The 60,948-nt window shown below is 39.3% G+C and overlaps 4 protein-coding genes and 1 pseudogene across 4 annotated transcripts; all 5 read right to left on the reverse strand.

Moving 5' to 3' along the window:
- Positions 1-5,913: 5,913 nt before the first annotated feature.
- LOC138838146 (olfactory receptor 8S1-like) lies at positions 5,914-6,843 on the reverse strand. Its single transcript, XM_070037296.1, has one exon. The coding sequence runs from the start codon at positions 6,841-6,843 to the stop codon at positions 5,914-5,916; it is 930 nt and encodes a 309-aa protein (XP_069893397.1).
- A 10,552-nt stretch (positions 6,844-17,395) lies between these two features.
- LOC138836397 (olfactory receptor 8S1-like) lies at positions 17,396-18,325 on the reverse strand. Its single transcript, XM_070035007.1, has one exon. It carries the CDS (start codon positions 18,323-18,325, stop codon positions 17,396-17,398), a length of 930 nt encoding a protein of 309 aa, XP_069891108.1.
- Positions 18,326-31,002: 12,677 nt separating this feature from the next.
- LOC138838152 (olfactory receptor 8S1-like) lies at positions 31,003-31,938 on the reverse strand. Its single transcript, XM_070037310.1, has one exon. It carries the CDS (start codon positions 31,936-31,938, stop codon positions 31,003-31,005), a length of 936 nt encoding a protein of 311 aa, XP_069893411.1.
- A 6,459-nt stretch (positions 31,939-38,397) lies between these two features.
- On the reverse strand, positions 38,398-39,156 carry LOC138836402 (ubiquitin-conjugating enzyme E2 B pseudogene; annotated as a pseudogene).
- Positions 39,157-54,580: 15,424 nt separating this feature from the next.
- Positions 54,581-55,498, reverse strand: LOC138838158 (olfactory receptor 8S1-like). The gene has a single exon (XM_070037320.1). It carries the CDS (start codon positions 55,496-55,498, stop codon positions 54,581-54,583), a length of 918 nt encoding a protein of 305 aa, XP_069893421.1.
- Between the last annotated feature and the right edge of the window lie 5,450 nt (positions 55,499-60,948).

Here is a 60,948-nt window from a genome sequence, read left to right on the forward strand (position 1 = left end):
ATGATGACGGGTTATAGAAAGTGGAATAGTAAGCCAGGTAATGGAGTTGCTAATGAAAGGAGAATGACGGGCAATGTCTGAAAGGGTTTGATGGCATGTGGTTCAAAGCAACTGGACATAATTTAGGGAAGAAGAAAAACTGAACTTAGGACAACAATAAGAGAAAAAAGAACACATTCTACTTCTAAACTTAGGTGGAGTAAACCAGTGGCTTTCAAATGTGTGCATGTAGGTGTGTGTGTGTGTATGTGTGTGTGTGTGTGTGTGTGTGTGTGTGTTGTGTGTGTTTGAGATCCATATTATGATGTAGAAAGAAATGTATTTCACATTGTAATCTAGGTAACTCATCACATTTCTATTTTTGGAATAACTTAAAGGAGAATTGGTATTAATTAGCCTGTCCTGTATGAAGTTCCTGTCATTGTCTTTTTTAGTAAGTTGATTAATTTTTCTTTTGATTAGGTAGGACACTAAGATTTTACTATTCATGTGGGTTTAAATAACCTTTCTCACTTTGTGGTTTATCTTTTCATTTTTAAAAAGTCTTTGGATAAATAAATTTCTTAATTGTAATATATTAGTACTTGTCAGTTTATTATAGTTAGCATTTTTCATGTATTGGTTTTAGAAATTTTCCCTCAGTGGTGATGTCAGCAACATGGCAAAATAGGAAGCTCTGACTATTCTTCTTCCCCAGGGCACACACAGTCAATTAACAGTGGGAGGAGGGTTGTATATTTAAGTCAATCGTAGAGCCCTTGCCTAGCATGAGTGAGGTCTTGGGTTCAATCTCAAGCATAATAAAATTGTTTATTTATTTTGCTCTTTAAAAACAGGAGTAGGGCTGGGAAGGTGGCTCAGTGGTAGAGTGCTTGCCTTGCATGCCTGAGGCCCTGGGTTCGATTCCTCAGCACCACATAAGCAAAAAAGAAAAAAGCCGGAAGTGGTGCTGTGGCTCAAAGTGGTAGAGCGCTAGCCTTGAGCTGAAGAGCTGATGGACAGCGCCCAGGCCCAGAGTTCAGGCCCCACGACCGGACAAAAAAAAAAAAAAAAAAAAAATTAAAAACAGGAGTAACCCATTTTTTGTTTTGTTTTGTTTTTGTCAGTTGAGGGGCTTGAACTCTGGGCCTGGGCATTGTCCCTCAGCTCTTCAGTTCAAGGCTAGCACTCTACCACTTGAGCCACAGCACCACTTCCAGTTTCCTGGTGGTTTATTGGAGATAAGAGTCTCATGGACTTTCCTGCCTGGGCTGGCTTTGACAGTGGTCCTCAGATCTCAGCTTCCTGAGTAGTTAGGATTATAGGCGTGAGCCTTTGGTGCCCAGCTTTACCCAGTTTTTAAAAATCTTTTTATTTCTCTTCATTTACCAGTTTCAGGTTTGGGTTATTCTGGTTTATCTGGAAGTTTTTAGTTGTATCATAATATTTATTTGAAATTATGCATTGGAAAACTCATAAATATGTGGAAAATAAACAACATACTCCTGGTATCACCAATGAATTAAAGTATAAAGTAAAAGGAAAATTTAAAGGTATTTTGGGAAAAACAAATGGAAGCACAACATACCACTGGCTAATGAGATGGAGGAAAAGTGATTCTGAAAGGGAAGGTTATAACGAGAAGTACCTACAACAGAAAAGAAAAAGAGCTCAAACACACAAGCTAATACTTTCTCTTAAATTAGAAAAGGAAGCCCAAAGCTAGAAGAAGGAAATAAATTTGTGTGTGTGTGTGTGTGTGTGTGTGTGTGTGCGTGTGTATAACTGACAAATCTTTAGCTAGAGCAAAAAGGAAAAACAAAAGACACAAATAAAATCAGAATTGAGGGTCACCTTACACCTGCTACCACAGAAATAAAAAGATCACAAGAGATAATGGTACACAAATATATACTAACAAATTGGAGAACCTATAAGAAATGGATGAAGTCCTGGGAACACAAATGTTTCCTTGACCGAATCAAAAAGAAACAACAACAAAATGGACTGAGGGCTTACTGCTGAATTTTATTGAGCATTTAAAAAGAATTAATGCCAATGCTTCTTGCCTCTTTCAAAAAAATAGAGAGGAAAGAGTATTTCCAAACTCATTTTTTAAGACTAGCATTATTGTGATACCAAACTCAGACAAGGACAACATTTGAAAAAAGAAAACTATAGGCTACAATCTCAGATGAACATAGATGAAAAAGTACTCAACCAAATACCAATAAATCAAATTCAACAGTACATTAAAATGATTACTCGTCTGATGGTATTTATCCCAGGCAGGCCTGGGATAAACATACAATGTACATAAATCAACAACTGTGAAATACTAACAGAATGAAATTCACAACACACATGGAAAATTGAATATATGCAGAAAAAGCATTTGGCAAAGGTAACCATCCAGTTATGACTTTTTAAAAAAAGGATCTTCAAAGACATAGATATAGAAGTAGTGTGCCTTAACAGAATAAAAACTAGATATGCAATCCCTTTTGATTAGTGTCACCCTCAACAGTGACATGCTTTTCCTCTAGGAATAGAAACAAAACAGTAAAAGCACACATTCACCATTCCTATTTACTAGAAGTCCTAGCTAAGCAATCAGCAAAGAAAAAGAAACAGCAGGCATTCATAAGGAATGGAAGAAATGACACTGTCTTTTATTTTATGTATCAGAAGCCCTACGAACTCCACAAAAAAATTAGAACTGATGTAAAATTTATTAAACTCAACATACAAAAATCATTAGTGTTTTTATATAATCACAACTAACTTTCCATAAATGAAATTAAGGAAACAATCTCATCACAGGAGAGCACACTTGTGTGTGAGCTCGCACGCGCGCACACACACACACACACACACACACATACTGTCCAAGAGTACAGTTAGCCTGGTGCTGGTAGCTCTTGCTTATAATCCTGCCTACTCAGTGCTGAGATCTGAGGATTGTGGTTCAAAGCCAGCCCAGGCAGGAAAGTCTGTGAGACTCTTATCTTCAAGTAACCACCAGAAAACCAGACATGGTGGTGTGGCTCAAAGTGCTAGAATGCTAGCCTTGAGTGAAAAAGCTCAGGGACAGTGTCCAGACCCTGAGTTCAAGTCTTACAACTGACCAACACACACACACACACACACACACACACACACACACACACACACACACACACACACACACACACACACACACACACAGTACGTTTAGCCCAAGAGGTAAAATATCTATCACTAAACTGGAAAATATCAATAAAAGAAATTGAAAAAAGACATGTTTTCATAAACTAGAAGAATTATTAAAACATACATGCTAGCCTAAGTGGTCTACTATAAAGATCTTACAATGAAAATACCATAGTGATCACAAAATAAAGGCATATTGACCAGTGGAACAGGATAGAAAGTCCAAGAATAAACCCCCAAATTTAAAGTTAATTGGTAGTTTTGCAAAGGTAATAAAACACATAATGGGCAGATTTTTTTCTTCAATAAATGGAATTGAAAGGTAGATAGCCATACAGAGAAATCAGACCCTCCTCTCACCTCAATATGAATAGCTGACAAACATTAAGACTTGAAAATGTATAGCATTTGGCGACTAGTTTGGGCAATGATTTCTTGAACAGGGCTCCACAAAAGCATAGGCCACAAAAGTGAACAGGAACAGCCTGTGGATTGGGAGGGAATATTTGTAGGCCATAACTAGATAGAGCTAATGTCCAAAGCATATAAGGAGCTCAAGCAACTTGATATCAAGAAAACTATTAGCTTGATTTTTAAAATTTTTTTATTGTTATTGTGAAGGTGATGTACAGAGGGGTGACAGTTATATATGTCAGGTAATGAGTACATTTCTTTTTGGACAGCATCACCCCTTCCCTTTTTCCCTCCTGTCCCCACCCACAAGTTATATAGTTTACTTTCATCATAGTGTCTAGTGAGTACCACTGCTACATTTATTTGTTACCCTTTGTTCCTCCATTTCTATACACTCCCTGACCCTCCCAAAGACAGATAAATGAACAAACAAGATAAAAAGAAAATACAGTAAAAATAACAACAGAGAAAAAAAACCTCTTGTTTCCACTTCCTGGAGTTCATTATTTTATGTGATCAGAGGCACACAGGTATTGAGCCTTTGTATTCCTCCCCTAAAATATCAGTAGCTTGATTTTTAAATAAGCAAAGGATCTGAATATATTTCTCAAAAGAAGACATAGAAATGGCCCAAAGATACATGAAAAATATTAAAAGTTTCTAATCATCAGAGACATGCAAATTAAAACTACCAAAAAAAAAAAAAACTCTTCAAGCCTGTTAGAATGACTATGACAAAAAGACAACATGTATTGGTCAAGATATGCAGATATGTTGTTGGTATTGTAAATTACTGCAGCCAACTGTAGAAAACAGTAGGGAGCTTCCTCAAAAAGTGAAAAATAAAACCACCACTTGATCCAAAGGAAATAAAGTTGCTATGTCAAATATGTCTATTCTCACTATAATGAAAAAAACCAGTTCCATTAGACTGTCATTCTGGAAGTCTAAGAGGCAAAAATTTTAATGATTTATAAAATAATAAACCACATTCATAGTAAGGAAAAATGTTTTTCATCATTTTTATTGTGTTATATACTTGATTTAACTTTCTTCTCATGCTACAATGGATTAGTTGACAAACTATATAAAATATATTCTTCTAGGATATAATATGGTGTTTGACCTTCAATAAATCTAATTAATATATCTATCATTTAGCAACTTACCAATTTTTTGTAGTGAGAGAGAACATTAAAGATCTGTTTTCTAGCAATCTTAAAATGTACACAAAAGCTGGACACCAGTGGCTAACACCTGTAATCCTAGTTACTCAGGAGGCTGAGGTCTGAGGATCATGGTTGGAAGCCGGCCTTGGCAGGAAAATCCATGAGACTCTTATCGCCAATTAACCACCAAAAAGCCAGAAGTAGAGCCATGGCTCAAGTGTTAGAGTACTAGTTTTGAGCACAAAGTATCAGGGACAGTGCCCAGGCCCTGAGTTCAAGCCCCAGTACCTGCACACATATATGCACATCTGTGCGTGCACACGTGAATGTGTGTGTGCGTGCATATACATGCACACAGAAATGTACATGTAATAACCAAGCAGTATAGCTCAAAAACTTATGCCTATAAACTAAGCCTTTGTACCCTTTTACTAACTCCTCCCCATTTTCCCTCCCCATCCTCTCCCCTAGTCTCTGGTAATTGTAACTACCTGTATACTCTCTGTCAGTAAGACTGAGAGACTTACTATTTAGGTTCCACAAATAGCTGAGATCAGACAGTATTCATGTCTCTGTGCCTGGCTTGCTTCTTTTAGAGCAATGTTCACTAAATCACAGGCAAATACTGTATTTTTTAAGTGTAAGTTCCACATAGGAGAACTCCGAGAAAACAAAGCAGTCACATTATACTGACCTTCAGTGTGATGGACAATCCATTCATTTTTCTTTTGTATTTTTCTGTATCTATACATAACACATTAGCTGTCTCATGCCATTGAGTAAAACTAGGTCAAGTGAATAGAAGTCTCTGACTAGCTCCATTTTACAGCACAGTACTGTATGTCTATATTTGGTTTCCTTTGTTATAGAGCCCATTGTTTATTGTACACCTTTGTGAAAATCCCAAGGGTAAAAAAAACCTCAGTAAGTTGGCCAGAGATTCTGCTTTTGCTCCAACAGAGTTCATCTTTATCAACCCTGAGACATCCTCAGATGGAACCAACACCCCTTCTCAACTTATTTTGCAAAGGGGCACTGGATAGACACTGTTGCATCAAACTCCTTGAATTTAGTCAAAACCCAATATTTCCAAGATGAAAAATCTTTCTCCCTTAGAGATGATTTCTTTATCTCCTGAGCAGAATCACATAGCTTCTCCTTAGCCTAAGACATGTTGTGGCTGCCTCAGCATCCTCTGCAGAGCGGCCTTTACTTCCTGGTTTTTCAAACTATAGATGAGTGGGTTCAGCAAGGACGTGATCACACTGTATTGAATGGAGACCACGCGTTCCAACACTGAGCCTGATGTGGGGCTTAGGTATCTGAAAAAAGTTGTCCCATAGAACAAGAGAACCACAGTGAGGTGAGAAGAGCAAGTGGAGAAGGCTTTGCCTTGACCCTTCGAGGAACGGATGTTCAATATTGCAGAAATGATTCTGGAGTATGAGAAGAGGATCAGAGAAAGTGTCAGTAGACCCAAAAATGCACACGACCCAGCTAGAAGAATCTTATTGACAGTGGGATCGGTGCAGGACAGAGGGAAAAGTGGAGGCAGCTCACAGCTGAAGTGCCGGATGATGTTGGAACGACAGAAGTGTAACTTCCGGATAAAGAGACAGTTCAGCAAGGAAATCAGGAATCCCACTGCCCATGCAGTGCTCACAATAGCCATGCAGAAAGGTCTCTTCATGACCACCATGTAGACCAGAGGGTGGCAGATGGCAGCATAGCGATCATAGGCCATGGCAGAGAGCAGACAAGCTTCTGTTCCCCCAGTGAGAGTGAAAAAGAAACTTTGGGTAATGCAACCCCACACTGAGATGCTTTTCTTCTGAGAGAGGAAAGTCTGCAGCATCTTGGGCACAGTGATAGAGGAGAAGCTGAGATCTAAGAAGGATAAATGTCCAAGGAAGAAGTACATGGGCGTGTGAAGGTGAGGATCAACCCTGATGATCAGAATCATGACCAGATTTCCCACCAGAGTCAGAAGATAGATCACCAGGAACAGCACAAAAAGCATAATCTGGATCTCGGGATCACTAGAAAGTCCCAGAAGGACAAACTCAGAAAGAAGACTGACATTTTTCATGGTTGCTCACAGGGCCTTCAGTTGAAATATATGGTTCTCCATTTGGTGGAAAATTGATTTAAGTCATTCTCAGAAAACAAGTTTCTGCTCATCCAGAGTATCCTTCCTCACCTAGTAGGAAACTCAGAATGAGGATTGTCTCCTGCAATACAATTTCTTCACTTTCCCTTCTTCTGTACTTACTAGCACTGTCTCAGGGTAATGGCTAACTCTTCATGCAATTTCATCAGCCTCCATAACTTTATCAATCAAAACAAGGAGAATTGCCCAGTGGTATAACCTGGAAAACTGTCTATGGGTAAGGAAACCCTTGGGAAAATGACTGAGGAATCTAACCCAGGGCTTTATGCATGTGAGGCAAGCACTCTACCACTAAGTTACATTCCCAGCCCCAGCTACTTTCTTTTCTTTTCTTTTTATTGCAAATGAAGAGACTGCATTGCATGATGTCTTATAGCAAAGCCTTTCAAGGTTGGGCCATGAGCCAGGTGTCTGGATTAGTCTTCTATGGTTCCTTACATACCTCCCTTGGTGGATTTATTAGGACTGAGTCTTATATGGGTTGGGTGTGTGCAGAGGTCAGATACAACTTCTTTAGTGAGAAGTTCACTTAAATTATACACCAATAATGCTTGGTTTTCACACTCAGCCAGTGGGCTCTATAGTGCTGGGTCAGCTGATGCTGAAAAAGAAAAAAACACTAAGGTTAAAGTAAAAACCTTAATTTGAATCCTGGTTCACATATTTTAAAAGTATCATCTGGGAAAAGTTAGTTTTTCAAGACTTATTTACTTGTAAAAAGGGAGCAACTGAGATGAGTGCCAGAGGCTCATGCCTATAACCCTCGTGACACAAGAGGCTGAAATCTAAGAATTTCAGTTTTAAGCCAGCTAAGGCAGAAACATGTATAAAACTCTATCTCTAATAAACCAGCAAACAAAAGGCTGGGCTGGAATTATAGCTCAGGTGGTACAGCTCCAGCTGGGAGTGAAAAAAGCTGAATTAGGCTCTGAATTCAAGCCCTAGTACTGGCAAAAAAAAAAAAAAAAGAATGAGTAATTTAAAGCAATACTGTTTTGGATCATATAGCCTATGGTATACTATATAAAACCCAGATATAGAGATATACATATATATGCATATGTGTATATATAGAGAGAGACAGAGACAGAGAGAGAAACAGGGAAAAATACTGACAGAACTTAGATAAATACACATTTCTCCACTGGCTCATAGAATGATGGTCATTTTTCTCTTGAACAGTTCACCTAATGTATATTTTCCCACATATATGCAATATATGTGTAGACCTGGAATTTTTACAAGACTTAAAGAGCATTAGGAAGTGATTGGCTTAATTTTGTTCTCTCTAGAGAGAAAAGTTTGTGTGAGAGAAAGGCCATGTGGCAAAGAAAGCGAACCTCCTAAAGCAGAAATGAACTTATGGTGTCTTCTCTATCCACATTGGGTACTCCAGTAATTTGATTCCACCTGAGTCTACAGGACTGGACGATTGCCCTCTTGAATTCTCAGTTCAGCATTCCAGAACAGTACCAGGGCAATCTTATCCAAGTGTGTTAAATGGTATTCTGCTCATTCTGTCAAAGCGCTGCTGAGGCCATCATTAACTGTTGAGGGCTAAGGAGTTTGAGGGTGTCTGGTCCCTCACAGTCACCTCAGTTACCGTATCATTCCTTTTATCTAGTTTGAATTCACACTTGGTTTGATAGTAGAATTTTACTGAAGCAAAGGGTTCCATTACTAAGGGTTCTTACTACTCCCTTTTCTTTCTCCCTCTTCTCTCCTTTTTTCCATTTCCAATCATTCAGTAATATCCCCCTTACCATCCATCTAGTTATACAGCCAGTAGCATATTTTAAAATAAAAGGCTAACATTTTTTTGTAGGTCTTGAGGAACATCATGAAAAGATTCCATACTGATGAAGGGCAGATGTGTCTCAGTCTTCCAACTCAGCCATTACCTGGCTGAGGTAGAGAGTCTGGCTTTCAGGAAGACATTTCTCTAATCTGGGTCTAGTTTCATCCCATGCATAATGAAGGATGCCTACAGATCTCTATGAAGATTCCTCCTAGTTCAGAGAGAGAGAGAGAGAGAGAGACAGAGACAGAGACAGAGACACAGAGAATATACTTGCGTGCACAGGTGCCTCTGGGCATCTCCCACCAACCTTCCTGAGAAGGACTCCACTGAATCTGACTGGTCTTCAAGAGGCTTTCAAGTCAGGCTGCCTGCCACAGCATATTTTACTGGAAAGAGACTGGAAGTAGCTAAAGATGAGAAGCCTCCTGATAGGTTCCAGAAAAAAAAAATACACTTTGTTTCTCAATCAGTAATATGATCACAAACAGATAGAGGCCGATGGTGATTCAAAGCCAAATAATATCCAATAAGCTCTGATGAGCATCTTTTCAGTGATATCTTAGGTCTTTTTCTTCTTCCCTCTGCCCTCTCCTCTTTAGTCCCTCAGTCCCAAGGAGAGATCCTGGCCAGTTTGCATGACTTATACTTCTTTCTGCAAAGCACTGGGATCTTATGTCAGGCGAACCCTGGGGAAAGGATGTGTTAAGAAGGAGCTCAAGGGAGAGAGAACATTCTCCAGAGCCAGAGTAGCCACCAGTCCCAGGACACAGTGGCTAATCACATGGCTATTACCATGCCAGGACACAGGAGTACTAAAGGCTTCTGGCCACAAATTCCTTAACTCGTTAAGAATCAGAGACCAGGAAGTGGTGTAAAGGATTTTTCTAGTTAAAGACAGCACTCTGATTCTTGTGTTTGTGCATGCACAACCACAATACATACTTAGGCATTCATAACCAAAATTTTCCAATGCTCCTATGAAGATATTTACTCCTTAATACCCTTGCTTCTCCAGCACTCATTTCACTCTTCCCTCCTATCTCACAGGGATAATGTTCCGTTCTGTAATCCTGCTGTCTCTCTTCTTCTCTGTTAACCTTTATGCTCATTATTGCTGAGGGGTTTTCTACTTAAAACTAAAGTGGAGACAATTAAGCCCTTCCTCCTACAGAGAGAGTCAGCTTCCCTAAGACCAGACCTGGGAGTACCAGGGAACAACCTTCTTCCTGTACACACACACACACACACACACACACACACACACACACACACACACACACACACACACACACACACACACACACACACACACACACACACACACACACACACACACAAAGTGTCTCTGTAATCCTAGATATTCAGAACACTGAGATCTGAGGATCATATAGAGGCTTGGCTCAAATGCTAGTTTTGAGCATAAAATCTTGCGACAGCGCCCAGGCCCTGAGTTTAAGCCCCAGGACCAGTACACATACATACAAAAAAATGAAACCATAACTTTGGCTTTCCTCTATAAGTTAGAAACTACTCTTCTGTAATTAAATTTGAGGGGAGCTAAGTATCTAGAGTATCTAAGAAAGCATAAGAGATCCACTTCCTTGTCTTTACTTCTCTTTATAGCAAGTTTTTGGAGAATGGCCAATACTGTGGTATCCTTCTCACTCACTTTTTAGTCCATTGTCACCTCTTTTTCTGCTTCCTTTATTCCCCCTGGGACAATGCACTTATTGCATTCAGAAATCTGGGAAACATAAAGAATATGGTTGAGCTAGAGGCATGGCTCAAGGAGTAGGGGTTCAACGGAGCAAGAATATATTGATTGGTGAACTCTGCTCAACTCAGTTTAACAAAGGCTCTCTTCACCCCGACAATGAATGGAAGTGATCTCACAAAGATTGTCTGTTGATGACAAGATCTGTACTGTAAAAAGGAGAAATGGAGGCAGGCCAGAGTTGAAAAGAGATTGTTGAAACTACAGAAGAATAAGTGGAAGGTACAGGTTTAGGCTAAGTTGTGTTGTGATGGCAAATGACCCAAAATTACAATGACTAAAAGATAAAAGGAAATACTTATCTGCCAACTGAAACAGCTGTGGCTTTGTTACTACCTCATCTGTGCTTCAGGACTCCACATTATGGTATGGTTACTACCTTATTTGTGCTTCAGGACTCCACTGGGACATTGCTGATGTTTGAACTTAGGAGAAAGAATGGAATAGTGACACATGTAACACATTCCACTATCAATGACTTTTTGTCCGTCATGGGGCTTGAACTTTGGCCTTGGGCACTGTCCCTGCACTCTTCAGCTCAAGGCGAGCACTCTACCACTTGAGCCACAGTGCCACTTCCAGTTTTCTGGTGGTTTTATTGGAGATAAGAGTCTCAAGGACTTTCCTGCCCAGGCTGGCTTTGAACTGTGATCCTCAGATCTCAGCCTCCTGAGTAGCTAGGATTACAGGCATGAGACCGGCTATCAATGACTTTTGACATCAAGAATATCCAGTAGGGAAAGGATAGTGCCTTCAACAAATAGTGTTAGAACAATTGAATATCCACATGCAGAAGAATGAAATTAAGACTATCTCACACTAAACACAAATATCAACCAGAAACTGACTTACTAAGTGGAAACAGAGGATAAACTACTTGTTCTAGGCAATGATTATGTTACCTTCTTCCAGAATGTATAGGCAACAAAAGGGGAAACAGGTAAGTCAGGTCACATCAAACTCAAAGCTTCTGTATAACAAAGGACAATAATCAACAAAGTGAAAATATACAGGATGACACAAAGTATTTGCAAAGCACTATCTAATAAAGGATTGTGATCTGAAATAAAGTACTAAAAAATAAAGTACCAAAACAAAAAAATATAAAGAAAATAAACCAAGATAGACAAATGATCAACGGGTATATTTGGAAGTGCTTACCTTATCTAATCAGCAGGGGAATGAAATGTAAAGCTCAATGAGATATCACCTTGCATTCATTAGGATAATTATCAAAATGACAAATGTGTCCTTAGGCGGGTAATACTAGTTTCAGAATGTATGCAACTTATCAGTGTTTGAACTTCTGTGTTTCTGGTAAGAACTAGAGAACTATGCTACAGATGATTCTTTTGTGCATGATCTAAACATGCTTTTGGGCATAGGAAAGTCTCTCCCATTCTGTTTTGTCTTCTCAATACATTTATATTTCCCTCTTTCTACAGTATTTCCTCTTTGGGATTTATGATCTAACACTCAGTGACACCCAAATCCTATGCATATATTATCAGAATAGTGTAAAATTTCTCCTCTACTTAGAATAAAAATGTGCAAACCAAAACAAGACAATAATACTGTTCTATTTCTCTTTATGTGGAAATAAACTAGTTTTGATGATAAAGATAGAAAGGTTTGAAGAGATTTATATTATCTTGTATGTTGTTGGTATATCATTATGCCTTGGTAGCAACAGGAAATTTTTTAAAAATATATATCTTTTGGAAATTTATTGTAAACAAATGGTTCAAAAGAAGAGAAAAGGTCTGCATGTGCAAAATATATATTCCAATATTATTTCAAGACAGTAACTCTAGGACCCACTGTAAGCTCTAATAACAAGAATAGTTACATTTTTGGCAGAAGTGGGGTTTGAACTTAGCTTTGCACTTGCTAAGGAGGTGATATATCACTTGAGTCACATGCCCAACTGTTCTGCTTTATTTTGGGACAGGTTTCTTGTGTTTATACCTAGATTAGCCTAAACTTTGACCCTCCTATTTATGCTTCCCACATTAGTTGTCTGTATGATGTCTTATGAACTTTTTCTCTGGGTTGCCTTGGACTACAGTCCTCCTGCTCTCCATTTCCTGAGTAACTAGGATTACAAGAGTGAACAACCAAGCCTGGCCAGCTGCATTTTAGTAGAAACATATGACAGAATATTTTTATTTGATTAAACTGGTAATTATAGAGGATATTTGGAACCAGAAAACATTTGATATGTTATGTCATAAAATATTAAAAAATACAATTAGCTGAAATTCATTGTTATATAAAAAGATTTACACAATAGGGGCCTATAAACTAAGTAGAAAAAAAGAAACAACTGAGTTGTTAGGATGATAACACAGTGCACAGGATTTTAATTTTACATCTTTAAGTAAACTTTTAGTACTTTCTTTCAAAAATACCTTTGGAGAGAAGTAATACACCGTTAATATTCAAACTCATCACTTAACTAAACCTAATTCAATTGCATGTAGCTCTTGCTTTAACCATTCTATTTTTGCCCTTGCATATTGTCTAAGAAAACTGAACTTGACCTAAGAAGCCATTCATTCAAGAAGGCTCAGATTTGAGATGCTTACATGGAGGCTGGGTTTTCTCTGCATTGAAAGATCCCTGCTAGGAAGCAAAGGAAAAGTTTTGAAGAGAACAGTCTCAAGGGGAAGCATGCTATATTCCTGCAGAGTGAGTAAGGAGTACCAAAGATGTTCTTCCTTATTAGTTAGGGTGTTTCTTTGTTTCTCATTGGAGAATATAATTAGATGTCTATTTCCTTTCAGTTCATTCTGTCACAATTAATAACAAATTTTAATTGTCCTCATACTTCCTTTTTTTCCTCTCATACTTCCATACAGTTATTGCCTCTGTGAATTTCATTATCAAATTCAAGAATATACTATTTTCTTTGGCTCTAAGCTGTAGAAATAGACTCTGGCTTGGATATGCAAAATTAAGAAAATAATTTAAGAAAAAGAGGTAATATAATGGGACAGAAATGCAACATCCTAAAGCAGTCACAGCAATCTAATATCTGTTTGGATTTTTACATCTTTTATTTCTTTTTGCTTATGTGGTACTGAGGAATCAAACCCAGGGCCTCAAGTATGCAAGGCAAGCGCTCTACCACTGAGCCACCTTCCCAGCCCCACTGTTTGGATTTTTATACCATCAAAAGAATCTAATCTTGGTTCCCATAGATGGTAATGGATATGTATGGAATGGTAGTGCGCAAGTAACAGACATAGAAAAATGGGCAATGTAGAACAAAGTGGTGATTAAAAACCTGGATTCTCAATTAAAACTTCCTGGCTTGAAAGCAATTCTGGGTCTACCATCTATTCTCTCGGAGGTCTTAAACGGGTTTTATATCTCTTGACATCTCCATTTCTACATCTGAGGGACCTAATACCTTTTAGGTCAGCTGAACTTACACACAGGACAATGTATGAAGCATTTAGAAGAATTCTTGGTTGGGCTAGGAAGGTGGCTCAGTGGTAGAGCGCTTGCCTTGAATGCATGAGGGCCTGGGTTCGATTACTCAGCACCACATAAGCAAAAAGAAAAAAGCGGGAAAGTGGTGCTGTGGCTCAAGTGGTAGAGTGCTAGCCTTGAGCTGAAGAGCTGAGGGACAGCGCCCAGGCCCAGAGTTCAGACCCCACGACCAGACCCCCCCCCCAAAAAAAAAGAATTCGTGGCATAAGCATTTCTTGAGCAGCTTGTTGTAATTAAGTGACAGTTTAACAAAATGAAACCCAGGAAATTGAAACATGTTGTTGAAGTATCCCTATTTCCCAAGGCCAGTGGGATTCGAACGCACAATCAGCTAATAGAGTCACCAACACTCAATCAATAGGACTAGGAATCTATGTTAGCTGTGGCGACTGCCCTTCACAATACTAAGACAGTGAGGACAGTAATAAAGTCAAATAGCTCAGAGTACTTAAAGGAAAGATCCATTGGGGGAGAAAGGGGGAGACTCGCAGGTGGTCAGTAGTAGCTTCACAATCAGCAAAGAAGCAAGTTCCAGAAGCAGAGCTAGCAGTTAGTGATTACAAAATGGCTATTATAATTCCAGTCATTTAAATAACCAAGGCCATAAGTCACAAGGCAAAGTTATAGCCAAGGCAATAAGTCACAAGGCAAAGTCCTTATCTCAAATCTTCCCATCAAAGAAGCAAGTTAGTGATATAGCAATTATGGTCTATATAAGCAAAGTAATAAGTCCTTGAAGCAAAAACCACATTCCAGGTTTCTTTTTTTAATATATATTTTTTAATTGTGAAAATACTGTACAGAGGGGTTACAATTACATGGGCAAGATAATGAGTACATTTCTTATTAAGCATTGTAGCCTCCGCCTGCCTTTGTTTCCCCTTTCCATCCCTTCACATCCTCCCCCCACCCCCCACCCAATCCTCCTCCCCCGCATCACCAAAGTTGTAAAGTTCGTTTTTCCACATAACAACTTGTACATCTCATTGTTGCGATGGATCCACCTGTAACCCTATTTAAACAATTTGTTTTTTCCCTTCCCCTCCACAAATTATACCAACCTGAAATACAGTAAAAGCAGGGGTTATACCATGGGGGAGGGACATACAAAGCAACATAGAAATACTCTTATAAATGTGTTAGAAACAATCACATGAAAGAAAAAACATTTGAATACATATCTTAGGGTTCATTTCCCTAATATCAAATTATCTGACCTTTTCTGCTTGCCTCAGACATATACTAGTTATTGCAAATAAGGGAAACCATGGGACCTATGTTTCTTTGGGCCTGGCTTACTTCACTTAATATAATTTTTTCCAAGTCTTTCCATTTCCTAACAAATGAGGCAATGTCATTCTTTCTGATGGAGGCATAGAATTCCATTGTGTATATATACCACATTTTCTTGATCCATTCATTCCAAGTTTCTTATCACACCCCCAAATCAAGCCACCTTCCAGGTTTTCTGGCTGTGTTTCACTGTTATTTACCGAATTCCAGTAACCTGGTGTTTACTTCATGCCTTTATCTTTGGAATTTTTCCTTTTAATGACTAGCCTGGAGGTTTTTTTCTCTACAGGAAGCTCCTGCCTTTCAAGTTTGGCCCTATTCTTAATAATCAATCATTTTATTCTTGTTTCTAATTTTACATCTTATATTCTTTTTGTGGGGGATCATCACGTTGTGTCTGAAGAAAGGAGTAGAAGGCAAATGCAGTCATAATATTCAATGCACATATGTGAAAATGGAACTTGGTAACTTGGGGTAACGGGAGGATGGATGGGGTTGGAAGAGATGTGGAGATGATGGAAGGGATGACACTGATCAAGAATTATTATTCTTATAAATTAACATGTTGAATTGAAATCCCTTTGAATAGCTGCTTAATTTTAAAAATGCTTATAATCATTTTCCTATTGAAAAATTTTACTCTGAGCAAGAAAATAATCTAACTAGTTGTGATCTCAGTATAGAACCTAATGGACTGTCTCAGGACCCTGCTTCCAGATTGTCTCACTTTCAATTACCTTCTCCTTTTGTTTGTTACTGGCTAATATACACCTTCCCTAAAGGAAAAGTAATATTGGCCTACTTTGGTTTATGAGTTCATTTTTTTAATCAGTACACACACACACACACTCATACACATATACACACACAATAATTTTGAGCAAAGAACAAATGCATATACCAGTAGCTTGAGTGAATAAGCATTTGTTACTAGTCATGAATCTGCAACCTGTCTGGGCAGTTCTCATTTTGGCTGAGTGACTCTGTGCTATGGCAATCATCCCTGGGGAAGGCAGGAAACACACTGGGCTCTTACATGTGGGCATCAGCTGTCAGTAGGTTGGGGTGTTCTTTTTCTCACGGGATATTTTCTTCTTCTTCTTCTTCTTCTTCTTCTTCTTCTTCTTCTTCTTCTTATTATTATTATTATTATTATTATTATTATTATTATTATTATTATTATACGTAAGTAGTGGTACAAAGGAGTTGTCACTTAACAAAGCAGTTTATTAATATATCTGGATCAATGTCAGCCCTTTCAACATTCTCACCCATCCCTCCCCTACCCATTCCCTCATTCTTCTCAATTTTATAGGATAGACATTGGATATTTGTCTGCATTCTCCTCCTCTTCTCCTCTTCATTTGTCTACGCCCTTCCCCTTGACCCTACCCAACCCCTTCAGCACCAGCTTTCAGATTTTTTGTTTTGCTGAACTTTAATTTTGCCTAAGGAATTATCTAGGTTAGTTTCTTATCTACCTTAGACTAGCTTGTTCTGATGACAGAGGTGTGACTCTAAAAGAAGTAAAATGTGGACGGCCACCTGAGACTTGGAGCTGGCATTACAGGTCAAAGCAAGCCACAAGGCTAGCCCAGATTCAGCAGGTGGGAAAACAGACCTCTTAATAGGAAGAACTGCAAAAACAACTCACAAAGGGGGTAGTTGCAAGGGAAAGGAGAGAATGTGACAGTTTTGCAATTAATGAACCACCCCCTGGACCAGTCTCTGTTGAAAGGAAATGTAAAACAATGGTCAGTCCACCAAGTCCCATGATCACTCCTTCTAGAGTAGAGGATAGGACACTATAATTGTCAGAGCCACCACTACAAATAAAATGAGACAGTGGTCCTTTGCCAAATGAAACGGGTCTTATTATTAGAAGCAAGCACTGGGGGCAGCAAACCAAGAAATGTCCACTAAGTATATAATAAATCAACATGTTTTAATTTCTTGAAAAAGTCAATGCTTTGACTTTGAGAGCAAAACAACCAAGCAAAACAATATTTTCAAAGAGCATCAGACTTAGTGTTATTTGGGTTTTAACACACTGCATCATAACCAGTTTTTTTCAAGTTGTTTCTTTATCTTGTGTCTATGATTAACTACTGCCCATGCTGGAAATGTTTTCTAAACATGTTTCTTACAGCTGTCTTCACCTCTTTGTTCTTCAGACTGTATATAAGGGGATTCAGCATGGGAGTGATCACTGTGTACTGCAAAGAGAAGATTAACTCCCAGGGGGACCCTGAGGCTGGCATGAGATAGCGTAAGCACGATGCACCAAAATATAGAATCACTACAGTGAGGTGAGAGGAGCAGGTGGAGAAGGCCTTCTTTCTGCCTGTGGTGGAGCTGATGCTCAAGATGGTGGAAACAATGCAACCGTAGGAAGATAAAATCAGGAGAAAAGTTCCGAAGGCATGGATGACAAAAGACCAGAGCATGATAGTGATATTGACAGAGATATCAGAGCAGGAGAGGAGGAAGAGAGAAGGAAGCTCACAGGTGTAGTGGTGAATAGTTCTGTACTCACAGAACTCCAAATTTACAGCTGGAAGGGTATTGATGAAGGCATCCAGGAATGCCAGGCCCCAGGAGCCCCCCACAAGCCCCCTGCAGAGCCGACTGCTCATTATCTGGCCATAGAGCAGAGGGTGGCAAATGGCGGCATAGCGGTCATAGGCCATGACTGCAAGTAAGCAGGCCTCGGTGCCCCCACTGACAAACACAAAGAAGGCCTGGGCAAAACATCCTCCCATGGAGATTGACTTTGTCTTTGACATGAGGTTGTCCAGCATTGTGGGCACAGTGACTGATGAATACAAAAGATCTAGCAAAGAGAGGTGACCAAGGAAGAAGTACATGGGTGAATGAAGATGAGTATCGGTCAGCATCACCAGTAGCATGGTGAAGTTCCCTGTCAAGGTCAGGACATAAATCACAAGGAACAGCATAAAGAGGAGAGTCTGAACCTGGGCATCAGTAGTCAGGCCAAGGAGGATAAACTCAGAGTTGGCACTGAAGTTTCTCATAGCTGCACAGGGGACTTTCCCTTAGAATAAAAGAAAAAAACATGAAACTTCTTCTTATATGCCCAATTACTCAGTGCCTTATTTCTCTTCTTCAAACACAGTATTTCCTGATGGCCATGGGATCCAAAGTTCATTGACTGTTGATCCAGACACCACAAACAACTTTGGTATTTTAAGTGACTCGACTGTCATTAGATCAGCCCTCTGCCCCATATTGCCACAGGCTGCTGGGGTTTTCTTGTTTTATTTTAGGTCATGTTCTTCTGAAGAGAACTGAAGGCATGAATGATATAGATGAAGAATGAAAATTTTCGTTTCATGGCTTCAAGAGGCTGAAATTCTGAATTCTTCTCAAGAGTCACTGCTGTAAGAGTAGTTGGCTAGACAAGGAAGAAAGCTAGGGATGGAAACAGATTTAAAAAATACTTTGGTTGTGTTTATACTTGGTATCAGTGTTGACCATAACTAAGGTGTTTGTTAAAGACCTACACAAAGAAAACAGTAAACAAATTTCTCACCAAATATAGATACAAAAATTCTCAATAAAATCCATGCAAACCAAGTTCAACAATACAGTAAAAAGATTATACACCATCTTCAACTTGATTTCACATCAGGGAGGCAAGGATAGTTCAATAGTGGCTAATAAATATAACACAACACATAAATAGAATCAAGAACAAAAATCACATTATCAGCCGGGTGCCAGTGGCTCACGCCTGTAATCCTAGCTATTCAGGAAGCTGAGATCTGAGGATCGTGGTTCAAAGCCAGCCCAGGCAGGAAAGTCCATGAGACTCTTATCTCCGATAAACCACTAGAAAACCAGAAGTAGCACTGTGGCTCAAGTGGTAGAGGGCTCGCCTTGAGCTGAAGAGCACAGAGACAGCGCCCAGTCCAGAGTTCAAGCCCCCTGACCAACAACAACAAAAAAATCACATTATCATTTCAATGGAAACAGAAAAGCCTTTGATAAAAATCCATTGTTCTTTAAAATAGAAGTTCTGAAGAAAGTAGGAATATTTCAACATAATAAAGGCAAAATATGACAAACCAGTAGCCAATATTTTACTGAATTGTGAAAGCATTTTCTCCCCAATGCATAATAAGAAAAGTGTTCACTGTTTTTCATAGTGCCTGAAAATTTAGCCACAGCACTAAGAGAAAGAAATATAAAAGAAATAAATAAGAAAGGAAGAACAAAATGATCTTGTTTGAAAATGATGTGACCCAAATCAGCCAACGACAAATGCTGGAGGGGATGTGGAGAAAGTGGAACCCTATTACACTGCTGGTGGGAATGTACACTTATACAACCACTTTGGAAAGCAGTCTGGAGGGTCCTTAGAAAGCTAAAGATTGACCTCCTTTACGACCCAGTCATACCACTTCTAGGCATCTACCCTGAACAACAGGAACCAATATACAAGGACACGTGCACCTCCATGTTTATTGCAGCACTGTTCGCAATAGCTAGGATATGGAAACAACCCAGATGCCCCACCACGGATGAATGGATCCAAAAATTGTGGTATCTATACACAATGGAATATTATGCAGCCATTAGAAATGACAAAATAATGGCATATGCAGGGAAATGGATGGAGCTAGAAGGAATCATGTTGAGCGAGGTAAGCCAAGAGCAAAGAGACAAACGGTACATGGTCTCCCTGATAAGTGGATGCTAAATCCAAAATGTTAGGTGATACAACAAAACTAACAGGACTTAAGAAACAAAGAACTCCCACTCATCTGGTCAAACCACTACTAAATATCCCCATGCTGCTGATCACATATATGGTGTATAACACGTGTACACCGTAATATGTTATAGACTGTGATAGACAATTTGCTCCAGGAAAGTTAGAATGAACTTGTGACTTTAAATGAGCATCATTATTCCACAAGACTGTGAAATTCGGGAAATTATGTAATCACTTAATCACAATCAAAAAAAAAAAAGAACCTCGGGGAAGGTAGGGAAGGAAGGGATGGTAGGGGGTAAACAATGGAGGGGTAACAATGCTCAATAGGAAGTGTACTCATTACCTTACTCATGTAACTGTAACCCTCTGTATAGTATCTTTACAATAAAAAATAAATAAAAAAAAATGATGTGACCTTATACTTAATAGGCCTAAAAGACACTACGAAAATACTCTCAGATCTGATAAACAGTTCCAGGAAAGTAGCAAAATACAAAATGAGCACACAAAAATCAGTAGCCTTTGTACACAACAACAACAAGCTCTCTGAAACAGAAGTCCAGAAAGCAATACCAATAATAATGGCATAAACTAATATCTATTTAGCCGGGTGCTGGTGGCTCACGCCTGTAATCCTAGCTACTCAGGGCTGAGATCTGAGGATGGCAGTGTAAAGCCAGACTGGGCAAGAAAGACCATGAGACTCTTATCTCCAATAAACCACCAGAAACCTGGAAGTGATGTTGTGACTCATGTATGTGTGTTGAGTTGAAGACCTTAGGGACAGCACCCAGGCCCAGAGTTTAAGCCCCACGACCAACAACAACAACAACAAAAAATCTATTTAACAAACCATAAGACATTGAAGAAATAGATTATAGAAGATGTAAATGCTTCCTATGTTTATGGGTCAACAGAATTAATACTGCTAAAATGGCCCAAAGTAATACACAGATTCACTGTAGTTCTCATCAAACTTCCAATGACATCTTCACAGCAATAGAAAAACTAATCTCAAAATACATATGGAAATAGAAAAAAAAATCCAGAGTGCTATTGATGGAAAAGAACAATGTTGGAGATATCATAATACCTACTTTTAAAATATACTACATGTCCATGTTACTAGCACAAAACACAGAGACCAAAAGCACAAGATAGAAGATACAGAAATACGCCCATAATCTTCAGCCATCTGATTCTCTACAAAAGTATCAAAATCATACATTGGAAAAAAAGACAGCCTTTTCAGCAAGTAGCATTGGGAAACTGTATAAAAATCAGTCCAAAATGGACAAAGACCTTAATGTAAAGGCTTGAAACTTTGAAACAGCTAGAGAAAAGCTTAGGGAAAACACTCAAAGACACAATGACTTTCTGAAATAGATTCCAATAGCTCAGGAAATAATAGCAAGAATTAACAAATGGGGTTGCATCAGATTAGAAAGGTTATGCACAGCAAAGGAAACAATTTCTTTTTTTTGGGGGGGGTCCAGTTGTGGGGCCTGAACTCTGGGCCTGGGTGCTGTCCCTCAGCTCTTCAGCTCAAGGCTAGCACTCTACCACTTGAGCCACAGCGCCACTTCTGGCTTTTTTTTTCTGCTTATGTGGTGCTGAGGAATCGAAACCAGGGCCTCGAGCATGCTAGGCAAGCGCTCTACCACTGAGCCACCTTCCCAGCCCCAAAGGAAACAATTTCTAGAATGAAGAGACAACCTACATTATGGGAGAAAGACCGTTGCCAGATAAGGAACTCAGAGAATTAAGTAACTCAAAAAGTTAAGCTCTAACAGATCAAATAATCCAATCAATATAAGGACAGATGAACATCACACATTCAGACTGGCTTTATCTGGTTCTCAGACGCATGTTCAAGCAATTCTCCTTTCCCCTTGACACTGATTAGTTTACATAGTTGTGAGAGCAATGGGTTGCACTATGACATTTTCTTTGCATACATCTATAGAATATACTTTGATCGCCAGGCACCAGTGGCTCTCATCTGTCATCCTAGCTGCTCAGGAGGCTGAGGTCTGAGGATCATGGTGCAAAGCCAGCCTGGGCAGGAAAGCCCATGAGACTCTTATCTCCAATGAACCACTAGAAAACCAGAAGTGGCGCCATGGGTCAAGCGGGAGAGTGCTCACCTTGAGCTGAAGAGCTCAGGGACAGCGCCCAAGCCCAGAGTTCAAGCCCCATGACCAAAAAAGAAAAAGAAAAGAAAAAGAAAAAAGAAAGAAAGAAAGAAAAAGAATATACTTTGATCATATTGCTGAGACTGGCAGTACATACCAGTAATCCACCTTTTCAAATAAAGAAATACAAATGGCCAATAAAAATGTGAAAATATCCTTAGCCATAAAGGAATTGCAAATCAAAATAATGCTGAAATTCCATTCATCCCAGTCAGAATGGCTATTGCCAAATAAAACAAAACTCAGGAAATACTGTTGAGGATATGAGGCAGAGGGTAAAGAAACTTTTATACACTGCTGGTGGGGATGTAAACTGGTCTGCTTACTTTGGAAATCAATATGGAGTTCCTTTTAAAAAAAAAAACAAAACATTAAGGGGCTGGGAAGGTGGCTCAGTGGTAGAGCGCTTGCCTTGCATACATGAGGCCCTGGGTTCGATTCCTCAGCACCACATAAGAAAAAAGCCGGAAGTGGTGCTGTGGCTCAAGTGGCAGAGTGCTAGCCTTGAGCTGAAGAGCTGAGGGACAGCGCCCAGGCCCAGAGTTCAGGCCCCACGACCGGATACCCCCCCCCCAAAAAAACTTTAAAAATAGAGCCAGTACCTGGGTGCTGGTGGTTGATGCATGTAATCCTAGCTACTGAGTAGGTTGAGATCTGAAGATCATGGTCCAAAACTGTTCTGGGCTGGAAAGTCTATGGGACTCTTATCATCTCCAATTAACCACCAAAAATCCAGAGGTGGAGCTCTGGCTCAAAAGGTAAAGCACTAACCTTGACCAAGAAAGCTCTAAGACATGTCCCAGAGCCTGAGTTTAAGCCACACAAGCAGCATTAACAACAACAACAACAATAACAAAGCCATGCACTGGTGGCTCATGTCTATAACACTGCCTACTCAGAAAGCTGACACCTGTGGGGCAGGGAGGAGGATAGGAAGGGATGGGAAGGGGAAACAAAGGAAGAGGCTATAATGCTTGATAAGAGATGTACTCATTATCTTGCCCATGTAATTGTAACCCCTCTGTACAGTATTTTCACAATAAAAATAAAATAAAATAAAATTGCAAAAAAAAAGAAAGCTGACACCTGGAAGATCAAGGTTCAAAGCCAGCCCAGACAGAAAAAGTTATGAGAGTTCATCTCCAATTAACCAGATAAAACATGGGCTGGAGGTATGTATCAAGCCATAAGCAAGTAAGCCAAGTAAGAGTGTAAAGCCCTTGAGTTCAAGCACCATACTGGCAAAAAAAAAGAAAAAAGAGAAACTAAAACATAATATCCATATGGTCCAACTATACTATTTCTGAGTATATACAAAAGAACCAGTCAATTTATTATTGAGATACTGGCACATTCATGTTTATTACAGCACAATTCACAACAGCAAAATTATTAAATCAGCCTAAGTACTCCTCAATACATGAATGAAGCCAGAAAATTTGGTATATACTCAAAATAATTTTATTCAGATGTGAAAAAGAATGAAATTACATCACTTTGCAGGAAAATGGACAAAACTAAAAATCATCATATTCAGTGAAATAAGCCAGTCTCACAAAGATATATGTGTTTTTGCTCTAAGTATGAAGGAAGATATGAAAATGAAAGAAGGAACTATTAGAGGGGTGGAAGGAAAATTTAAAAGGGCCCCAGGAAACAAAAGTACCTCTAAATAAATATCATGTCTTTTTCTTTCTTCTAATGCTTGAAAATACACTAATATTTAGAATTCATTTCTGCAGACTACACATACAAAATATAAAATAAAAATCTAAGAAGGGTAGAAAAAACCTGAGTTTAGAATATATATATATATATATATATATATATATATAGAGAGAGAGAGAGAGAGAGAGAGAGAGAGAGAGAGAGGGAGAGAGAGAGAGAGAGAGAGAGAGAGAGAGAGAGAGGGAGAGGGAGAGGGAGAGAGAGAGAGAGAGAGAGAGAGAGAGAGAGAGAGAGAGAGAGAGAGAGAGAGAGAGAGAGAGAGAGAGAGAGAGAGAGAGAGTTTACTGGAAAATGTCCAAAGGATTTCTTAAAACAAATCATCTCAGCATGAGGCACAAAAGAGCTCACTGACTCATAGGAGATACTCCACAAGTTTTAGTTGAAGAAAGAAACAAATAGAAGAGATCAAGGTCCAGAACTTTGCTGCTCTTGGTAGAAGCACCCAAGGGGTCACTCTAAGGGACATTATCTACTTCATTAAAAAGCACAAGGAAATTAGGAGAATGGTGTAAGAAACAAACTCCATTGTGAAATTTGGTCCTGAAAATGTCTGTGTCTTGTCTTTTGCTCTATCTTTACACACGTGCCAGATATGGACACAACATAGACAAAGATGAGAGGTGTTATTAAAACAGAGTGAACAACTCAGCTGGGTAGTGATGGCTCACCCCATAACACTAGCTAATAAGGAGGCTGAGACATAAGGATCCCAGTTTGAAGCCAGCCAGAGCAGACAAATCTGAGAGACTGTTACCACCAATTAACCAGCAAAAAGTCAGAAGTGAAGGAATGGCTCAACCGATAGAGCACCACACTTGTGTGGAATAAGCCAGCAAGAGCACAAAGCTTTGAGTTCCAGCTCCAGTACAGGCACAAATTAAAAACCAAACAAATAAACAGACCTCTCTGGATCCCACAGAGTTGAGGTGTTGGATTTAGATATATGGAACAAGGCTGTTAAGATTTATTTTCCATACCATTATTCTCTACAGCACAGCTTTTAGAGGTGATCTTCTGATCTCCAATGGATTTTCAGGAGATACCGTGGTGGGCTCTAGAGATGAAAGAGAAGAGGATTAAGGCAGAGGGAATGAAACTGGGCTTGAGGAAAGACTGGAAACTCCTACCTCCACTTGTAACTTAACCTTCCTGGGTTTTTTTTCATTTCACTAATTTTACAACAATACTCTGCAAAATTCTGAGAATAATTTATAAACAATGATTAACAGTACTTAACAGCCAAAACCTGTATTTTTGACTTGTTCACCACTCTGAATTCAGTGTTTCTAGAGAAACAAGGACACAGAAATTAGCTGCAGGTAAGGAACAAGAGGAGGGGTGAGAGTTTGCTGTGAGTAAAGTAAATTAGGTGATTAGAAGTCCCAAAGAGAAAGAAAAGACTGTGCCAAAGCAGCAAGAGGGAAGAAGGACAAATAAGCTACTCAGAGAGCTAGCCAGGAGTATTCAGGGATTGTACCTTGTTCTGTCTTCTGCAGATTGAGCAATCATGGCCCATGTACCTACCTTGATAGGCAAACAGGTCTGACTTCTGGAAGTCTATTCACAACTATCTAAATATGGGAACAATTTTCTCTCTCTTTCTGGGAATGTTTTTTGAATATAAAGAAAATAGACTGACATTCCAATAATCTCTGCTGTCAAAAGAAATGCTCAGAAGCCAGTTACTGGTGGTTCACACCTGTAATCCTAGCTACTCAGGAGGCAGAGATCTGAGGATCACCATTCAAAACCAGCATCAGAAGAAAAGTCCATGAGACTATTATCTCCAATTAACCACCCAAAAGCCAGAGGTAAAGATATGATTCAGCCTTGAGAGAGACAGAGAAAAAAAAAGCTAAGGGAGAGCACTCAAACTCTCAATACAGTGTACACACACACATACACACACACACACACACACACACACACACACACACACACACACACACACACACACACACAATTCAAAACTATTTCTAAACTCAGCCTTACTCCTTTGAAAAGAGCCAGTATAAACTAAGGAGTCAAAATGCCCAGTCACACATTCACTCCCGTTTTACACCTAGTTCCCAAACCATCCTAAGTACCTGAGAATATCATCAAAACCTACCATTCTCTGGTCCAACCAGGTAAGTCAGTCAGCTTAAATAACCAATGGGAGGGCAGCTGAGTTGGATCCCAGGAGAGCATTATTGAGGCCTGGTATTCCTTAGAGGCATAGCCTGAGGCCAAGTTTTCAACTCATTAACTCAGGGTTTTTTGTGAAATTTTATTTGGTCTTTAATTGAAATCTAGTCATTGTATATATTTATTAGGCAAGTATGATTTTTGACACTTCTTTCTTTTTTGGGGGGAGGGGTCCGGTCGTGGGGCCTGAACTCTGGGCCTGGGCACTGTCCCTCAGCTCTTCAGCTCAAGACTAGCACTCTACCACTTGAGCCACAGCGCCACTTCTGGCTTTTTTTCTTTTTGCTTATGTGGTGCTGCGGAATCGAACCCAGGGCCTCAGGCATGCAAGGCAAGTGCTCTACCACTAAGCCAATCTTCCCAGCCCTGATTTTTGATACTTCTATGTATACATTATGATGAAGTCAGGACAACTCAAACATTATCATATATGACAAATCCACTCAAATCCTCTATGTAACTATTATGAACAATTTGTTATTGCCAACAATGAAGAACTTATTCTTCTTAGTTGTTACTATAAGGTATATTAAATAGGTTAAGCTTCATTAGGTAGCTGATGAAGAGAACACCATGCACTATTCAGGCAGGAAAAGAAGTTTATTTACTGAACTACTGTCCCCACAGTGCATGGTGGAGAGGCTTGGCTGAAAAAGGAAGGGGCTGCCCACCCCTGGGCCAGGACTTATCTAGGCCAGGGACAGGAAGAGGTGTGGCCAGGTGGGGAAAAGGTGTGGCCACATTGGATCCAGATGTGACCACAGAGTCTGGGACCCTCCTAAGGTAAGATGGGAGGCATGGATGTCAGAGGTGGCCCAGGATGTGACCTAGCAGGAGGGGAAGGTGACTGCTTCCAGGTCTGCCAGTTACGTAGGTAACAGATACTGGGTGGAAACTTAGCTAAGAGGTAGAGAGGTATCCCTGTGCAGACCTTACAGTTACTTTCCCATCCTTCCTTCCTTCCTACCCTCCAGATTCTGCTAACCACTTTGCCATCTCTTACTTCTATGAAGTCAACTCTTTTTGGATTCCACATATGAATAAGGTCATGTAGTTTTTGTCCCTCTGTGATTGACTTACTTCACTTAACACAGAGACTTCCAAGTTCACAAGATTACCATAAATGGCAGGGTTTCATTGTGTATTTGTTTTATATTTTCAATCCATTTATCTGTTGGTGGACAATTAATTGATTCCATATTTCGGCTATTACTAGTGCTGCAACGAATACCTGAGTACAAATGTCCCTTCTGAGTTGTTTTCACTCCTTTGGATACATACCTGGTGAGAATGCCAAATCTCAGAGCAGTTCTTGGGATCTAAGAACCAAAGAAGTCAGCTTGGGCAAGCAAATCTGAGAGACTCTTATCTCCAGTTAACTAACAAAAAGCCTTAAGTGGAAGTGTGACTCAAGTGATAGAACACCAGCTTTGATGAGAAAGAGCAAAGTGAGAGCTCAAAGCCCTGAGTTCAAGCAGTACTGGCACACAACAAAACATTTTTTTTTTTGTAGTAGAATGAAAGATGTTTAACCTATGTATTCAAATGTTTTTTTCTTTCATGCGATTGTTTCTGACACATTTATAAGATTATTTCTTTGTTGCTTTGTATGTCCCTCCCCCACGGTATAACCCCTGCTTTCACTGTATTTCATGTCGGTATAATTTGTGGAGAAGGGGAAAAACAAATCATTTAAATAGGGATACAGGTGGACCTATTGCAACAATGAGATGTACAAGTCATTATGTCAAAAATGAACTTTACAACTTTGGTGGGAGAGGGGAGGAGGGAGGAGGATTGGGTGGGGGGACGGGAAGGGGAGGAGGGAGGTTGGGATGGGATGGGAAGGGGAAACAAAGGAGGAGGCTACAATGCTTGATAAGAAATGTACTCATTATCTTGCCCGTGTAATTGTAACCCTCTGTACAGTATTTTCACAATAAAAAAAATAAAAAAGAAATATGTTTAAGATCACATAGAAGATGAGAAAGAATAATAGTGATAGTGTATGGGAGGGATAATGTGGAAGGAGATGTTTCTTATCAAATTTCAAAAAAAATATGGTATGGTATTTTGATATGAAGAGATAACAAAATCACAGAAGTTGCCATGCATCAGTGGCTTACGCCTGTAATCCTAGCTACTCAGGAGGCTGAGATCTGAGGATCGAGGTTCAAAGTCAGCCCAGGCAGGAAACTCCATAAGACTCTTATCTCTAATAAACCACTCAGAAAACCAGAAGTGGTACTGTGGCTCAAGTGGTAAGGTGCTTTCCTTGAAGAGCTGAGGGACAGCACCTAGGCCCAGAGTTCAAGCCCCACAACCATCAAAAAAAATAAATCACTAAAATTTATCTCAGAATTTAATGTGTGACTTAATTACTATTTTAATTCAGTTAAAAAATAATGTAAGTCGCTATACATTATAATCTAATGCAGTTAGACCTCTATCTCACCAATTACAAACCCAAATCATTACACCTAAATGTAAAAACAAAATATCAAATTAGTTTACGAACAACTATTTAAAATCAAAAGTGAAGACCTTTACCAAGATGGTTAAAACACCTTAATGTTTGAAGAAAATATATTATGTGTGACTATATAAAAGACCAAATATATTGGATAGCCAAAGATACTGTAAGTAACAATGAGCAAACCACAGTAAAAAAAAAAAAAAAAAGACTGCTTGGAATACAAAGACTAATATAAGTAGGCACTTGAATACTGATTTTTAAAAATAGCAAATAAGATAATAAAACTGAGTTTTTAGACCCCAGGCCTTAAAGTCCAGGGCCCCAAGTTAGATCTAACCACTTGTCCTCATTTGCCAAATAAAGAAATGAGGTAAAAGGCAGAAAAGGAGATTTATCATATGGCAGCCACGGGAAGACAACACTTCAATACATCTTCAGCCATCTTCAGGGGTACAAAGATTGGCTTCAGATAGAATAGAGAAATAGGGGCAGTGAGTGAGAAAAGTATGTATTGTTCAAACAGTCCCAAATCACCCTGTTGACCTTTATCTCATTCTTTGTCCCTAGAGCACAAAGTCTTTATCATCACTTTACTACTGGAACTGAAGAGGAACAAGGTGACCTTCTGAGATGTTTACTGTTTTCTTTAAGATAATAAGAAAACAATGCTTGTTTGAGGTGTTATCTTTCACACTAGCAGAGTTTCACTGAATTCTCTCTACTTACAAAGGGACTGCAGCAGAGAATAGCTTGGATCAAAGGGCACAGATAGGAAGTTTTGGGGACTTTTAATTCAGAGTTCAGCAAAAGTCCCCTTTGGGTTGCCTCTTACTATAAGAGAAAAGGCTGTGGATATGTGGATATGCATAAAGGTAATAACATTATGCAACAATAAGTAAGTAGTGTCTTATTCAAAATGCTATGCATTTCACTGAAGTTCTGTTAGCCTACAATTCACCTTTGATAGTCATTCTAGGCTCAGTTACCATCTTTGGTTGTAAGCAACTGACTTGGGTAGTATATAATTATGGAAAGGAGCAGTAGCTCCATAACTGTCAACATAGCTCAGTTCAGTTGGACTACTCCAGCTGAGCTCCAGCTCCACCTTCTTGTTATGAAGCATGAGATGGGCGTACTGTCATCTCACATCTCATTTCTTCAGCAGTAGAGAAGAACTGACAACTGAATTTATTCCATGGACTCGTGGTAGGATTTTAGAAGGTAACAAAGTACTATATTAATTTGCTATTGCTGCCACAACAAATTACCACAAACTTAGTAGTTTACAATGATAGAAATGTGTTACGTGATGGTTCCTTAGATCAGAGTCTAGATGGGCTCATCTGTTTTCAAATTCTATATTACACAAAGCCAAGAAGCAACGTGTCAGCAAGCTTCATTTCCAGGCTACTTTAGGGTGTTGTCAGAGCTCAGTGTCATGAATTCTATGAGCTTCCCTGAAGTCCATATTGGCTGGTTCATGGTTAGTGAGGTCCTCAGCTTCTGGCAGCTGTCCACAGTACTGGTTCATGGCTCCCTCTATCAGAAAAGCCAGCAATGGGCATTGAATCTTCCCTATGCTTGTACTATCATGACCCCTCTTCGTGCCTATACTTGGAGAGTGTTCATGGCTTTTAAAGATTCATATAATTAGACTGACCTGGATAACCCATGATACCCTTCCTATTTCATAACTTTAATTCCATCTTCTCAATTCCTTTTGCCATTTAACGTAGGATACGTACAGGTTCCAGAGATTCAGAGGGTGGCATCTTTCTGCCACAAGAGCTTTAAGTGTTCTTCTTGGCTTAAGCTTAAGAAATGTAACATATTTGCTGTTATTAAACCTATGACAGCTACAGTTCTGAATTCTTGAGGGCTTACAGTCTGTTCCAAGAACTTGCTTTCTTTCTTGTGTTTGCTATTTGAGTTTCTTAGAGGAAGGTTCTGAATAACCTCACTGAAGTCTTGATTTCACTCCTTGCTGTAACACAATGTCAGGAGAAAGGGACAGAAGAGTTAACCTATCTTAGTTTCAAAAACACCCTTCCTTCTTGATTACCATATGAATCTGAGAGAATCAGTTACCATAAGAATTTATGGTATAATTATTAGGGAAAAAAGTGTAAAATATTAGTGAGTGACCAATAGATATTCATTAATGATCCTCTGGATAAAAGTGTTAACTGATTGATTTTTCCAACTCTGAATAAGACTGGTCATCTTAAGAGTTCTCTGTCCTTTTCACAAACCTTTCCAAAAAAAGCAAAGTCTTCAGGTTTCCAGGAGTATCACTCAACATGGACAACCAAAAACTTTCAAAGTCTAATATCTGATCACATAGTATAACAGTGCAGGGTCTGTTTCATCATGATTTTGTGTCTGTTACATAAGCAAATGAAAATATTTTCTGACTCTCCTTCCCACAGCTACCTTCACTTCCTTGTTCTTCAAGCTATAAATGAGGGGGTTCAGCATGGGAATGATCACACTGTACTGCAAAGAGAAGAACATTTCCAGAGCAGAGCCTGAAGATGGTAAAAGGTAGCTGATGAAACCTGATCCATAGAACAAGATCACAGTACTGAGGTGGGAGGAACAGGTGGAGAAGGCCTTGCTTCTACCTGTGACGGAGCTGACCCTCAGGATGGTAGAGACAATGCGGGCATAGGAAGAAACGATCATAACAAGGGTTCCAAAGAAATGCAAGACAGAAGAGCAGAGCAGGAGTGTGAAGTTGATCGAGGTATCGGAACAAGATAGAAGGAAGAGAGAAGACAGCTCACAGCTGAAGTGGGGAATAGTACGGTCCTCACAAAAGTCTAAATTGATAGCCATGAGGATATTGATGAGAGCATCAACAAAAGCCAGGACCCAGGAGACCCATACCAACCCAACACAGAGCTGGTTACTCATCACCTGACTATAGAGCAGAGGGGAACTGATAGCTACATAGCGGTCATAGGCCATGGCAGCCAGCAGACAGGCCTCTGTGCCACCAGTGGCAAACACAAAGAAGGCCTGAGCCAAGCAGCTCTCCACAAAGATGGTTTTCCTTTCAGAAAGGAGATTCTCCAGCATCTTAGGAGTTGTGACAGATGAGTGGCAGAGGTCCAGGAAGGACAGTTGTCTCAAGAAGAAGTACATGGGTGTGTGGAGATACGAATCGGCTGTGATCACCAGCAGCATCAGGAAATTCCCCATCAGAGTGAGGAGATATATCAGAAGAAAGAACACAAACAGTAGAGGCTGAATGTAGGGGTCAGTAGACAGTCCAAGAAGAATAAACTCGCTGACAGCACTGTAGTTTTTCATTGTCATATAGAGAAGTACTCCTTCTAGAATACAAGAAACAAAATCCATCAAAAGACCTTCAATATTCCATTGTTACCCCAGACCTAACTCTAAATGTCTTCTTACTATTAGCCCCAAATCCATGTCCAGATACTTAAAATCTAACTTGTTGCCCATCATTATAATTTGATATCCCAAATTGACATTTACATTCTAAATCACCAATGTATTATTATCTTTTTCTGAGCTAGAGTGTTTCATTTTTAGAGTGATTCATACAAGGACAATGTCTGAAGAGACAGGAAATTTTCAGAAGTGAATTACTTGAGAAATAGGGAAAGGATTAGATCTATGTCTAAATAGATTGGCATTTAGAGCAGAGATTGTCTATTCTCTTCTATTTATTTATTATCTATTTCACTGGGGCTTGAACTCAGAGCCTTATGCTCTCTTGGCTTTTTTTGCTCAAAGCTGGGGTTCTACCACTTGAGCTACACTTCCACTTCCAGAACTGGCTAATTTTAACTAGAAGGGAAAGTCAAATGTTGGACCAGGTAGAAATTAAGAGAATCCTTACTTCCTTGTTTCCATCTTTTCCCCAATAAGTTTACATGAGATCATTGGTTGTGCATATGTGTAAGGCATGCCCCCATGCCTGTAAGAAATTTAAAAGATGTTGATAGTGATAGTGATAGTATATAATGGGAACGGGTCCAAGGTAAAAATATAAGAAACTTTAACAGAAAAATAGTAAGGCATCAGAAAATGTGAAGTCATCTAGAGTGGCTGTCCTAAAGCCTACATATTTAATGATATATGAGGTCACTACTCCTACCAGGCTTGAAAGCTCCATGCAATTACCTGAACTCTACTTTCGCTTTTTTTTTTGGGGGGGGGGTCGGTCATGGGGCTTGAACTCTGGGCCTGGGTGCTATCCCTCAGCTCTTCAGTTCAAGGCAAGTGCTCTACCACTTCAGTCAAACACCACTTCTGGATTTCAGGTGGAGATAAGAGTTTCACAGACTTTCCTGCCTGGGCTGGCTTTGACCCTCAATCCTCAGATCTCAGCCTCCGCTAGGATTACAGGCGTGAGCCACTGGTGTCCAGCTCTACTCTCACTCTTTTTGTTTTGTTTTTTTGATTTTGGGTCTGGTTGAGGGGCCTGAACTCTGGGCCTGAGCACTGGCCCTCAGCTCTTCAGCTCAAGGCTAGCACTCTACCACTTGAGCCACAGCGCCACTTCCGGCTTTTTGCTTATGGGGTGCTGAGGAATCAAACCCAGGGCCTCAGGCATGCAAGGCAAGCACTCTACCACTGAGCTACCTCCTCAGCCCCTCTCACTCTTTTTAACTTTTGTCTACTTCTCCATAATGATCTGATTCACCTGTCTAGATTTCACCTGTCTAAATCTTTAGATAACTGTTCAGTACACTGGCCTTCTTTCTGTACTAGTTCTTCCATTAAGGCTGATGGTGACTGACCAGACAGTAGATGCTCCCTGTTGTGGTAAAGAACAAAATCCAATTACCTGAATTCTCAGCTGGTATCCACTGGGTTATAACACTGCTTCCAGATCCATTAAGTGATAAACTGCTCAGCTCATAAGAGTCAACATTGAGAAGAATGTTTTAAAGGAGAAGTCATGCTGAAAGTGAGCAATATGACATTCAACATCAGTGATATAAAAATGACAAATCATAGACAACACCTAGCAATTATTGCATTATGTGAAAAACAGATAAGAGGAGATAATCACTTGGGATTTTTCCTCTTTCACTTTTAAGACATGGGGTATCCAGTGCTCACATCATCTCCAGAGCAAAGGACCATAGGCAAAGGTTCACAGTAGCCATGAATCAGACCTGTGCTACATGATTTGAGAGGCCCTGCCAACCAAAACTGCACAACCCAGCTGCAGAGATCCTATAAACGTAGAGAGTAGCCCAACTTGATTTTTTCCTTAAAGAAACTAAGCTTGTTGGTGCAATTCAAGTGGCCAGAGATAATAATTGCTATGTCAAAAACATAAAAATTTAAATATACCAAGTTATGACCATAGCAAATGCTGGGGATTGAGACTGAAGAAAGGATTCTATTGTTGCAAGGAAAGGGAGATATGAAGAGAGAAAGATAAATTGGTGCTGCCAGTAACAGAGGAGACGCTCAGTCTTCGATCAATGGAAAAATCTTGCATACAAATAGCCAGTGGAATAAAGGTCATGCTAGTCTTCAGTCTATTGGTTTCTTCCTCAAAGTTATTTAAGCATTAACCAAATCAAGTTGTTCTTGTATTTAAAGAATCCCATAGACTCCACTCCCAAATTACTCAAGCTGATTCAAAACTTTGGCAAAGTAGCAGGTTATAAAATTAACCCCCAAAAATCAATGGCTTTTCTGTATGCCAACAATGAGAAGTGTGGCTGAAATTAGGAAAGCAACTCCATTTGTAATAGCCCCACAAAAAATAAAATACCTAGGAATTAACCAAAGAAGTGAAGGACCTCTATGATGAAAACTTTAAAATCTTGAAAAAGGAAATCAACACAGAACTTAAAAAATGGCAAACCTCCCATGCTCCTGGATTGGAAAGATTAACATTGTGAAAATGGCAATACTTCCCAAGGCTATCTACAAATTCAACGCAATACCTATCAAAATTCCAACCTCATTCTTCAAGGAAATAGAAGAGACAATCTTTTAAGAGTAAAATGAAAACTTCCATTTAGACTGGGTGGTGCCTGAAATATCACCATTGTTGATTTTTGCAACTTAGGTATTTTTGCTTATCCATTCATTTCCCCCCACATTTTTATTAGCAATAATTAGTTGTAGACTGGCCCATTTGACAGGCCCATATACGCATTCAATGTACTACAATCAGATTCACCACCCCCTTTCCCAAACAATCTCAACAACCTTCATTGTACTTCGACCCCCTTTGGTGTCCTTCACCCTCTCTGCTCTCACCTCTCCCACTAGGGCCCACTCATTTTACGTTCCTGTCATTCACTTTTTAAAAGTGCATGTTAATTGTTCATAGGGGTTTCGCAGTGGTATGTCACACAGGTATATGCTATACTTTCATCAGACTGATCCCTTGCTCACTCTCTCTTTCCTCTTTCCTACTACCTCCTATTATTTGCTAGTTTTCTGTATTTTGTTTTGCTATTTTTATTCAGAGCTCCAATGTCTTTTTGTATTGTTTATTCTCTCACATTCTCTTTCCCTTTACCTCCTCTAATCCCTTCAAACAATCATACACACCTCTATATCTATAAATATAGATAAATATAGATATAGACATGTATATACACACAATATGTATACAATACATGTATTATGAATTATGGAAACCTAACATGAAAATCTTTTTAGAAAAAAAAAAGAGCACTGTTATTGGGGAGGACAGTTTGCCCCTGGCAAGGGAAAGCTCCTCTGTTCATTTCAAAGTCAAACAAAGGACATTGTGTGTAATAACTAGCCCACAGGCATTTCTCCATGGTATTAGGTGAAAGAGAGAGACAGAAAGAGAAAGAGAGAGATAGATTGCTCTTGGAAGACAGGTCAATCTATGTAAACAAAACACAGGCTTTCAAAAAGTATTAGCCTGAAAGAGCTAGATGTATGAGACACACCTAACATTATAGGAAAAATACTAAAGTAGCACCAAGAATAAATTGCACCTGTTTTCTAAATGCATTCTGATTTTGTCCCGCATCCTGCCTCTTTGCCTGATGACATACCCCATACATGCATTTACATCCCCTTAAGAGAAGTGTTTTGCTTTGTTTTATTTTATAATAGATTTTAAAACTCTGAAAATAAATCTCATTACATATATAGGAATGAAGTAGAATTTCTCTAGATTCACATACAAATCCCAATGCCTTTTCACATCTATGATTTGAATGGTATTTCTCCACCTGAGCAAGGAATAGCTGTGCACACCACATAGTAACTGAAGCCGTCTATACAGAGCGCACAGTTCCAACAAGTGGGGAAGAGCACCCAAGGACAGAGCCTGCCGCTACATAGCCGAGCCTCCTGCAGCCTTCATATTTGCCCTAAGATAGTGGACTGCACAGCATGGTGCCCATCAAACAGTGAAAGAACAATTACTCTAAGAGTCCTTTACAGCTAAAATGTATCTTAGAGAACAAAGAAGTACTGTGTGTGTGTGTGTGTGTGTGTGTGTGTGTGTGTGTGTGTGTGTGAAAATGCTTCAAATCCAGCCTGTTTAAAAAAACAGATTCAACATTAGATATTATTGTTTTTGTTCATTGTCTTAGGCTGCTTGTGGGATTGTGGTAATCTAGGAGAACATTCTTATTGTAAGAGATGAATGTTGAAATACTCAAGGATGGATGTGTAAATATCCTTCTGTCCTTACTCTCCAATTATATAAACTATACTGATACATAGACACAAACATACATGGATGGAAAGGTAGATGAGGTACATACAGTGAGGAAAATGTTAACAATTTTCAAGGATCAAGGTAAACTATTAACTAGTCTTTCAACTTTCCTATATGTCTAAACATTTTCAAACTTAATTTTTTGGATTTTTGACTAACCTTTTAACACACACATAAAACACACATAAATTTAATGACTATGTTTTACTTAAATAATAAACATTTATCCACCAGGGTAATTTTAATTAAAGCTAAATGATAGTGCTTAAATCACAATAATTCATAGACAACAGCTATGTATTTCTCTTGGTTACAAGACTATCAAATTTACAATGGATACATAATAGTAAAACTCCACCCTTGATTAAATTATAATCCCTCTACCCTTACATTGTGTATCAAGACACATAATTAAAACAAGCATTCAAATGGTTTTCTTGTTTTGTTAGATGAAAAATGTGAGTTCTTAGCTCTGTGGAAAATAAGAACAAAAATCGTACAGAATTTATCCAACATATATAGATATATATGTATATATAGTATTAGGCAAAGTGGTAAAAGACAAAAAAAAAAAAATCAAGCTGGGTGCCAGTGGCTCATGCCTGTAATCCTAGCTGATGTCTCAGGATTGCAATTTGAAGTTAACCCAGAAACGAGGGTCCATGAAAATCTTCTCTCCAATTAACCACCAAAAAGCCATAAGTGGAGCTGTGACTCAAGCGGTAGAGTGCTAGACTTGTGCAAAAAATAAAAAAGCTCAGAGACAGCACCTTGGCTCTGAGGTCAAGCACCAGGCGCGCACGCACGCGCGCGCATACACACACACACACACACAGACATCAAACATCTACAGTAGAAGCATCAGAGATCTAAAATTGTGTTAACGTGACAGAAAATCAGCTAGTTGAGGTGGAAGAATCCAACCAGTTATTTTTCTGCAGCATATTAACCATGTAGTTGGACTAATTGCTTTACTGTTCTAGTGGTGAGTGCTCAGCCCTTGTTGCTGGAGGCCTTCGAGGCCAAGAGTGGTGCCCTAGGTCCCTAGTTGACAATTTTAAAACTATATTTTCAGTCAATAGAATTTGGTAGAAACAACTAAGGTCACACACAGAAATGAAAAACAAATCTCAAGTTACCAAACTATTGTTTGGGTCTACTGATAATTTTTAAATTAGGTACCATTTAAAATAATTTAAGTATAGTTTTAGCATGTTTGTGCTGAAAAGAATTCCAACTTCTATTGTGAAGCAATAAAAAAAATGGGTGTAAATGCACTCTAAATTATATAGTCAGTTTTGACTTCTTGGCTTTACAAATGTATTTTTTTTAAAGACAGCATTGCAATATTTCTACTTAGGAAAACGAGAGGGCCAAATGTGCTTCTTGTTACAATATATACTTAAAGATACTTAAAGATACTGTTTTATAGTACTGATGTTTAAGAAAACAGTGACCACTCAATTACATTAACAAAATTAAGCTGTAACTTACCTGATGTAGACTTTATAAAATTCCTTTTTGAAAAGCCAAAAAAAGTAGCAGATTTTGATATTTTGAAGTATGGAGGAGACTTTAAAATGATTTGAAATCTTCACTTATTTTTTTCACACTGAAGTATGTATTTTAATGGTTTACATGTAATATTCATATATAAAAAACTTTAAATACTTTTCTCCAATTTAAAAATCTGAAGAATTCAAAAACAAGGCATTCAATATTTGAAAAAAGTACAGATTTACAAAATGCCTATATTCTGTCATGAAAATTCCTCACCAACATTATATACTTGGAAAAAATACAAAACAGGATATATGACAAATTTATGCAGAAATGACTTAGTTCACACCATGCAATAAAAAGTACATTAATCAAGATACACAAGCTTTTTGTAGGTTCTAAACTAAAGGACTCTTTTTCTTTTTTTTTTTTTTTTTTTTTTTTTTTTGTTTTTTGTTTTTTTTTTGCAGAATCCTTAAAACCTGTGGTACTTAAAATTTGTTAGCCTTTCTGCTGGGAGGTAAATTATACACAACAATGATGAAAAACAGGAACAGACCAGTTGTCTATTATGAATCATTCCAGCTCTGCTCAACAGTGGTCGAAACTCTTTTCTCGTATTCTCGTTTGTTTCCCTGATAAAGCTGTGCTGCCTGGCTATTGGCTGGACTGTTTGGATTCGGTTCATCCAACAAAGACTGAATTGATGTTAAGACAGAAGATATGTCATATGTTGGACTCCATCGATTCTGAAGGATATCTAAACATTGGCTATCATGAGCGTACACATTTGGATGAAACATTTTGGATAAAAACCTAACAGGTGGTGGTTGATTTGGATATTCTTCAGAAAATTCTATTACTAGTTTAAAAGTACCATTCTCAAAGGGTGTCCTTCTGGCCCAACTATAACCGCATTCCACGGCATGATGTTGTTTTCAGATGGTGCACCACTGACCCCCACGGGTGGGTCCTCTTGCAATTGCTTCAAATTTCGCATGAGCCTTCTCTGAGCCGGGGTCGACAGGCTTCCCCAGCTCCAGCAGTCAGTCTGAAAGAAAAGAGTCCCGCGCAGCTCCCCGCCCCCAACCCCCTGTGCCAAGGTCGAATTACTGTGGGTCACCACCGCCACCATCGCTGCCGCCGCCGCTGAGACTAATTCACTTAATATCTCAGCACCTCTAACCTCCCCAGACCCTGAAGAAATACAGACTCGATAGGAGAGAAGCAGAGGTGTAGTAGAGCTCCTTGGAGACACATACCTATGGAAGCCTTGACCCCACGTGTGCTATTTTCCAGTTCTTTGAGCTTTGCACACCTACTTCAGCTTTTGATTGCGAGTTACACATCTTCAAAGTTAAAATAACAAGACGCACCTTGCAGAGTGTTGTCAAAATTTGATTATATAGTACACATAAAACAACGGATTTTAAAATCTATTTTTCTATTTGTTTTCAGTTATCAATACTCCAGAAAAAAAAAAAAAAACATCTTAGAATTAGGAGAGGCACACCTTAGTCCAAGGAGAGCCAGTCTGAAGGAGGTAACAATGTAGGAAAGCTCCAAAATAGCAAGAAAGAAATGAGAATAATTGGAAATCAAATAAATGTCTCAGAAATCCATGAAAAGATGGAAGAAGGAAAAAGCAGCTCTTGGCTTGTATCTTAGAGCTCAGAGTGGAGAAGCGAACACATCTTACCTCAGGTGATTCTCATCAAGAGAGCATGCGTCACAACTCTTCAGCTGCAGGACATGTACAGTCTTCAACCTAGGAAGTTGGGTGAGAAGAAATAAATACATTTGCCCAGGCTCTGAAAGACACTGTACACAAATCTTCAGCACATTTTTCTAATTCTGTTGGGAAATCTTTTAGCAATTTCTTTCACCTTCCCTAATTCTGATCACAGCCACTTGTCCACTGATCACAGTCACTTGTCCACTTAATTTTTCTATGACTAATAGTCAATTGCTAGCATTTTCTGAAGAAAAGATCCTCTGGTGTACCCAGTCAGAGGAAGGCAGTTGAATTTAGGGAGCCAGTGGATGACAGACTGAAAAGGAGCCAAAATCCAGCTAATTCAATGCCAGACAGTCCCTGGAGTCACACAAGAAGGTTGACGTTGGAATAATTAACTAAGCAGAGAATTTTTTTTTTATACCAACAGGGGAATTTATTATGAATCATCTTTGGAAATTCTAGGTTGAAGCAATCACCTTAAATGATTAAATGAGGAATTTTACAGATGAAAAGCACCATTGGAATAGACAGAAAAAAGAAAATGTGACACCCATGCAGAAGGCAAAGATTTTTCCCCTCAGCCAAATACAAGGGGAATGAATACTTTAGGATTCCTCTAAAAGCTGAGAAGTGATTATCTACTACCTACTGATCATTTTCCCAAGTAAACACAAAATAAACTGTTAAATATAACTAGGTTGAGTATCAGAATAGCCAAATGAGTACAAATTCTTCTTATCAGTATTTTATTCTATTTTTTGTTGAGAATAGGTAGAGTATTCCAAGTCTAGAATTCATTTATATTTCTTACCTTGGATTAACAGAAATTCAAACTTTAATTAAGCCCAATAAATTACTATTTTTTCTTTTAGAACTAGTGTTTTAAAAGACCCACACATACTCTCAAATCATGAATGTATTCCCAAGGCTTCTTCTAGAATCTAGATTATTTCATGAGTCACAAACAGAATTAGAACAGCTCAAGCTAAATTTCTATATGGCACGAGATATAGTTCAAAATTAATGATTTTCCAAATTAATGATATTTCCATGAAATATCCATGAATGGATTGAAAATGAACTGATGGTGCTTTAAATTTGATTTTCTACAAATGCTCTACAATTTTATTCTTTCTCACATTCTCTGTTTTGGATATCAAAATTTATAATATTTTTATACTAAAGTTATGAGTGAATAATATCACAGTAATATGAGTGATAGCAATAATATTTTAGCAATAGCTAAAATAATAGCAATAGCAGTAATATTTTTATTCTAGAGTTATGAATGAATTCAAACTGCAATACAATATTAGAGCATTCTAATTTGACTATTTTGCTTACCAGTGAATTTTAAATTTTTATGTATTCATGTTATTATCTATAATGATTAAAAGTTTCTTTAGCATTCCTTGTAAGGCAATTTGAATGATGATGAAATCCCTCATCCTTCATTTCCTTGATGGTATTTTATCTCCCCTTAATAATTATATAGTATTTAGGTAATAATTTTTAAAGCACTTTGAATAGATCATTACACCTTCAATATATCATCTAGTCCTGCAAAATTTCTGCTGTGAAATCCACTATTAACCTCTTAGAAGTTCCTTTGTATATACATTAGGCTTCTTTTCTCACTGCTTTATATATTATTTTAGCTTTTAGTTTCTGACAGTTATTTGGTTATAATAAATATTACTGAAGCCTTCTTTGGAATGCAATTTTTGAGGATTTGAACTTTAAATTTCCATATCTTCTTCAGGTCTAAGAAGTTTTTGATTATTGTTTCTTCATTTTCCATTAAAGTAAGTATTTTCTGACTCTTGTGGTAGCTCTCTGGATGGTAATCTCTAAACCTGTGATTTATTTACTATTTATTTTTCCTATTCTCATTTCCAATGGCCTATCTTTCAGTTTACCATTTCTTTTATTTGAATGTTTTCTATTGAATGTTTTAGTTTTTGTATTTTTCAGCTCCATAATCTAAAAATACAGTATATTTTTCTACTTATTTAGATCTTCTTGATTTCTTGCATCTGTATTTTTTTGTATTGAGACATAAAGACCTTACATATATTTTGTTAACTTTATCCAAAGCACAAATTTTGATAGTATTATATGTGATAATATGTTTTCTTAATATTTCAAGTTTCAATTCTTCATTTCTAATACACAGAAATATTATTGGTGGGTTTTTTTGGAGGGGGTCCAGTCATGGGCCTGAACTCTGGCCTGGGCACTGTACCTCAGCTCTTCACCTCAAGGCTAGTGCTCTACCACTTGAGCCACAGCGCCACTTCTGGCTTTTTTTCTGCCTATGTGGTACTGAGGAATTGAACCCAGGGCCTCATGCATGCAAGGCAAGCGCTCTACCACTGAGCCACCTTCACAGCCCATGGTGTTTTATATTCATGTCACATGCTGTTTCCTTAACTCATTTACTAATTTTAAAAATTTTGCTTGCATTTTCTACCAAGACAATCATGTCAGCTGCAAATTTTAAAAAATGTGTTTACATTTTTTATTTCTGCTTGCTACAATCTCAATTTTAGTATTGAGTATTTAGTATTGAATAAAAATGATGAATATGTACATTGTTAAGCAGAAACCCTTAAGTTCCTCACTATTTAGTAGTATGTTAGCTGTTTTTTTTACTATATACTTTATAAAACTAAGAACATTGAACATAACTTCAGCTTTATATTTAGAGTTAAAAAAATCTTGAGGGCTGGGAAGGCGGCTCAGTGATAGAGTGCTTGCCTTGCATGCATAAGGCCCTGGGTTCAATTCCTTAGCACCACATAAGCAGAAAAAGCTGGAAGTGGTGCTGTGGCTCAAGTGGTAGAGCACTAGCCTTGAGCTGAAGAGCTCAGGGACAGCACCCAGGCCCTGAGTTCTGGCCTCATGATGAAAAAAAAAATCTTGAGTACAGGTAAAATTTTATTGAAGTTCTTTTTTTCATTTAGTGTGCAAATATAGTGAAGTATATTCATTTTCCCAATGTTGAACCAGCCTTGCATTCCTATTTTGACTGTGATGCACTATTTTTTATAAAACATATTTCTGGTTTATAGTTCCTAATTTTTTGTCGAGGGCATTGTGAGTCTATGAATAATGGAAATTGAACTACAGATTATTTTCATCCAATTTTGATATTCTTTAGGTATTGAAGGTAATGTTAGCCTTGGAAAATGTTGTGCTAAAAACTGTTTCCTTCTCTAGTATTTTCTCCAAAAAAGGGTTTTTAGTTTTCTAAATTACCAGTAGAGTTGGGTGTGAATGGCTCACACCTGTAATCCTAGCTACTCAAGAGGCTGAGATCTGAGGATCACAGGTGAAAGCCAGCCTGGGCAAGAAATCTGTGAGACTATCTCTAATTAAGCACCAAAAAAGCCAGAAGTATACTTGAAATCGAAGAATGCTAGCCATGAACAAAAAAATCTCAAGGACAGTGCCCAGGCCCTGAGTTCAAGTTCCATGACTAATACACACACACACACACACACACACACACACACACACACACACACACACACACAATTGGTAGAATTTATACCAATTTTATTGGTACCAATAAATTTTCCCAATTTATTGGTGCATAAATAAATAAATAAATAAATCTATACCTGACTTATTCTTGTATTTCTTTTGTTGAATTTCTAACTACAAATTCAATTTATATAATAAATAAATAGAGGAACTTAAGTTTTCTGTCTTTAGTAAGCTTTAATAATTTGCGATTTCTCCAGAAATATATCCATTTCATCTTAGTTATCAAATTTATATGCATAAAATTGTCTTTAGCATCCCATTTTTATTCTCTTGAGTTCTAAACATCAATAGAATGATTTTAATGTTAAATTTGCAAAGATTTATTTTATGTTGTAGAATCTTGTTGAATGTGTATATACACTAGAAAATATTTTCTGTTGATATTGGCATATATTTTGTAAGCGCTTATTAGATAAATTGATTGATAACATTTCTGATGCAAACTATGACCCTGATGATGATTTTCTATATACTTCTACTAATGACAAAGAGGTCTTCAAATTTCACAACTGTGAATTTGTCTATATTTTTTTATACCTATCAGTTTTTTTCCTTGTGTGTTTTTGAATTTATGCATGTTTGAAAATTAGATGACTTTATCATATGTAATAGCCTTATCTTTCCAAGAGGGATCTTCTTTATTTTAAGGTACATTTTGAAAAATTAATCCAGAGGATTCTGTTTATTTTGAGTCATTTTCCAAAATATATCTTTGTATATCACTTTTTAAATATATTATTGCCCTCTTAAATTTTATTTCTCATACAAAGCATATATTTGGGACTTGCTTTTTTTTTGTTTTGTTTTTTGTTTTTTGGTCCGGTTGTGGGGCCTGAACTCTGGGCCTCGACGCTGTCCCTCAGCTCTTCAGCTCAAGGTGAGCACTCTACCACTTGAGCCACAGTGCCACTTCTGGCTTTTTCTGTTTATGTGGTGCTAAGAAATCAAACCCAGGGCCTCATGCATGCGAGGCAGGCATTCTGCCACTGAGCCACCTTCCCAGGCTCTGCCTCTGTTTCTTTTTTTTTGGGGGGGGGGGGAAGGGGTCTGGTCGTTGGGCCTGAACTCTGGGCCTGGGCGCTGTCCCTCAGCTCTTCAGCTCAAGGCTAGCGCCCTACCACTTGAGCCACGGTGCCACTTCCGTTTTTTTTCTTTTTTGCTTATGTGGTGCTGAGGAATCAAACCCAGGGCCTCAGGCTTGCAAGGCAAGCGCTCTACCACTGAGCCACCTTCCCAGCCCTTGGGACTTGCTTTTTAGTGCACTTTGTATCTATGTTTAGATCATTCACATTCAAAATTAATGGTTATCTTTGTATTTACCAAATACATTTTAAAATAATTTGTCTCTCCCCTAAAACAAGCACAGCATTGTGCTGTATTAATTATTTCCCTTTCCATGTGCAATTGTTTTCCTATCTTCCTTGCCACTGCTGTCACAGTTTTCATCTTTATTTCTTCTATAAAAATGTATATTGTATTGCTACTATTTTGCTTTAAACAGACTTCAAGCTGCAAAGGTTTCAAAAGCTTACGTTTTGCCTTCATTTTTGTATATATCCAAGGTCTATCCTATATCATAGGAACTTTGCTAAAATGTTGGTAGTGTATATCCAATGGAAATATATTTTCTCATGTATTGCTTGCTAAGCTAGTCTATACTTCTTCCTTTTTAAAAAAAAATCTGTGGCATTAAGATTTGAACTAAGGGCCTTGCAATTGCTAAGCAGGTCCTTTACTACATGAGCCACCACGCCAGCCCTTTTTGCTTTAGTTATTTTCAAATAGGATCATATACTTATGCCCAGTCTGGCCTGAACCATAATCATCTTATTTACCCTTCCCACATAGCTAGAATGATGGGCAAGTGCCATTGTACCCCAAATTTTGTTGGTTAAGATTGGGCCTCACTTTTATCCAAGGCTGCCTCAGTCTATGATACTCCTGTTATCTGCCTCCTGGACAGCTAGAATTACATGTGTCAGTCATCATACCTGGTTCCTTCTTCCTTACTTTTGAGGTTATTTTTTGTTAGATCAATTCTGTTTACAATTTCTTTCTTGCAATGATATAAAGATTCCCTTCGATTGTCTTCTTGATGGTACAGTGTGTGATTAAAATTATGACTTCTCCGAGACTTTCAGCCTTTGTTTCTTTACATGTCTCAGAGGAAAACTTTGCAAGAAGGTAAGAATCCCATGTGTCTATAGCCCCCAGTGGCTTTATACTCACACCAATTCACATTTAGCCTTTAGGATTTCGTTTTTGTGTTTATTTTCCCTAACGGCTTTCAAGTTGTATTGTCCTAGTTAAGTTTTCCCTGAAGGTGTTTGCCCTGGATATTTCAGGTTAGCTACTTTCACTATGAGTTGTGTGGCTGTAAATTTTCATTTCTGGACCGAAGCTAGAGGTTGACTCTATCATTTGCCTACCATTTCACTTTACCTAATATAAAAATTTCAATTCCTTGAAATAACTCAAAAGTCACACTCTTTCTAAATCATGGAGATTTTGTTACAATTATTTAAGATTTTGCTTCTTCAAATTTTATTAGACATTCCTATTGGATGGATGTTGGGACTTCCTAAGAACTCATTCCGTTAATATCTTTGTCTGTGTGTTTTATTATATATGAATTCCTCAGTAAGATATTCCATCTTTAACAAGTTTGAGATATCCTAATAATAAAATATACTTGGAGTTTATTTCATATACTAATATTTTTGTCAGTAGCCATGTTTCCTATTTTCAAAATATTAATTAAATTTTTGTATTTTTTTATCTTTAAAAATAATTTGTTAAAAACTGAAGTTATGTCTCATAGAACGTTTGGAATCTCTTGGGATAGACAGATAAATATATGCAAAGAGAGACAGAGATATTAAGAGATATATTAAGGTTCTTGCTATGTAGCCCAGGCTGACCTCAAAATTTTAATCCATTTGCCTCATCCTCTTTAGTGCTTGTAATATTTATATGCACTCTATGTGGTTCAGAATATCTTTTTTTTAATTGTCAAAATACCGTACAGAGAGGTTACAATTACATGGGCAAGGTAATGAGTACATTTCTTTTTTGGGGGGCGGGGGGTCTGGTTGTGGGGCCTGAACTCTGGGTCTGGGCACTGTCCCTCAGCTCTTCAGCTCAAGGCTAACACTCTACCACTTGAGCCACAGCACCACTTCCGGATTTTTTCTTTTTTCTTGTGTGGTACTGAGGAATCAAACCCAGGGCCTCATGCATGCAAGGCATGCGCTCTACCACTGAGCCACCTTCCCAGCCCCTAATGAATACATTTCTTATCAAGCATTGTAGCCTCCTCCTTTGTTTCCCCTTCCCATCCCTTCCCTTCTCTCCTCCCCCACCTCCTCTCCCAGCCAAAGTTGTAAAGTTCCTTTTTCAACATAACATCTTATACATCTCATTGTTGCAATGGGTCCATCTGCATCCCTATTTAAACAATTTGTTTTTTCCCTTCCCCTCCACAAAGTATACCAATATCAAATACAGTGACAACAGGGGTTATACCATGGGGGAGGGATATACTAAGCAACAAAGAAATCATCTTATAAATATGTTATAAACAATCGCAAGAAAGAAAAAAAATTTAAATCCTTATCTTGGGGTTCATTTCCCCTAACATCAACTTATCTGACTGTTTCTGCTTGTCTCAGACATATACTAGTTATTGCAAATAAGGGAAACCATGGGACCTATGTGTCTTTGGGCCTGGCTTACTTCACTTAATATAATTTTTTCCAAGTCTTTCCATTTCCTAACAAATAGGGCAATGCCATTCTTTCTGATGGAGGCATATAATTCCATTGTGTATATATACCACATTTTCTTTTTTTTTTTTAATTTAATTTTATTTTATTTGAGAACATACTGTACAGAGGGGTTACAATTACATTGGCAGGATAATGCATACATTTCTTACCAAACATTGCAGCCTCCTCCTTTGTTTACCCTTCACCTCCCTTCCCAGCCTCCCCCCTCCCCCCCACCCAATCATACCCCCCTCCCCCCCACACACACCGACATTGTAAAGCTTGCTTTGACATGACATTTTGTAATTCTCCTTGTTACAACAGGTCCACCTGAATCCTTAAACGACTTGTTTGTCCCCATCTCCTCCACATGTTATACTGACATCAAATAAAGTGAAAGCGGGGGTTACACTGTGGGGGAGGGACATACAAAGCAACAAAGAAATAATCTTATAAATGCGTTAGAAACACATGCATGAAAGAAATGAAAACATTAAAATACATATTTAAGGGTTCATTTTCCTAACATCACATTATCTGATCTTTTCCGCTTGACTCATACCTATACTAGATATTGCAAATAAGGGAAACCATGGGACCTATGTTTCTTTGGGCCTGGCTTACTTCATTTAATATAATTTTTTCCAAGCCTTTCCATTTCCTAACAAATGGGGAAATGTCATTCTTTCTGATGGAGGCATAGAATTCCATTGTGTATATATACCACATTTTCTTGATCCATTCATCTACTGAGGGTCAACTGAGTTGGTTCCATATCTTAGCTATGGTAAATAATTCTGCAATAAACATAGTTGTGCTGGTAGCTTTACTATGGTGGCTCAGAATATCTTAATATACATTTAAAAGTTTTTTTTCAATAATGCATCCCAATATTTTGTATGATCAATGAACTCTAATAAAAATTTTAAGAGTTTTTCATTATAGATTACAATGTGACTTTCTTATAAAGAAGCTGTGTTTCTGATTATTAACTTTTTTAATGTTTATTGTTATTATTAAGTAGTTGTAGAAAGGAGTTACAATTCCATAAGCCAAGTTATGAGTATAATGCTTCTTCTTTCTTGCTTGCTTTCTTGCTTTCTTTCTTTTTTTTTTTTGTCAGTTGTGGGGCCTGAACCCTAGGCCTGGGCGCTGTCCCTCAGCTCTTCAGCTCAAGGCTACTTAGTGCTCTACCACTTGAGCCACAGCGCCACTTCCAGCTTTTTCTGCTTATGTGGTGCTGAGGAATTGAACCCAGGGCCTTATGCATCCAAGGCAAGCACTCTAACACTGAGACACCTGCCCAGCCCCAATTATTAACTTTTTGTCAGTTTTTCCTCATATGTTCTAGAATTAGGACTCACATTGATTTTGTTTTGTTTCTTCTCCTCTATGCTCATTTTTTGCTATCTGGAAACTGATTTCACACAGACCTTTGTGGCTTTTCTCCAGTCCAAACTCTAGTCCTAAAACAGTGGCTCAGAGAGATACTGATAAGATATTAGGACTAGGGAGGATACCACAAGCATAAACCAATTTCTGCTACATCTTATAGAGACCTCTGCCCATTAGTTTTAGACCCACAATTTTAATTAACACAAAGTCTCAGAAATTAAATTTTGAAATTGCTTTTTAACTTTTAAGTTTTCATTTCCTTTTACATATTCCCCTGATCTAGTAGGAATACAAATATATTTTTTCCAACAAAATCACACAAAAATCACCGCCCTCAAGAAATATTGTACCAGATGCCAGTGGCTCACTCCTGTAATCCTAGCTACTCAGGAGGCTGAGACCTGAAGATTGAGGTTCAAAGCCAGCCCGGGAAGGAAACTACATGAGAACCTTATCTCCAATTAACCACCAGAAAACCAGAAGTGGCACTGTGGCTCAGGTGGTACAGTGTTTGCCTTGAGCTGAAGAGCTCAAGCCCCATGATCAACAAAAAGAAGGAAGGCAGGAAGGTAAGAAGGCCGGCAGGAAGGCAGGAAGGCAGGAAGGAAGGCAGGCACGAAGGCAGGAAGGCAGGAAGGAGAGAAGGAGAGAAGGAGAGAGAGAGAAAGAAAGAAAGAAAGAAAGAGAGAGAGAGAGAGAGAGGGAGGGAGGGAGGGAAGGAAGGAAGGAAGGAAGGAAGGAAGAAAGAAAGAAAGAAAGAAAGAAAGAAAGAAAGAAAGAAAGAAAGAAAGAAAGAAAGAAAGAAAGAAAGTAAGTAAGTGTAAGGTCCACTCATGGATGGCGAGCAGACTCCACCCTCCTCGCAGCAAAGTTTCCACCCAGAACCTGCATTACCTAGGCAACTGGCACACCTGGATGAAGTCACATCTGAATTTGATGTGGCCACACCTTTCTCCGCCCATACCCTAGATAAGGCCTAGCCCAGGCCCAGACTCTTTCCCAGCTCTTTCCCAGCTCTCTTTCCCAACTCTCTTTCCCAGCTCTTTCCCAGCCGCGTGGAGGGCCAACATGGCCTGGTGCTGAAGCATTAAAGTAATTCCATTCTTGAGGCAGTGACCATTTGTTGCTTGTTTTATCTCAGCTAGCAGAGCAACACGAGGTGGTAATCCAAACACCCGGTTGTGTGCCTTTATAAGCCCTGCAAATCCTTAGCTCAGGGCTCTCCTCCTAGGCTCCGCTGTGTCAGAGTGCAGGACGAGGCTCGAGCTAAATAAATAAAACCTTGCTAAATAAAACCTTGCTTTTGCATTTCAGAATGTCTGACTCTCGGTGGTCTTCTTGGTGGGGTCCTGTGACGTGGGCACAACATTTTAGTGGGGGCTCGTCCGGGATCCCCCAAACCCTCCCCCCCCGCCCCCCGACCTCAGACTCCGAAGGTAAAACAGCACTGTCAAATTTGTCTTGTCCTGTCGTTGGTCTGTTTGTCTTTTACTTTCGTTTTCCTTTGTGAGGACGGCCGCTCTGATTCGTATTGTGTAAAGGGCTGTTAAAGCAGACGCACTTGCAAGACAACCTTGGAGGAACTGGAAATGTCCCAGATCCTCTTGTGAGGGGGAGGTCCTTGGAACCCCGCCGTGAGAATTGTGGGGCAGGGGTCCTTGGAACTCCACTGTGAGAATTGTGGGGCATGGGTCGGTTTGGTGTTGGGCTGGAACTGACCAAGAGGGCCTCCTAACTGAGGCCCAACTGGCTCACTTTGGGTCCCCTCCTTCTGCTTCCCTGTTACAGGAGTCAGCTGACCAATTCAGGAGATCTCCACTTTGTAAGCTTTTCTTTTAACTGTCAGGTCTGCGTGTGTTTTGTTTGTAGTTTATTGTTTTTTGGACTGTACAACTGACGGGACTGGAAACCACGGGCAACACTCCATCTAGCCCCCTAGACTTACAAAAAGAAACTAAGAAAGAGGAAAAGAAATTGTACCCCCTGGTTTTTCAGGGAGATAACTTGGAAGAAGAAATGTTTCCTTCCCCATACTCCTCTTCCCAGGCTCCTTCTGCAGAGCCTGATAATGATCAAGAAGAGGAAGGTGCTATGGAACCAGCAGCTGAACCCTTGGCACCTGCCCTTAAAGTTTCTGAGGGGCCAGTCACTTGACGACGCCGTGGGATCAACCCCCCTTCTAATGCAGCTGTTTTCCCCTTCTGTGCCGTTGTAGGTCCTGTGGATGCAGATTGTTGACAGCAATTCCAAGATTGGCCATTTTCTACCAGTGATCTATACAACTGGCACACCCAAAATGCCCCCTTTTCTGAGAAACCCCAGGATTTAATTAGTTTGCTTGAAACTATTCTCTTTACTCACCAGCCCACTTGGGATGATTGTAGTCCATTTTTGCAGGTCCTTTTTGCCACCGAAAAGAGAGACTATATCCAAGAGGCAGCCCGGAAACATCCCTGGCCCCACAGGAGCGCCCATCACAGATCCTGCCCTGATCGCTGCCTATTTTCCTGAGATCCGACCAACATGGGACTACAATATGGTTGAAGGTAGGGAGCGACTTCTCGTCTATCACCAGGCTCTGTTGGCAGGTCTCAAGGCGGTGGCTCACCGACCTACTAATATGGCCAAAGTTTATGATGTTAGACAGGGAGGAAGTGAAAGTCCAGCAGCATATCTTGAGCAGCTCATGGAATATCTTGAGACCCAGGAGTCAGCTCAGATGATTATGTTTGCCTATATAAATCAAGCTGCACCAGACATAAAGCAAAAGTTGCAGGCTCTAGACAGATTTGATGAAAAGTCTATTAAGGATCTAGTAGCTGCAGCAGAAAAGGTTTACAATAAGAGAGAGACAGAGGAGCAAAGACAGGAAAGGAAGGACAGAGAACGTGAAATTGGGCGTGAAAAGAGAGACCAGGCCAAGGAAAAGAGGCCAGACTTGTTGGACTCTATCACATGCCGAGCATACCTAGTTCACAGACGGCAGCAGTTTCATTGACATGAAAAAAGGTACGCGGGCGCAGCAGTCACCACAGACACTGAGATAGTGTGGGCAGAAGCACTCCCCCAGGGAACCTCTGCACAAAGAGCAGAACTAGTGGCACTAACAAAAGCCCTACAAATGGGAAAAGGGAAGAGACTAAACATGTACACGGACAGTCTGTATGCTTTTGCCACCGTGCATATCCATGGAGCCATTTACCAAGAGAGGGGGCTGCTGACAGCTGAGGCTATTAAAAACAAACAATAAATTTTAAGCCTCATCCGGGCTACATGGGAACCAGCAAATATTGCTATTATGCACTGCCCTGGCCATCAAAAGGGAACTGATTCAATAACCAAAGGAAATAACTTGCCCGATCAGGCAGCTAAGGAGGCGGCCCTCCAGCCCAGAGCGGAAGTACTGACTCTAGTAGACCCAGGGCCACGAGCTTTGCCTCCTAAGCCTCAGTACTCCCAAGAAAACTTGGAGTGGATAAAGAAAATTCCTATGGCCTATAAACCCCCGGGCAGAGAAGGAAATAAAGACTGGTGGAAAACTGGTGAGGGGAAACTTATCTTGCCACAAAGATTGGGCAAGGGGATTCTTAAGAGAATCCATCGGGCCTCTCACATGGGAACCCAAAGAATGCAGGACTTGCTCCAACACTCAGAAGTAAAAATCAGGCAAGGAAATCAACTCATTGAGGACATTGTTAAAAATTGTAAAGCCTGTGAGCTCACCAATGCCCCCAATCGACTGGTTACAAAAGGAGCTCGCCTCCGTGGAGATAGGCTAGGTGTGTATTGGGAAGTAGACTTCACAGAAATTAAAACTGGAAAATTTGGATATAAATATTTGCTAGTTTTTGTAGACACCTTTTCAGGATGGGTTGAAGCCAACAAAGCATGAGACCACGAACATCATGACTAGGAAGATCCTGGAAGAAATCCTACCCAGGTATGGCTTCCCATCCACCATTAGGTTGGACAGTGGACCAGCCTTCATTTCAAAAGTAAGTCAGGGAATAGCCGCAGCACTGGGGATGAATTGGAAATTACACTGTGCTTATAGACCCCAGAGTTCAGGGCAGGTAGAAAGAATGAATTGGACTCTAAAAGAAACCTTAACTAAATTGGCTTTGGAGACTGGCGCAGAGTAGGTATCGCTCCTTCTTTTTGCCCTGTTTAGAGTATCAGCTTGGCTTTACTCCTTTTGAAATAATGTATGGACATCCTCCGCCCATTATCCCTAGCCTTCAGACTGAATTGCTTTCTGATTTGAGTGATACTGAATTTCTATGTAAACTTGACTATCTATAGCTTGTCCACAAAAGGGTGTGGCCCCAGCTTAGAGCATTATATGATTCTGCTTCTATTCCTACCCCCTTTGTTTAAACCAGGGGACTGGGTGTTTGTTCAAAGGCACAACTTGAGATCTCTGGAACCACGGTGGAAGGTACCTTACATGGTGCTACTGGCTACACCTACTGCCCTTAAGGTGGATGGCATTGCTGCTTGGATCTACTGCTCCCACACAAGACCGGCTGACTCTTTTGCCCTGGATGACCGTGGGGAAACATGGAAAGTCTCCAAGCATCTTACCCAACCACTCCGCGTACGCCTCAAGAAAAGAAAAATGGACTGATTGTTATTGGTATTGTTGTTTATGGCTAAGGTCAGAGAGGGACTAGAAAAGAAAAGAACCAGCTCAAGATCGAGAGCTGTTGGAGTTTAGTTTTGGGCTGGAGATACAAGATTGTGTCTCAGGACCATAAGTCAAGGGGGGAATGAAGGATTAAAGTAATTCCATTCTTGAGGCAGTGACCATTTGTTGCTTGTTTATCTCAGCTAGCAGAGCAACATGTGGTGGTAATCCAAACACCTGATTGTGTGCCTTTATAAACCCTGCAAATACTTAGCTCAGGGCTCTCCTCCTAGGCTCCACTGTGTTGGAGTGCAGGACAAGGCCCGAGCTGCAGCCCGTCTAAATAAAACCTTGCTTTTGCATTTCAGAATGTCTGACTCTCGGTGGTCTTCTTGGTGGGGTCCTGCGACGTGGGCACAACAGTGCCAGCTGGAACAATGAATAAACCTACCCCTTACCTGAATACCACATGCATGGTGTGGTTCTTACTTGGCAACCTCTTTTTAAAAACCTAACAGAAAGAAGGAAAGAGAGAGAGAGAAAGAGAGAGGGAGGGAGGAAAGAAAGGAGAGAAGGAGGGAAAGGAAGGAAGAAAGGAGAGAAAGAAAGAAGGAAAGAAAGAAGGAAGGAAAGAAGGAAGGAAAGAAAGAGAAACAAAGGAAGAAAGAAAAAGAGAGAAAGAGAAGGAAGAAAGAAATATTGCCCCAATATCATACTATCTAACGAATATCCCATGCTCAAATTTTCTTATTTATCATAACATCAAAAAGAATAACAATTTCTGACCATGATAATTCTAGACCATACACTTCATACACTCAAATTGTTTTTTTTTTTCATTTTTAGTTTTGTTAAAAAAAATCCTGATAAATCAGAACAGGTTTAGGAGTGATAGTGATGCAAAAGAAAGAAGCCTCAGGGTAGGGATGGGGGGGCTGTTGGGGGCAGGTGGCAGTAGTGTCTCCATCCCTACGCCTGGTGTCCTCTCCTGAAGACTATCCAATTCCAGAATGGGTGAGTCCTCTACCGTGTCTGTTCAATGTAGGAGGAGATGTCTATCTCATCAAGCAGCTCACTAATATTGACCTCAAAGCAGTCCTGCACATCATTGAGATCAAATCTTTTAACTGGAAAAATCTCTAATTGTGTTTCATGACATTTCCCAAAATTCAGCTGATTTTTTTCCTGTGTTTACCATTGGCTCTGTCCAGCATATTCTCTGCCATTGGCTCACTCACATTCTGCTATTTCTACAGTACCATGAAGGCTGAATAGTAACCTAACTATAAGTTTATATGGACAGCTAACTCTCTCTCTCTCTCTCTCTCTCTCTCTCTCTCTCTCTCTCTCTCTCTCTCTCTCTCTCTCTCTCTCACACACACACACACACACACACACACACATTACAGATCATTGACTATTGAGTAAACAGTTTGAAGTAGATAGTCATCAGGTTCTGTTGAACATGCTTAGGTCCAATAAACAGTATCAGATGTCTCCATAGTCCTTGGATGTCTATACCTTAAATTCCACCTTTTCTCAAGAATTTTAATGAAAATTTTAAGATACTGTGTATATCCATATATCATAATAGTGTCTTTAATAAGGCATTACTCACTGACAATCTATCCATTTTACTCATCATTCTGCTTTTCAATCTATCGTTTGAAATTCTAGGAACATTTTCTCAACATTCTTCTAACAGCTGCCTTCACCTCTTTGTTCTTCAGACTGTAGATGAGGGGATTCAGCATAGGAGTGATCACACTGTACTGCAAGGAGAAGATTAACTCTTGAGTGGATCCTGAATTTGGCATGAGATAGCGAAGTAATCCTGAGCCATAAAAGAAGCTCACAGCTGTGAGGTGGGATGAGCAAGTAGAGAAGGCCTTGCTTCTGCCTGAGGTGGATCTGATGCCCAGAATGGTGAGCAAAATGCGAATATAAGAAAAAACTATCAGGAGAAAATTACCAATGAAATGCAGAAGGCTGGAGCAGAGGAGGGTGGTAAAACTTGCAGATACATCAGAGCAAGACAAAGGGTAGAGAGAAGGCAACTCGCAGATGAAGTGGTGGATATTTTGAGCCTCACAGAAATCTAACTTAAGAGCTACAAGGATGTTGATGAGAGCATCCAAAAAGGCCAAGCCCCATGAGCCCCACACCAGCCCAATACACAGTTGTCTGTTCATCACCTGGCCATAGAGTAGAGGGGAACTGATGGCAACATAGCGGTCATAAGCCATCACAGCAAGCAGGCAGGATTCAGTGCCACCAGTGGCAAACACAAAGAAGACCTGAGCCAGGCAGCCTTCCACTGAAATGGTCTTCTTCTCCGATAAGAGGTTTTCCAAGAGCTTAGGCACAGTGACAGAAGAGTGGCAGAGATCCAGAAAGGACAACTGTCCCAGGAAGAAATACATAGGGGTACAGAGGTGGGTATCGGTCCTGACCACCAGCAGCATCATCAGGTTCCCCAGTATGGTCAGGAGATAAATGGCCAGGAATATCATGAAGAGCAGAGCCTCGATCAAAAGGTCATCAGACAGGCCAAGGAGGACAAACTCAGAGACAGCACTGTGGTTTCTCATTGCCTTTGGTGTTTTCTTTGGAATATAAGAAATATATTGAATGAAATCTCTTCTTATGCCTACCAAATATCTAAGTGCCCTCTCATTCCCAACGTCTTATGTCTATCAAAAAGTTTACATTTAGAAATGATAAACTTCTATAAGTCTCTAGATATTTTTTTTTTGTCAGTTGTGGGGCTGAATTCTGGGCTTAGGCCCTGTCCTTCAGCTCTTCAGCTCAAGGCTAGTGCTCTACTACTTGAGCTGTAGTCCACTGCCAGCTTTTTTCTGCTTATGTGGTGCTGAGGAATTGAAACCAGGGCCTCATGCATGTGAGGCAAGCACTCTACCACTGAGCCAACTTCCCAGCCCCAGTCTCTAGATTTTCTAAACCCTGTGATAATCTTTTCTACAAAGCCTCAACTCTAGATGAGTCCCTAGCTAGCCTTATTATTCTTCCTTAACTGCTTTAAAGTTTATTACTGATGTTTTTATTTACTTATTTATTTATTTAGTCTGTTGTGGGGCTTGAACTCTGGGCTTGGGCACTCGTCAGCTCAAGGCAAGCACTCTACCTCTTGAGTCACAGCACCACTTCCAGTTTTCTAGTGGTTTATGAAAATAAGAATCTCAGGGACTTTCCTGCCTGGGCTGGCTTTGAGCCGAGATCCTCAGATCTCAGCCTCCTGAGTAGCTAGGATTACAGGCAGGAGCCACCAGCGGCCAGCTCTGATGTTTTATTGTTAAAGCTTCTGGAGTATGTTTTCAAACTACTGATAACAATCTAGTACACAGGGTGAGATTGTGAGAAGAATAAGAGGTAACTGCAGAAACTGTGTCAAGAGCAGTGGGGTTTCAAAGCATTAACAAAAACTGTACCATCCAGGAGCAGGTGGCTCACACCATAATCCTAGCTGCTCAGGAGGCTGAGATCTGAGCCTCATAGTTTAAAGCTATACTGGGCAGGAACATCCGTAAGACTCATCTCCAATTAACCACCAGAAAACTGGAAGTAGCACTATAGCTCAAGTGGCAGAGTGCTAGCCTTGAGCTGAAGAGCTCAGGGACAGCTCCCAGGCCCAAAGTTCAAGCCCCACAACCAACCAAAAGCAAAAACAAAAACTGGGCCGAGCTGGGCATCAGAGGATCACAACTATGATCATAGCTACTCTGGAGACTGAGATCTGAGGATTACAGTCCAAAGCCAGCCTAGGCAGGAAAGTCTGTGAGACTACTCTTCACAAATCCCAGAAGTGAAGCTGTGGTTTAAGTGGTAGAGCCCCAGCCTTGACTGAAAAAGCTAAGGGACAACACCAGGCCCTAAGTTTAAACCCAATTACATTCTCTCTCTCTCTCTCTCTCTCTCTCTCTCTCTCTCTCTCTCTCTCTCTCTCTCTCTCTCTCTCTCTCTCTCTCTCTCTCTCTCTCTCTCTCCCTCTCTCTCTCTCTCTCTCTCTCTCACATGCACACACACATACACACTGCATTATCTAGAGACTAGAAGTCAGGCTCAAGGGTTAGATCACTTATCTACCAAGCTCAGGACCATGGCTTCAAACCCTAGTACTTCCAAAAAGATGTGTTATCTATAAATGAAAGTTCATGTGCTGATGAATGAATAAGTGAATGACTAAGGAGGAAAATAGTTTAGGACTTCACTGCTCACAGACAACAGCCCTGATTAAGAACCCTTAAAGGATTTTAGACATCCAAGGAATGTAGTAAGACTTTTTTTTTACCTGGAAAGGTTTGATCCAAAGTAGTAGCTCTTGTATTATTCTGTACTTCCAGTTACCTTTATAGAATATACTTAAATTAAATATATGGATCCTCTCTGACCTTGTGTGTTTATAGTCACTTGTAAATCTCAAATTTCTCCAAGTCTATCAATGATGCCTTCATCTCCCTCTACTCCTTACGGATTGCTTTCTATCATTAGCGCCCAAATCCATGTTCTTTATGTATAACGCAGACCTTCAGCACAAGGAACAAAGAATGCAGCAAGACATACAAAGCCAATCTTGTCTCAGTGTTCCCAAATGTAAAACAGAAGCTAAAAGTAACTGCCTTGAAGTGCTGTGAGGAATCACAAACGAGTATATGCACCAGAGTGACTAGAGTGAAACCCAAATGTCTTATGTTCACAAAAGGCAGAAAAGAAATGGTCTTGAGAGGCAGACCAAAGCATCTTAGGTAACAGAAATGAAAACTACATCAGACAGAACAAACTGAACAGATAAACAGAAGAGAAGATTCAGAGGAAAAAAGTACTGACAGGAAAATTGAGTAGCAGTAGAAAATAGGAGAACCCTTAAAGGACCCAGAAAGATTATTACCATGCTCTGCCTTTTCTTGGTGCAGAATGTGTCCTGTTTCACTGAAGTAATGGCTGTGCCTCTGAATTCCAGAGAAATTCACATTAAAGATAATAATGTACCATAACTTTCCAGTCTTAAGTGTCCTGGCCTTTTCTATTTAAGACCTTTTGTGCATAAAGAGAAATATGCAACCTTATTCCTCAAAAGCTCCTGCAAAGAAAGACTTTGGCAAGCTTTCCTGAACTTTGACAGCATTGTTGCTCTTATCTTTGAAAGACTCCTTTGTAGTTTTAACCACAAAGAAAAGGAAAACATCAAATTCTTAACAAGTATCAATAGTAACTTCTTTCATCTTTCCTCTAGCAATAATTACATAATAATCTATCTGCAGTTGTTAATATAGTGCTAACAGCACCATTCTAACAAAGAAATGTGGAAGGGTTTCTGGGTTAATGTGGCCAATGGGACAGGCAAGGGATGACCTGAATGTCCCAAAGGTAGCTGGGTCTATCCTGATTGCTAGAAATCAATGTGGGCTTATTAGCTAAAAAAAACAGTTGCTACCTGCTTCCTCTGAGAATTTCCACTGAAGTGTATTGACTCTCAGCTTATTATTAGATCATATTTATTAGTATTTTATGTTTAATATATTTAATGTATAGACACTAGAGATATAACTACTATATTATTAAATTGCTATATATATCAAAGGCATAATTATACTGTTATATGTGGTGTTACATGATCATTGATAATTTAAATGTTTCACATTTTTGTTCAACTTTTCTGCATCTGAATTGAAAAGCTTAATAGCTATAACTAAGATTTCAAAGGATACTTTTGGCCCAAATTAGTCAAAACTGTTAAAAGGTTTTAAGGAATCAAAAGATAAAAAAATAATTTCAAAGTGTGAACATTGAAACCTTCTTTTCTTTTTTTTTTTTGCAAACAACAGGGCTTAAACTAAACATGGTGCTCTACCACTTGAGCCATGTCTCTAGACCAGCTTTGTCCTGGTTAATTGGAGATGGAGTTTTAGAGATGTTTCTGCTCAAGTTGACATCAACCTGCAGTCTTCTAGATCTCAGCCTCCTAAGTAGCTAGGATTTCAACCTTTAGTGAAAGCCTCCTTTTAAATTGTTCATTTGGTATAAGTCTTCTGGTGATGCATTTATTTCATCTTCATTTTTATTGGAGGTACTGGGGTTTGAACTCTAGGCCTCACATTTGCTAAACTGGTACTCTACCACTTAATCTACTCCACAAGTCCTTTTTTGTTATTTTTGAGATAGTCTTGCTTTATGCCTAGGTCATCCTGGATTGTGGTTCTTTTATTTGTACTTTCCTGTGTTACTGACATGAAAGGTGTGTTCCACCATGCACAAACATTGTTTGAGATAGCGTCTCGCAAACTTTGTTTCTGCAAGAGCCTGGCCTCAAACTGAAATTCCTTGATCTCCACCTTCCAAATACTGAGGAATACTGTACCTAGCTCACCTTCATTCTTCCTTTGATCTCCACTATTTCATTTTAATTATTAATTACTATTTTAATTGTACAGAATTAACATTTCTCTTGAGAATTCAGTTGACAGTCTAATTTTTCTTCCTATGGAATTAATTTGCCTTTTCCCCTCTTACTACTTGTTTGTGTTTTCTGACTTTTGACTTTCTATAATTTTATTATGAGGGATACAATATAAATTTCTTTTTACTTGCTACACTTTTGTCATTCTTGCTTCAAATTATCTTTCAAAAATATGAAGTTCATTTGAAGGCTTGCTAACATAATCCTATAATCCCTCTCTCCTTCTGTTCCTCTTTCCCATCCCATAGATAATCACCATCCTAAAGCCAGAATATCCTCATAAAAGATATCCATAACCTATTCCCTGAATTTTGTGAATAAACTGTCTTGTAGGTGAAAAAGATGACATAAAGATTAAAGGCCTTAGGCCAGGAACTGGTGGCTCACACCTGTAATCCTAGCTACTCAGGAGGCTGAGATCTGAAGATAGTGGTTCAAAGCCAACCAGAGCAGAAAGGTGTGTGAGACTCCAATTAACCACCAGAAAAATCAGAAGTAGAGTGCTAGCCTTGAGCGAAATAGCTCAGGGACAATACCTGGGCCTTGAGTTCAAGCCATGTGACTGCCAAAAAACAAACAAGCAAAAAAAAAACAGGCCATGAAATGGGAGATTTTAATGGACTATCTAAGATAACCAGATCCAATCTCATTAGCCCTCTACAGAGAACTTTCTTCCACTGGTAAGAGAAAGATGTTGCAGGAATACAAGTCAAACTGATTCAAGGCAATGCCTGAGGGCACTTGGCCCACTCCTACTCAGTGGGGGGATGCATGACCATTATGAGAACTCAACCACTAGGAGTAAAAGCCAGCCCCAACAGCGAGCCAGCGAAGAAGCAGTGACCTCAACCCTACAACTCAAAGAAGCTAAATACAGTCTTCCATCTGAGCTTGAAAGTAGATCCATACCCAGAACCTCCAGAAGGGAACACAGCCCTGCCAACCCATCCATCTCAGCCTGATGAGTCTCTAAGCAGAAGACTCAGCTGCTCGCTCTGTACCTCAACTTCTAACCTATAGCCCTCTGAGACAGTCAAGAGAGACTAGATACGTTGCTAAGCTCATAGCAGTAAGTTACAAAACTAGTAGAAAGTTCATACATTTTCCAAGCATACTTATACAGTTTATAGTATATAACAATAATCTACCGTTTGTTGCCTGTTTAACTATGAATGTTACCTGGCTTTCTGTCACCCAGTTTCATTATTTATACAATCGGGGCAATCATAGTAAGTAGTTCCATGAATTTTTTATTATTTAAGTGACAATAATTTTTTTAATTAAAATAACCGAGTCCTTACTATGCACCACATGCTATGTTAAGTGTTTTGTTTTATTATCTTGTTTCTTCTCACGTTTATGAAGCATATAAAGTTCTTAGTTATTATTGCATTTGTGATTTATATGCAATAAACCATATTTTTTAGTTTGTAAAGCTCTTTCTCTTTACATCAGAAGAAGTAGGTTAAACACACCTGTTAAGCAGGTCTGTTCATAATGACTTTTCCAGGCTCTGGGATATAAAGGTGAAAGAGGCAGAGACTCTATCCTTAAGTATAGTATATA

The sequence above is a fragment of the Dipodomys merriami genome, unplaced genomic scaffold (genome assembly GCF_024711535.1).
Source record: "Dipodomys merriami isolate MVZ:Mamm:240054 unplaced genomic scaffold, mDipMer1.0.p SCAF_10, whole genome shotgun sequence".
Classification (NCBI taxonomy): Eukaryota; Metazoa; Chordata; class Mammalia; order Rodentia; family Heteromyidae; genus Dipodomys; species Dipodomys merriami.

Coding starts and splice junctions, on each gene's coding strand:
- LOC138838146 (XM_070037296.1), bottom strand. CDS start 6,843: ATGAAAAATGTCAGTCTTCTTTCTGAGTTTGTCCTTCTGGGACTTTCT.
- LOC138836397 (XM_070035007.1), bottom strand. CDS start 18,325: ATGAGAAACTTCAGTGCCAACTCTGAGTTTATCCTCCTTGGCCTGACT.
- LOC138838152 (XM_070037310.1), bottom strand. CDS start 31,938: ATGACAATGAAAAACTACAGTGCTGTCAGCGAGTTTATTCTTCTTGGA.
- LOC138838158 (XM_070037320.1), bottom strand. CDS start 55,498: ATGAGAAACCACAGTGCTGTCTCTGAGTTTGTCCTCCTTGGCCTGTCT.